The sequence below is a fragment of the Oryx dammah genome, unplaced genomic scaffold (assembly GCF_014754425.2).
Source record: "Oryx dammah isolate SB20612 unplaced genomic scaffold, SCBI_Odam_1.1 HiC_scaffold_26, whole genome shotgun sequence".
NCBI lineage: Eukaryota > Metazoa > Chordata > Mammalia > Artiodactyla > Bovidae > Oryx > Oryx dammah.
In genome coordinates this window covers 88,834,800-88,906,888 of record NW_024070210.1, presented here as the reverse complement: position 1 = coordinate 88,906,888, position 72,089 = coordinate 88,834,800, and the positions used below count along the sequence as shown (strand labels likewise).

General features: G+C 40.2%; 2 protein-coding genes and 1 non-coding gene across 4 annotated transcripts; all 3 read right to left on the bottom strand.

The window, feature by feature from the left end:
- Positions 1-12,533: 12,533 nt before the first annotated feature.
- SPG21 (SPG21 abhydrolase domain containing, maspardin) lies at positions 12,534-35,146 on the bottom strand. Of its 2 annotated transcripts, none has more exons than XM_040225859.1 (9): positions 34,869-35,146; positions 30,979-31,065; positions 28,166-28,327; positions 20,669-20,749; positions 19,599-19,744; positions 17,638-17,746; positions 16,865-16,972; positions 14,730-14,870; positions 12,534-13,209 (listed from the first exon to the last, which is right to left on the bottom strand). In XM_040225859.1, exons 2-9 carry the CDS (start codon positions 31,039-31,041, stop codon positions 13,093-13,095), a joined length of 927 nt encoding a protein of 308 aa, XP_040081793.1. In that variant the 5' UTR covers positions 31,042-31,065; positions 34,869-35,146; the 3' UTR covers positions 12,534-13,092. The 2 variants fall into 2 exon arrangements, with proteins under 2 accessions (XP_040081793.1, XP_040081794.1); XM_040225860.1 differs by lacking the exon at positions 34,869-35,146 and adding an exon at positions 33,154-33,251.
- Positions 35,147-45,092: 9,946 nt separating this feature from the next.
- On the bottom strand, positions 45,093-69,573 carry MTFMT (mitochondrial methionyl-tRNA formyltransferase). Its single transcript, XM_040225858.1, has 9 exons — positions 69,309-69,573; positions 67,095-67,304; positions 63,375-63,497; positions 61,626-61,728; positions 60,454-60,529; positions 53,905-53,996; positions 47,208-47,286; positions 46,245-46,327; positions 45,093-45,717 (listed from the first exon to the last, which is right to left on the bottom strand). Exons 1-9 carry the CDS (start codon positions 69,527-69,529, stop codon positions 45,529-45,531), a joined length of 1,176 nt encoding a protein of 391 aa, XP_040081792.1. The 5' UTR covers positions 69,530-69,573; the 3' UTR covers positions 45,093-45,528.
- On the bottom strand, positions 64,430-64,501 carry TRNAC-GCA. The gene has a single exon. It is a non-coding gene; the product is annotated as a tRNA-Cys (tRNA).
- Positions 69,574-72,089: the final 2,516 nt, after the last annotated feature.

Below are 72,089 nucleotides of genomic sequence, written 5' to 3'. Positions count from 1 at the left end.
CTACCCAGCTGTCTATACTGATTTGATCCCATGTCCCCACCCCCACCCTTTGCCCAGTTTGGGGTAAGGTGAGAAGAGCCTGCAGGGTTGTTTTTCACAAACATTAAGACCTATGGGCCAAAACTGGTTTAAGATGAGTTGAACTACAAAGATCTGATCAAATAAAATTTCTGAGGCCATCACAACCTATTTGAGTCTGTCAATCCCAAAAGCTTTTTTGGGGATTTGGGATTCAGGGCACCATGTGGAACCATCAGACAAGCAGTGAAACAGGTTCTAGTAATGATCCCTCATTAATAACAAAATCAGCTCATGATGAAGAGGCTTCAACTCTGTAACATCTGTTGGCCTGGTGCATTTTATACATATACAGGGCAACCACAGGATGGGGTACTAGGCATGCATCCATAGTAATGAAGGTGCATGGCAACAGGAAAAGCATTCATAGCATATTGTCAAGGGGCAAAGGGAAAGTCCCCTGCATGGTGGGTCTCCACCAGCTGCCACATGCAAAGTGGGAAACCAGTCATTTCAGAAGGGAAGAATTAAAGATGACTTGGTTCATTTTTCCAACATATTCTTAAATATTATTGTTGTATCTTCTTCTAACACACGCTCTGGCAGACAAATAAAGATCAAACCAGCCCTGTTGAGGCAGCAGTTAGGCAACAACAGGCAGAGGCAATAGGATTCTTGTCTTTTGCAGAAAGCTTCAGGAAGAAAGCCAATGAGGACCCTAGGTGCACAGCCATGTAACTGGAAGGAACATGCGACCGCAGAGTGAGGGCCGCTGAACAGAGGAAGACCACTGCTTAAGGGCTAAAAATAACCACTGTAAAGAGACCTCCAGCTGCTTCCACTTACACCCACAGTTATGCAGAACCAGCAGGCAAATGTCTGTCATCTTTTTCACAGGATTGGTTCATGGGCCAGTCTGAGGTTTCGTAGGTAGTCTCTTCCCACAGGTATAGTCTTCAGCCGCTCTTAGCTCAGTTTCATCTCCTGCATCTCATTGGAGCCTTGCAACAGCCCCCTGAGATGCAGGGGGAAGACGCTGGGCTCAGGGTAGATAAGCAGCTGATCAAGTGGTGAGGTCTGGAGTCAAATTCACCATCTGTCTCCTGCATCTGATGAAAGTATCCATCCATCCCTTATGAAAGGACTGCCCTTAATTCAGTCCCTGGCTTTTATGAAAGGTGTGCCTACTGCACAGCTGTTTCCATTCATGGCTTACTTGTATATTTTGATGGTCCCCAGAGGCACACAGTCTCATTTTTCCCCTCTTTTTTTAAAAGAATTTTTAAAAGTTGTCAACTCTTAGTTTTGAAACCATTTCAGACTTATAAAAATGTTGCAGATATAGCGCAGAGAATTTCCAAATCTCTTCACTCAGCTTCCCCAAATATTAACCAACCAGGAAATTAACACTGAAAGGATACTATTAATTCACCTTTACACCTTATTCAAATTTTGTCATTGGGGCCTTTCATGTCATTTTACTGGACCAAGATCTGGTCCAAGATTATACCTTGCATTTGGTTGTCATCATTCCCATTTGGGGCCATACAAAGGGTCACCTCTCTGGACCAGCACTATATAATAGAACTTTCTTCGATGGAGGGAATGTTTCAGATCTGCGCTGTCCAATATGGTTGCCACTTGAAATGTGGCTAGGGGAATGAAGAACTGAGCTTTTGATTTAATTTTAAATTTAAAAAGCACCTGTGGCAAATAGCAACCATATTGGGCTGGTCTGAAGCCGTTTAGGTGCCTTGACTGCACAGGTCATTGCATAGCTCAGCCACACCATCTGGAAAGCATGGTTCTGGGGAAATATGACTGGAAATTTCACATGTGAAGAGGATCTGTGCTGGGTTGCCTGAAAGTGCTGCCTGAAAACTGTTTCTGTCTAATGTGTACTCTCCTGCTATGGCCGGTTTAGAAGCTCATATCTTAGAAAAACTTCCCACAGTTACCCACTGGACCTGAGTCCTGGGAAGGAGATAGAATAAAAACTGCTAGAGCTGAAAGGGGTTCCAGTTCTCACACATGGCTGGTGGGAGTTCACAGTGGTACAATCCTCTGAAAGGCAGTTTGGCATTATTCACCAAAATTACAAATACATTTACCCTTTGACTTAGCAATCCTGCATCTATGAATTTATCCTACAGAGAAACTTGCAAACATACTAACACGAATGCAAGTGAGCATAGCGGAAACTATGCCATGAGAAGGGTGTATGGAAACTCTGTACTATCTGTTCAGTTTTTTAAAGACTGTTTTTAAAAAACTAGTCTATTTTTTAAAATAACTGAAACTAAAACATACAAAAAGAAAGAAAAAGAGGTTTTGAAACCAACTCATCAGGCTGATGATCTGAGAGGTGTGTTTTGCCCGAGGCCCCACAGTTTGCAGTAGGATTTGGCCCTCTGCACAGCACACAGCCTCCCTCCCCTGTGGCACCTGTCATCACACAAGCTGTGTTGAGATAGAGAACACTCCTCCACCATCTATTCCGTATGAGAAAGGCATTTCATAGGACTTGGATTGCTTACCTGGATGAATTTTTATTTTTTTGAGACAAAAAAAGCAAGTCCTTAAATAAAGTTTAACTGTTGAAATAGATCTCTCAAATTCAATACTTTCGTTTGTCTGGGAAATCAATGGGAAAATTTCAAACAATTTGTTGTGGGTTGGTTCTTTTCCTTTAGACAAGATTAACAAGTTTGATTTATAGAGTTCCCATGGGTGATTTGCTGTCTACTCAATTAATCTGTGGGATTCCCTGGTGGCTCAGACGGTAAAGTGTCTGCCCGCAATGCTGGAGACCCGGGTTCGATCCCTGGGCCAGGAAAATCCCCTGGAGAAGGAAACGGCAACCCACTCCAGTATTCTTGCCTGGGAAATCCCATGGACAGAGGAACCTGGTGGGCTACAGTCCATGGGGTCACAAAGAGTCAGACATGACTGAGCGACTTCACTTTTCACTTTCAATCAATCTGTAAACAATTTTTTTTAAATTTTTAAATGTTTTTCTAAACCTATGAAAATATTTATATCAACAATTTTTCATTGAATCAGTTGATTTACAATATAGTCTTAGCCTAAAGTGTACATCTTTTTATTCAGTTTTTTTTCCGATTATATGCTATTATAGGTATTTATTAGATACTAAATATAGTTCCCTGTATACAGTAAATCCTTGTTGCTTATCTATTTTATGTATGGTAGTTTATATCTGTTAGGGCTTCCCTGAAAGCTCAATTGGTAAAGAATCTGCCTGCAATGCAGGAGATCCCCGTTTGATCCCCTGGAGAAGGGATAGGCTACCCACTTCAGTATTCTTAGGCTTCCCTTGTGGCTCAGCTGGTAAATAATCCACCTGCAATGCGGGAGACCTGGGTTTGATCCCTGGGTTGGGAAGATACCCTGGAGAAGGGAAAGGCTACCCACTTCAGTATTCTGGCCTGGAGAATCCTATGAACTGTATAGTCCAGGGGTCACAAAAAGTCAGACATGACTGAGCAACTTTCACTTATATCTGTAATGCCATACCCCTAATTTGCCCTTCCCTTCTGCCCTCACTCCTCTGTAACCACAGGTTTATTTTCTGTCTGTGAGTCTATTTGTTTTGTAAATAAGTTCATTTGTACTGTTTTTCAGATTCCCCATTTAAGTGATATTCAGTTCAGTCACTTAGTCGCGTCTGACTCTTTGCAACCCCATGAATTGCAGCATGCCAGGCCTCCCTGTCCATCACCAACTCCTGGAGTTTACCCAAACTCATGTCCATCGAGTTGGTGATGTGATATTATATAGGATTTTTCTTTCTCTGTTTGACTTCACTAAATATAATATTTTCTAAGTCTATCCATATTCAGTTCAGTTCAGTTCAGTTCAGTTGCTCAGTCGTGTCCTACTCTTTGCAACCCCATGAATCGCAGCATGCCAGGCCTCCCTGTCCAACACCAACTCCCGGAGTTCACCTAAACTCACATCCATTGAGTCGGTGACGCCATCCAGCCATCTCATCCTCGGTCGCCCCTTCTCCTCCTGCCCCCAATCCCTCCCAGCATCAGAGTCTTTTCCAATGAGTCTACTCGTCACATGAGGTGGCCAAAGTATTGGAGTTTCATTATGTTGCTGCAAATGGCAATATTTCATTCTTTTTTATGGCTGAATAATATTCCATAGTATATACATTTATATACCCTGACTTCTTAATCCACTCATCTGTTAATGGGCACTTGAGTTACTTCCATGTTCTGGCTATTACAAATAGTGCTGCTGTGAACATTGGGGTTCAGTTCAGTCGCTCAGTCATGTCTGACTCTTTGCGACCCCATGAACCTTAGCACGCCAGGCCTCCCTGTCCATCACCAACTCCCAGAGTTCACCCAAACTCATGTCCATTGAGTCGGTGATGCCATCCAACCATCTCATCCTCTGTCATCCCCTTCTCCTCCTGCCCTCAATCTTTCCCAACATCAGGGTCTTTTGAAATGAGTCAGCTCTTTGCATCAGGTGGCCAAAATATTGGAGTTTCAGCTTCAACATCAGTCTTTTCAATGAACACTTAGGACTGATCTCCTTTAGGATGGACTGGTTGGATCTCCTTGAAGTCCAAGGGACTCTCAAGAGTCTTCTCCAACACCACAGTTCAAAAGCATCAATTCTGCGCTCAGCTTTCTTTATAGTCCAACTCTCACATCCATACATGACCACTGGAAAAACCATAGCCTTGACTAGATGGACCTTTCTTGACAAAGTAATGTCTCTGCTTTTTAAAATGCTGTCTAGCTTGGTCATAACTTTACTTCCAAGGAGTAAGCGTCTTTTAATTTCATGGCTGCAATCACCATCTGCAGTGATTTTGGAGCCCCAGAAATAAAGTCAGCCACTGTTTCCACTGTTTCCCCATCTATTTGCCATGAAGTGATGGGACCACATGCCATGATCTTAGTTTTCTGAATGTTGAGCTTTAAGCCAGCTTTTTCACTCTCCTCTTTCACTTTCATCAAGAAGCTCTTTAGTTCTTCTTCACTTTCTGCAATAAGGGTGGTGTCATCTGCATATCTGAGGTTATTGATATTTCTCCCAGCAATCTTGATTCCAGCTTGTGCTTCATCCAGTCCAGGGTTTCTCATGATGTACTCTGTATATAAGTTAAATAAGCAGGGTGACAATATACAGCCTTGACGTACTCCTTTTTCCTATTTGGAACCAGTCTGTTGTTCCATGTCCAGTTCTAACTGTTGCTTCCTGAACTGCATAGAGGTTTCTCAGGAGGCAGGTCAAGTGGTCTGGTATTCCCACCTCTTTTTGAATTTTCCACAGTTTCTTGTGATCCACACAGTCAAAGGCTTTGGCATAATCAATAAAGCAGAAATAGATGTTTTCCTGGAACTCTCTTGCTTTTTCAATGATCCAGCGAATGTTGGCAGTTTGGTTCCTCTGCCTTTTCTAAAACCAGCTTGAGCATCTGGAAGTTCATGGTTCACATATTGCTGAAGCCTGGCTTGGAGAATTTGGGGGACACATTGGAGTTCATGTGTCTTTAAATTAGAGTTTTCAGGGTTTTTGGATACACACCCAGGAGTGGAATTGCTGGATCATATAGCAGCTTTATTTTTAGTTTTTAAAGGAAACTCCATACTGTTTTCCATAGTGGCTGAACAATTTACATTCCCACCAACAGTATACTAGGATTCTTTTTTCTCCACAGCCTCTCTAACACTTGTTATTTGTAGACTTCTTGATGATAGCTATTATAACAGGTGTAAGGTGATATCTCGTTGTAGTTTTGTTTGCATTTCTCTAACAATTATGTTGAGCATCTTTTCATGTGCTTGTTGGTCATTTGCATGTCTTCTTTAGAAAAGTGTCTATTCAGGTCTTCTGCCCATTTTTCAATTGTGTTTTTTGATGTCAAGCTGTATGAGCTGTTTTTCTTTGTCAAGATTGTTTTGGCTTTTGGGGGTCTTTTTGTGTTTTCTTTTTTTTTAATTTTTATTTTTATTTTACTTTACAGTACTGTATTGGTTTTGCCATACATTGACATGAATCCGCCATGGGTGTACATGAGTTCCCAATCCTGAACCCCCCTCCCACCTCCCACCCCATATCATCTCTCTGGATCATCCTCGTGCACCAGCCCCAAGCATCCTGTATCCTGTATCGAATAGACTGGCGATTCGTTTCTCACTTGATAGTATACATGTTTCAGTGCCATTCTCCCAAATCATCCCACCCTCTTCCTCTCCCTCAGAGTCCCAATATAGATTTTAAAATTATTCTAGTTCCATGAAAAATGCGCTGGTATTTTGATAGGGTTTGCATTGAATCTGTAGATTGCTTGAGTAATTTGGTCATTTTAACAGTATTAATTCTTCTAATACATGAATATAGTCTTTCCAACTGTTTGTGTCATCTTCAGCTTCTTTCATCCATCTCTTATAGTTTTATGAGTACAGTTCTTTTACCTTCTTAGGTAGGTTTATTCCTATTTACTCTGTTTGATGTGATGGTAAATGATATTGTTTCCTTAATATCTTTTCTGATAGTTTGTTCTTACTGTATAGAAATGCAACAGATTTCTGTATATTAATTTTGTGTCTTCAGATTTTAGCAAATTCATTGATGGGCCCTGGTAGTTTTCTAGTGGTATCATCTTTAGGATTTTCAATGTGTAGTATCATGTTTTCTCCAAACAGTGTCAGCTTTAGTTCTTCCTTTCCAATTTGGATTATTTTTATTTTATTTTCTAGTCTGACTGCTACGGCTAGGACTTCTAATACTATATTGAATAAAAGTGGTGAGAGTGGGCATGCCTGTCTTATTCCTGATCTTAAATACTTTCAGCTCCTCACTGTTGAGCATGATATTAGTAGTGGGCTTGTCATATATGGCCTTTATTATGTTGAGGTATGTTTCCCTCTATACCCACTTTCTGGAGACTTTTTTAAAATCATAAATGGATGTTGAATTGTTATCAAAAACTTTTTCTGAATCTATTGAGATGATCTATGGTTTTTAGTCTTCAGTTCATTAATGTGCTGTCTCACATTGATTTGTGAGTAGTAGAAAAATTTTTGTAGCCCTGGGATAAATCCCACTTGATCATATTGTATGATTCTTTATATGTATCATTGGAACTGGTTTGCTAATATTTTGTTGAGGGTTTTTGTATTTATATTCATCAGTGATACTGTCCTATAATTTTCCTTTTTTGTGTGTGGCATCTTTGTCTGATTTTGATATCAGGGTGAAGTTGGCCTCATAGGATGAGTTTGGAAGTGTTCCTCCCTCTGTGATTTTTTTTTGAATAGTTTCAGAAGGATAGGTGTTAACTCTTCTCAAAATCTTTGGTAGAATTCTCCTGTGAAGCCACCTGATCCTGGACTTTATTTGTTGGAATTTTTATATGGGGAGGGAGGTGGGAGGGGGGTTCAGGATTGGGAACTCATGTACACCCATGGCAGATTCATGTCAATGTATGGCAAAACCAATACAGTATTATAAAGTAAAATTAAAAAAAAAAATCCTGATTCAATTTCATTATGGATAATTTATCTCTTCATATTTTCTGTTTATTCTTGGTTCAGTCTTGGGACATTGTATATTTCTAGAAATGTGTCCATTTTTTCCAGGTTGTTCATTTTATTAGCATTCGGTTATTTGTAGTATTCCCTATGATCCTTTTTGTGTCTGTGGTGTCTGTTGCAACCTCTTTTTCATTTCTGATTTTATTGCTCTGGGTCTTGTCTCTTTTTTTCTCGATTAGCTTGGGTAAAAGTTTATCAGGGCTTCCCAGGTGGCACACTGGTAAAGACTCCACCTGCCAATGCAAGAGACACAAGAGACTGAGTTGGATCCCTGGGTTGGGAAGATCCTCAGGAGTAGAAAATGGAAACCCACTGCAGTATTCTTGCCTGGAAAGCTCCATGAACAAAGGAGCCTGGTGGGCCACAGTCCATAGGGTTGCAAAGAGTTGGACACCACTGAGCGCACACACACACACACACACACACACACACACACACACACACACAAAGTTTTATCAATATTATCCCTTTCAAAGAACCAGGTCTTAATTTCATTGATCTTTTTGGTCTCTATTTCATTTATTTCTGCTCTGATCTTTACAATTCCTTTCCTTCTATTGACTTTGGGTCTTGTTTGTTGTTCCTTTAGTCAAGCTGAGATTTTCCTTATTTCCTGCGATAAGCTTGTATTGCTGTCAACTTCCCTCTTAGAGTTGCTTTTGCTCTATCCCATAGATTTTTGGACAGTTGTACTTTCATTTTCATTTGTCTCTGCTGCTGCTAAGTCACTTCAGTCATGTCGGACTCTGTGCGACCCCATAGACGGCAGCCCATCAGGCCCCCCGTCCCTGGGATTCTCCAGGCAAGAACACTGGAGTGGATTGCCATTTCCTTCTCCAATGCATGAAAGTGAAAAGTGAAAGTGAAGTCGCTCAGTCATGCCCAACTCTTAGCGACCCCATGGATTGCAGCCTACCAGGCTCCTCCGTCCATGGGATTTTCCAGGCAAGAGTACGTCTCTAGGTATTTTATTTCCTCTTTGATTTATTCTGTGATCTATTGATTATTTAGTAGCACTTTGTTTAGCCGCCACATTTGTGTGTGCCTCCACATTTTCTTTTTGGGGGGCAAGTTTTTTTTTTTCCTTGAACTTGATTTCTAGTATCATAGCATTGTAGTCAGAGAAGATGCTTGACATGATTTCAGTTTCCTTAGCTTTGCCAAGGATTGTTTTCTGGTCTAGCATGTGATCTACCCTCGAGAATGTTCCATTTACACTTGAAAAGAATGTGTATTCTGTTTTTGTTTGGGATATTCTGTACATATATCTACCAAGTTCATTTTGCCTAACATGTCAACCAGTGTTTCCTAATTGATTCTCTGGATGTTCTGTCCACTGATGTAAGTGTGGTAAGGTCTCCTATTATTATTCTGTTACCATCAATTTCTCCCTTTATGTCCATTTATATTTGTTTTATGTATTTAGGTGCTCCTATATTGGGTGCATTGTTATATCTTTTCCTTGAATTGATTTCTTGATTATTATGTAATATCCTTCTTTATTTCTTATAAGAGTCTCTATTTTAGTCTATTTTGTCTGATATGACTGTTGCTATCTTGGCTTTCTTTTGATTTTCATTTGCAGGAATATCTTTTTCCATCCCCTCACTTTTAGTTTGTGTGTGTTGTTAGGTCTGAAGTAAGTCTCTTGTAGGCAGCATATATATGCGTCTTTTTTTTTTAATCATTCAGCTACTCTGCCTTTTGATTGGAGTATTAAGTCCATTTACATTTAAAGTAATTACCGATACACATGTTCTGATTACCATTTTGGTAACTGTTTTGGGTTGTTTTTATTGCTCTTTCTTGTTCCTTTCTTTTGTCCCCTTGTGATTTGATGACTAGTGTTATGTTCTGCAGAGAAGGCAATGGCAGTCCACTCCATACTCTTGCCTGGAAAATCTCATGGATGGAGGAGCCTGGTGGGCTGCAGTCCATGGGGTTGCTAAGAGTCGGACACAGCTGAGCGACTTCACTTTCACTTTTCACTTTCCTGCATTGGAGAAGGAAATGGCAACCCACTCCAGTGTTCTTCCCTGGAGAATCCCAGGGACGGGGGAGCCTGGTGGGCTGCCGCCTATGGGGTCGCACAGAGTCAGACACAATTGAAGCGACTTAGCAGCAGCAGCAGTAGCAGTTATGTTCTGAATTCCTTTTTCTTGTGTATCTATTATAGATTTTTTTAAAAATATGTATTTTTGACTGTACTGGGTCTTTGTTGCTGCTTGGGCTTTTCCTGAGCTGCAGTGAGCAGGGGCTACTCTCTAGTTAGGGCGTGTGGGCTTCTCACTGCAGTGGCTTCTCCTGTGCAGTGCACTGGCTCTAGGGCACGCAGGCTTCCGGAGGTGAAGCATGTGGACTCAGGAGTTGCAGCTCCTGGGCTCTAGAGCACAGGCTCAGTAGTTGTGGCACACCAGCTTAGTTGCTCCATGGCATGTAGGATCTTCCCAGATCAGGGATCAAACCTGTGTCTCCTGCATTGGCAGGTGGATTCTCTACCACTGAGCCACCAGGGAAGCCCTATTATAAATTTCATATGTGATTACCATGAGGGTTTTATATAGCAATTGTTATATATATGTATGTCTATGCACACACACACATATATATAAGGTGAAAGCGTTAGTCACTCAGATGTGTCTGACTCTTTGTAACCCCAGGGACTGTAGCTCATCAGGCTTCTCTGTCCATGGAATTCTCCAGGCAAGAATACTAGAGTGGGTAGCCATTCCCTTCTCCAGGGGATCAGAATCTTTACAATCTGAGCCACCAGGAAAGCCCTATTTTAAGTTGCTGATCTATACATTTCCAGTGCCTTTTAACAACTCTGCGTTTGTACTCTCCTCTCCTCACATTGATTGTTTTTGATATTATGTTTTACATCTAATTTTTTTGTGTATCCCTTTACAGCTTATTGTGGATGTAGATGATTTGACTACTTTCGTGTTTTAACCTTCCTACTAGCTTTCTGTGAGGATGAGTTCCTACTTCTACTGTCTGCCTTTACTGATGAGAGTTTTCCCTTCATAACTTTTGTGTTTCTTGTTATGGTCTTTTCTTTTTTGCTTAAGAGAAGTTCCTTTAACATTTCTTGTAAAGGTGGGTGGTATGAACTCTTTTTGCTTTTGTTTTTCTGTAAGGCCTTTATCTCTCCATCAAATCTAAATGACAGCATTGCTGGGTAGAGTATTCTTGGCTGTGGTAGGTTTTCCCTTTTCATCACTTTTAAGTATATTATGCCATTCTCTTCTGGCCTGTGGAGTTTCTGCTGAAAAGTTAGCTGATAGCTTTATAGGACTTCCTTTTATTTTTCACTTGCTGCTTTTAACACATGATGGACCAGAGACATATTATAGCCCCAGGTATTAGTTTCTGCAAAAATCCTCAATTCAGTAATGAGTTAATATTCTCTTTAATTTCTGCCATTTTGACTACAATGTGTCTTAGTGTGTTTCTCTTTGGGTTAATTCTGTAGAGACTCTGCAATTCCTAGACTGTTTGGTTGTTTCATTTCCTAGGTTAGGGAAGTTTTCAGCTTTTATGCCTTCAAGTTTGTTCTAAGCTCTCTTTTCTCCTTCTTGGACCTCTATAATGTGAATATTAGTGAACTTGATGTTGCCACAGAGGTCTCTTTGTCTCCTTTTCATTATTTTTCTGTTTGGCTTCAGTGATTTCCACTTCTTCATCTTCCAGCTCATTGATCCATTCCTCTGTAGCATTAACTCTACTGTTGATTTCTTCTAGTATATTTTTCAACTCTTGGCCTAAGGCATCCCAGCAGTGGTGCATGCAGGCTGAGCCAGAGCCAGGCTAGAGGGAGGATTCCATGATGGCACTTGCCAGCACCAGTGTCCACATGGAAGAATGAGCTGCCAAGATTGGCTGCCAGCAGTGTCTATGCCCTTAGCGTGAGCTGCAGTTGCCTCCTAACTCTCCAGGAAACTTTAAAAGGCAGGTAGGTCTGACCCAGGCTCCTATCAAATTACTGCTCCTGCCCTGCAATCCAGAACATGTGAGGTTTTGTGTGCACCCTTTGAGAGTGGAGTGTCTATCTCCCCCAGCCCTCTGGGACTCCTGAAAGTAAGCCCTGCTTGCTTTTCAAAGCCAAATGCTCTGGGGGCTCATCTTGCCAGTGCAGGACCTTCAGGCTGGGAAGCCTGACTTGGGGCTTGGAACCCTCTTTGGGAGAACCTCTGCAATTATAATTATAATTATGTGGGTCCCCAACCTGGGTGTATGGGACTTGGCTATATTGCAACTGTGCCCCTCCTACCCATCTGGTTGTGATTTCTTCTTACTATCTTTTGTCATGGAGGATCTTTTTGGTTGGTTCTGGTCCTTCCAAAGTGTGAACTTTGGAAGCTAAATAGAACAAGTCAACTGGAAAAAGATAATTTATAAGAGAATCACAAATAGGAACACTGACTGGATATTAGTATGAAAGAATTATTGCTGAATTTTTTAAAGTGTGATAATGGCATTATCTCTTGGAGGTACATAGAAAAATATTTACAGATGAAATAAGATATCAGAAATTGCCTTAAAATAACCCAGTGATATGAGTATGTGTAGAAAAAGTGAGGGTGGGGTAAGAGATGATGCAACACCATCCATGAGTTGATAATTTTTGAAGCTGATGGGGATGTAGTTCATTATACTATTTTCTCTATGTGTGTTTAAATTTTTCCACTGACGGGGCAAAAAGTAGGTATGAAAAGTTCCTTGCCAGAGCAGCAGCTCAGTAAATGACTGTTTTTGTAGTCTAACAATGAACAAAGTGTGCTTTAGAGAGATTAAGTCACTTACCAAAAGTCACACAGGTTTGGCAAACACCACGGTCTGCTTCTCAGAGTCCTATGTGCAGGCAGCCCATTTGGCAGCTGCGATAATCATAAAAGCCATAAAAATCATAAAATCATAAAATTCAACTCATTGAAATTGAATTTTTATTCCAAAGACTATAATGGGTAGAAAGACAACAGCCAAAATTAAAAACAACTGGCTTAACTGGAAATTAGAAGTAGTTGATTTGCAGGAGAGCAAACAGTGGGTGACGGCCTTGGCACTCTAATAACTGTTATAACCAAGAAAGCATAAAAAAAAATGTGCTGATACATAACGTGGCTATGCAGCATTTACAGCAAATAACAGGAAGAAAGGAAGACAGAAAGAAAAGGAAAAAAATCTACAAAACCCCCAAACTAAGAAATTAACAATTAAGAACATAGTGGGTAAATACTTTTGGTAGCAAAATTTTCACAGTTCTTAAAATGGGAGTCTCCAAAAGTACTTAAGTTCAAAAGCTAAAAAACGGAAGAGGAAATAGTTACACTGGCTTAGAAGAGCCGCCGCCTGTCATGAAGATGACCATCAGTCCTAGTTCCAAACACAGTGATAACCGGTGAACCTGACCAACTGAAGAGAGGCCGACTGGCGGGCACTGACGTCACTGATTGTACAAACACGCTGGACCATTCGTCACTAACAGCTACTGCTCCTCCTGACTGATGCCAAGGCTGCCTTTCTGCACCTCGAGTTCCTCGGCACTGACCATTGATGGGTCAATAGCTGCGTATTTGGTTCCATGGAATTGAAGCAAATGTATCTGCAGAAATGCAGAATGATTATTTTAAACATCACTGTCATATATTAATAATTTCTACTTCTAAATTACAGAGTACTCAGAGAAGGAGCAAGATTGGGGTATGAGGTTAAAAGGTAAAAACTACCACGTCTAAAATAAGCCACAAGGAGATACTGTACATCACAGGGTATATAACCAATATCTTACAATAACTTTAAATGGAATATAATCTGTAATCTAAAAATGTTGAATCACTACATAGAACACGTGAAACTAACATTATAACCAACTATGTATGTGTTAGTCGCTCAGTTGTGTCTGACTCTGCGACTCTGTGGACGATAGCCTGCCAGGCTCTTCTGTCCATATAATTCTCCAGGGAATAATACTGGAGTGGGTTGCTATTCCCTTTTCCAGGGAATCGTCCCGACCCAGGGATTGAACCTGGGTCTCCTGCATTGTAGGCAGATGCTTTACCTTCTGAGCCACCAGGGGAGCCCAAAAAACCAATTATACCTCAATAAAAATAAACATACAAACACTGAAAAACTAGAGTAATACTGCTGCTGCTGCTAAGTCGCTTCAGTTGTGTCTGACTCTGTGCAACCCCAGAGATGGCAGCCCACCAGGGTCCCCCGTCCCTGGGATTCTCCAGGCAAGAACACTGGAATGGGTTGCCATTTCCTTCTCCAATGCGTGAAAGTGAAAAGTGAAAGTGTAGTCACTCAGTTGTGTTCGACTCTTAGCGACCCCATGGACTGCAGCCCACCAGGCTCCTCCATCCACTAACTAGAGGAAAATTAGAAAACAAAAAGTCAAAAATCATTACATAACCAGTCTTTCTGGGCAACTACATATTCTTACTAACATTTTGAATTGCAGCATGCTGCTTCTCAAGCAGGTGTTTACCCTTCTCCTCTGCTGCTAGGAATCAGGTCCTTCCTATCCTCTGCTGTTCTAGTATCATAATGACTGTCTCTGGGAATCAGGTTGTTTTGTATTTACAATCCTCTCCTTAGGATCTGTAGCCAAATGTGGATGACAGGATCAAAGAACATGACTGGTTTTTTAAGGCTCTTGATACTATTTGCCAAATTGCAAAGCAGCCATTTCTCACCACTATTCTAACACCAGTTTAGGCAGGTATTTGAAGGGGTGGTGTGTGTTAGACTGTGTGTATGTTTTAATGCAGTAAAATTAGACCAAGAAGTCATGGGACTTCAGACTGACTCCATTTTAAGTCTGGTGTCCTGACTGAATTCCTTGAATCTGAATTCCTTGAATCCATGGTACCAAATGGCTACTTCAGTGTGTGAGTTCAGGCCTGTGGTTCATAGAAAAGGGAGAGTGGACAGATAGTCACCCAGGTGTCTCTACTATGTTTGAATTCTATAAATTATTCATGGAGACCACCTTTATCAAGTTAGTGCTTCATTCCTACAGAGAATTCTATAGTTCTCTCTCTCCACCACCAAAAAGCTTTATGTTTCAAACCATAGACTCTGGGGTCAAAGTGCTCTGGGTTCCATACTAGCACCTACCTGTACATAGAGATTCACCTCTGCACTTCTGCACAGGTATGGGAAATTGCCTCCTGTTTTAAGGTGAGCCCTCCGGGCATTAGGATACAGTTTGTACATTTCTTCTTTAGCTTCAGTTGAAAGTGCACTCTGGTCAAACACCTTTAAAAGAATATGAGGACAAAACTGTTATTTCAATGTGTTCTTTTCACATTAAGCAAAGTGTTCCCCCAAGCACTCCTTTCAGGAGACATGGCTGAACCTTTCTGAAGCCTGGGCCACCACCTTCTGCTCATCCCTAGTGACTCACAGATTTTACTGCCAAATGTCTTTTGCATTGTTAAGGGGAAAAAAATTCTACCATGAATTTCATTTGTCCTCAAAGATAGTTAATTAAATTAACAGAACATTAATAGCAAACAATCACTGAAAACACCAATTTCAAAAAGATCATGAAACCCCAAAAGAATTTAGTATTAATTTAAAAACAGTTGTATGTATGATATGCTCCATGAAAATAATTATCTAAAAAATTAAGAATATTAGATAAAAAGTCCAGGCCCTTTCCTGGGGGAGCCACTGTTGGAAGTTTGCAATATATGACTCAAGAATCTTATAATACTCACATAAATTTATGTTCAAACTCATGCAAAAATTATTCAAATAATATAAAAGACAAAAAAAAAATCATGAAAATAAAGATAGGTGCATCTCCACCTTGCTAAAACTTCTAGACATTTTAAGTGACCATGTACTTAAGTGGTGAACATAACTTTGAAAGTGCAGGCAGAGCAAATGCACCATGAGGAACATATATTTCTTTGAGAGTATTGACAAGCTTACTCTGTGTCGTGGTAAATGCTGGAATGTAGCAATTATAATAGAAAATGGTAAGTTATTGTACATGTTCGTAGTAATTTCCTGACAAAAATCAGTTTTTAATTTAAATACCATATTACTTGCATTTAGGAATAAATCTATTGTGAGACAGAACAGTTATGTGATTAAAATAAAAAGTCAAAGCCACAGTGAGATACCACTTAACATCCATTAGGGTAAACCACTATTAAAAAAGATATGGAGAAACTGGAGACCTTATGCACTGCTAATGGGAATGTAAAATGGTACGGCCCCTGTGGAAGATGGCAAGGCAGTCCCTCTACGAGTTAAAAAGAATTATCAAATGATTCAGCAATTCCACTTCTAGGTATGCACCACCCAAAAGAATTGAAAATAGAACACTGAATGTGTATTTGCACACCAATATTTACAGCAGCATTATTCACAATAGCCAGAAGGTGGAAACAACTCAAATGTCTATCAACAGATGAAAGAATAAACAAACTGTGGTATATACATACAACGCAATATTATCCAACTGTAAAAGGGAATGATTTTTAAAATTTTAAATTTATTTTTAACTGGAGGATAACTGGGTATTTTTAACATATGCTTTAACATGGATAAAGCTTAGAAATATGCTAAGTGAAACAAGCCAGATACATAAGGATATTTATATGATTCCACTTACATGAGGTACCTAGAACAGGTAAATTCATACAGACAAAAAGTAGGACAAAGGTTACTAGGGTCTCTAGGGGGAACGGTGAAGGAAGAGTTATTGTTTAATGGGTACACAGTTTCAGTTTGGGATGATGGAAAGTTCTGGAGATGGATAACAGTGGCAGTTGGACCACACTATAAATATACTTAATGCTACTGAAATGTACACTTAAAAGTAGTTTAAATGGTGAATTTTGTTATGTGTATTTTACTACAATTAAAAAACATGTAAGAAGCAAGCTTTTGTGTTAACTAGACTTTATGGAATTCTGGCACCTTCATTTTGCTGCCCAGATTTGTAACAGCTTAAAAAGAACAGCAAAGCAAACCAAAATGGGTAAGGACTACCATGTTTGTTTAAATTTATTTTTATTTCAATGGTGTTAGTCCTTCCAGGAAAAATACAGGATAAGCAATAAAAGATTTTTTTTGAAATTGAGAAAGCTGTGGGCGGGGGGGTGGGCAGGTGGTAAAAACAAATTCAAGGCAGTGTTTGAAGCAACACTGAAAAATCGTAAAATGATTTGTAAGGTGGATCTTGACATGTACATATAAAAAAGGTAAAGCATCTGTTTTACTTAAAGAAAACTTACATCCATAATGGTTACAGGGATGTCCCGAATTTTATGAGGTTCCACATAAGAATTTTGACAATTCAGGGTAAGTCTTGAAGCCAGTTCACTCTGACCCAAACTTTCCAGCTGCAGGAAAAAACACAGGTAAAATTTTTTCAAAAAAAATTTTTTTCACATTTACATTAAATCCACAGATAATATCCTATTTATAAAGGTGGCATTATGTGCGGTGGGGCCAGTAAGTTAACCTCTGAGGAGACACAAGGTATTTGAGACCATTACTAGGCCCTGGAAGTGGTGATATTCTCCTGCTCTGGGCACCTGGCCTTCCCCAACCCTCAACCTGAGCTGCCTCTTTAACCAGGTGCCCAGGCAGCAAGCCCATTCCAGAAGCTTAATGCAGACAGAGAAACATTTCAGTGATCTTAGAGCTGGAAGAGGCCTCAGAAAAAAGCATCTACCCAGTAGTTCCTACATGCACATCTACAAACTTGCTCCATCACACTGAGCTGGGGAGGTAGAAGAGGAGGAGTTCCCAGAGCCCTTGGCCAGGGAGTCCAGTTCAAGGTCTAGTGTGAGGCCTTAGAATCTGTATTTTTAATTTCCCCAAATGATTCTGATAAATTATTCAACAGCCATAATATCCGTCTGGATGTATTAAAGTTAATGTGGAAAAATGCTTAACAAACACCTCTAATACACACTGAGCGAGACAGGTATTTCTCAGGAACCAAGAAGACATGAAAATTCCCAGGCCAAGGTGTCCCCTCCCCAAGGGTCATGATCCTTACCCTGTCTACCATGAAATCAATGGCATCAGCCATCATAGGGTCCACTGGGCCAGAGGAAAAGTTCCCAAGAACTATTTTTTTAAGCATAAATGATGGCATCAGCCAAAAGCTGTAAAAAACAAACAAACAAAAAAAACTGACATTTAAACTTACAAGACTATACATGAGTGGCAAGTATTCATTCAATACTGAATCTCTGTATTAGCTAGGCATTTGGGATTTAGAGATTTCAAAAACCCAGTCTCTTCCTTCAAAGAGCTAGTTTTGAAGCATCTAGTTTTTATAAATGCTTTCTCAAGTTCCCAAAGAGTTATGGTTTCATAGGATCAAACTTTTGAGGATTGGGAATAATTATAAGCAATATTTCAAAATGCCTTTATTGAGATAAACATTCTGATAATTCCAAGATTTTATTTTCTAGTTGGTCTTATTTTCAATGGCTAAGCTACTTGTGGAAAACTGAACACTTACTATATCAGTCTGAAGGTTTATATCACCCTTTGATTAACATTAAAGGATAGATTTCAAAATAGTAAAATCACAGAGTTATTATACCTACTATTGCTACTAGTGGATTCTTGGGCTAATTCAAGGCAATTCAATCTTCATGTATTTCTATCTGTGATCTTTAGTTAGGGTTTACTCCATTAATTACATTGGGAGCCCTTATATAGGGTAAACATGAATTTTTTTAAACCTATGCTGAAAATGACTTATAAAAGGTACAGACCACCTTCTGATGTACATTCTCAGTAAACATCCCTCATAAGGACACAGTTAGCCATCTTTCAGTCACCTTCAGTGATCTAAGTTCTCTACTCCAACCCATCCCAACAGCTTCTTAGCTTCTAAAGGGGATGCTGCCTGGGTGTTTTCTGTGTGTGAGTGGGAGGGGTGGTCATCCTCTTGGTTCTGTTCACCCCTGAAGCCTCTGTGTGGCACATAGTAAGTACTCAGACTTTTGATTAAAAATTCCTGATATGCAAGAGCACCAAGTGGGGGAAATCTTGGCTTCTGACAATCAAAACAACATGAAAAAAATCATCAAAAAGAACGATTTTTGCATCATATTGACATGAAGTATCTGTCTAATGCATACAAGAAATTGCTGCACAAATGCTGAGCAAACAAGTGAGAAAACATCAGGAAACATTTTTTTAAAAATCAGAATGCAACAGTAAATAGTTGTGAAAACCATGAAAACAATGTTTACCTAGAACATTTTGTGAAAACCAATCTGATCACTCAGGTAAGTTAAGTCAATAGGCTACTTTTGGGGGGTAGAGCCTAGCCTTGCTAGCAATGAAAGAAATACAGTGAAGTCAGCTTTAAGGTACCATTAGACATCTATAAAACTAATTCAAACGATAAAATCAATGAAGGGATGGCTCAGAGAGAGCAGGCACCCCACTGGTTGCCTTGCAAAGCATTCCGCCCTCTCCATCTTTCTAAAAAGCAGATTAATATTGTAAAAGTGCCAGTGAACTAAACAGTCTCTCCATTTCGGGGAACCTATCTCAAGGAAATGACCCAGAAAGAGAACAGAAGTAATTTACACACAAAGATTTACAGTAGAACCTGATGAAAAACTGATGAGAAACTCAAGGCCTTAAAAAAACTGTAACAGTCATTACACAGAACTCTGTATACAAAATACTAAGTGGAGCAAGCAGAACACAGTATCAGTGAGATAAGCACTGAAGGGAAACTGTAAAGGCATGGGAACCATAACAAACAAAGGCAGGCAATGATTTAGAGTAACGGGAACCACTGAAGTTAGAATTCTTTCAATTCTTTTCCTTTGCAAGGGTGACTATTTCTAATACTAAAAGCCAGGATGGTTTCAGAAGACAAAAGTACATATGGCCCCTCCCTCCCTAATGCTTCAAAAAAACCAAACATCAACATTTTCAATTCCACTGAAAATAACAAAACTGTTGGTCGAATGTTTACATTCTTACCTGTTTGCAGTCCATGTTTGGTTAAAGATAGAGGTGTCACTGAAGGAATTGCAGAGGATGAGGGAATGGACTCTGGGAGATTTGTGAGTGTATTCAGCAAACTTTTGGGCCAAAAAGCCTCCCAAAGAAGCCCCAAAGAGATGAACCTAATTGGAAACAAACACAAGGATCCTAAAAACAATGACTGATCTGGAAGTATCAGAAAACTGTTTTAATTATCACCACAGAATATAATGTTATCACCAGTCATTAGACTGAAATATTTACAGCAGTTAGAAGTTTAGGAAATACTGTATTTAAATGCAATGTCTATACCCTGTTAAGAAAAAATACAATGGTGCATATGTTATATTAGTTTAAAAAAATATGATTCACAGATTATATTAGAAAATGAAACTACTTTGCAGTTTCTGTTTACGAAAACAGAAATTTTAATTCAGTAATTCAGTATTTCCACTCCTAGACATGTATTCAAGAGAACTGAAAACGTCTGTCTACACAGAAATTTGTGTAAGAATGTTCATAGCAACATCACTCATAATAACTAACCAGTGGAAACAAATCAAGTGATGAATGGGTAAATAAAATGTGTTTTATCCATACAATGGGATTTTATTTAACAATTAAAAGGAATGAATTATTGATAGAATTTGCAACATCGATGAACCTTGAAAATCTCGTCCGAAGTGAAAAAAAAGCCAGTCACAAAACACCACAAATTACATCTTTATATTTATATAAAATATCCATAACAGGCAAATCCACAGACAGGGCTCCAGGGAGGAAGAAGGGTGGTGACTGCTAAGTATGGGGTTTCTTTTTGGGGTGGAAAAAATGTTCAAAAATTGACTGTTGTGATCGTTGCACATATCTCTGAATATATTAAATAACAGTGAATTATACACTTTAAAAGGGTAAACTGTATGGTATGTGAATTCTAGCTCAAAAGAGCTGTTATTAAAAAATAAAAGACAACACCAGACAATGACGTAAATGCTGCATTAAAATCACATGTGAAATAAATAAATAAAATAAAATCACATGTGAGTAACTAGTTTCAAGGTACTCACTTTATCCAACTGTAAATGGTCTAAAAGTTTTCTGAATCCATCACAGAATTCAAGGTGGTCCCAATAAACTGGATACTGCAACTAGAATATAACAAGTTTTAAATTTATTTTAAAAACTGTAAAAGTAAAACACAACTCATACGTATCTAAAAAATTTAGGGCTCTCACAACAGTATTTCTCATTTGTTCAATCTCTGCTCCTTTTTCAAAACATGGGAAAATAAGCTCTCATCTTATCCTAGACTTTAAAATTCCAATTTTATCTAACAGGACAATTAAAAAAATAAAAATCACACTCTAGTTATACTACATATACAACAATTTCAATTCACATCAATTTCCTTTCCAAATAGCTAAGAAACTCTGAGGTTCAAGGGTGAACAATCATGAGAAGAGGAGAGTACAAATGCAAGACATTAGAAATGCATTTGAAATTAAGAGACCAGCACTTAGAACAATATTGTGTGTGTGTGTTTATGTGTGTGTGTGTATAGAGAGAGACAGGGAGAGAGAGCGAGAGAGAACACGCTATATCAAAACCTCATGGTAACTGCAAACCAAAAATCTACAATAGATACACATAGAAAAGAAAAACTGATCCAAACAAAACACTAAAGACAGTCATCAAATTGCAAGAGAAATTATGTTAGCCACTTGGTCATGTCCTACTCTTTGTGACCTCATGGACTGCAGCCCCAGACATCTCTGTCTTTGGAATTCTCCAGGCAAGAATACTGGAGAGGTCAGAAGAGAAAAAAAGAGGAAGAGGAAAAAAATGACCTATAAAACCACATCCAAAACAATTAACAAAACAGCAATAAGAACATACATATCGATAATTATCTTAAATGTAAATGGATTAAATGCTCCAACCAAAAGACACAGACTAGCTGAATGGATCAAAAAACAAGAACCAGGGCTTCCCTAGTAGCTCAGTGGTAAAGAATCCACAAGAAGAACTACCACAGTCAGAAGCCCATGAAGCACAACTAGAGAGTATCCCCTGCTTGCTGCAACTAGAGAAAAGCCCACACAGCAATGAAGACCCAGCACGGCCCAAAATAAACAAGTTAATAGTAATAAATACCCATATACGCTGTCTATAAGAGACACACTCACATCTAGGGACACATACAGACCACAACTAAAAGGATGGGAAAAGGCATTCCAAGCAAATGGAAACCAAAGAAATCTGGAGGAGCGATACTCTTATCAGACAAAATAGACTTGAAAATAAAGACTGTTAAAAGAGACAAAGATGGACATTACATAATGATCAGGGGGTTAATCCAAGAAGAAGATATAACAATTGTAAATAAATATGCACCTGATGTAGGAGCACCTCAATATACAGGCAATTGCTTAAAGGAGAAATCAATAGGAACACGATAATAGTGGGGGACTTGAACACCCCACTTACATCAATGGACAGAACATCCAGGCAGAAAATCAATACGGAAACACGAACCTTAAATGACACATTAGACCAAATGGACTTAATTGATATTTATAGAATATTCCATCCTAAAGCAGAACATACATTCTTCTCAAGTGCACATGGAACATCCTCCAGGACAGATTACATGCGGGGCCACAAAGTGAGCTCTGGGAAATTTAAGAAAAGTGAAATCGTATCAAGCATCTTCTCTGATCACAATGCTATGAGATTAGAAGTCAACTACAAGGAAAAAAAACTGTAAAACAAAACAAAAACAAACAAGTGAGAGCTAAACAGTATGTTACTAAACAACCAATGGATCACTGAAGAAATCAAAGAGGAAACAAAAAATACCTAGAGACAAATGAAAATAAAATCACAATAATCCAAAACTGATGGGACACAGCAAAAGCAGTTCTAAGATGGAAGTGCACAGCAACACAATCTTACCTCAGGAAACAAGAAAAGTCTCAAACGACCTAACCTTACATCCAAAGCAGCTAGAAAACGAAAAACAAAATCTAAAGTAAGTAGAAAGAAGGAAGCCATACAGATCAGAGCAGAAATAAATGAAATAGAGACAAAGAGAACAAAAGAAAAGGTCAATGAAATTAAAAGCTGTTTCTCTGAAAAGATAAACAAAATCGATAAACCTCTAGCTAGTGTTCTTGCCTGGAGAATCCCAGGGACAGGGAAGCCTGGTGGGCTGCCATCTATGGGGTCGCACAGAGTCGGATACGACTGAAGGAACTTAGCAGCAGCAGCCAGACTTGGAGAAGGCAATGGCACCCCACTCCAGTACTTGTGCCTGGAAAATCCCATGGATGGAGGAGCCTGGTAGGCTACAGTCCATGGGGTCGCTAAGAGTTGGACACGACTGAGCGACTTCACTTTCACTCTTCACTTTCATGCATTGGAGAAGGACATGGCAACCCACTCCAGTGTTCTTGCCTGGAGAATCCCAGGGATGGAGGAGCCTGGTGGGCTGCCATCTATGGGGTCGCACAGAGTCAGACACGACTGAAGCGACTTAGCAGCAGCAGCCAGACTTGGAGAAGGAAATGGCACCCCACTCCAGTACTCGTGCCTGGAAAATCCCATGGATGGAGGAGCCTGGTAGACTACAGTCCATGGGGTCTCAAAGAGTCCGAGAGGACTGAGCGACTTCACTTTCACTTTTCACTTTCATGCATTGGAGAAGGAAATGGCAACCCACTCCAGTGTCTTGCCTAGAGAATCCCAGGGACAGGGGAGCCTGGTGGGCTGCTGTCTATGGGGTCACACAGAGTTGAACATGACTGAAGTGGCTTAGCAGCAGCAGCAGCAGCAGCTAACCAGACTCAAGAAAAAACAGAAGGCTCAAATCAATAAAATTAGAAATGAAAAAGGATAATTAAATGGACACAACAGAAATACTAAGGATAATAAGAAACTATTACAAGCAACTATATGCCAATAAAACGAACAATGTAGAAGTGGACAAATTCTTAGAAAGGTACAATCTTCCAAGACTGCGCCATGAAACAATAGAAAACATGAATAGACCTATTACAAGAGATTGAGACTATGATTTAGAAACTTCCAACAAACAATAGTCCAGGATCAGATGGCTTCACAGGTGATTCTATCAAGCATTTAGAGAAGAGTTAACACCTATCCTTTTAAAACTATTCCAAAAAACTGCAGAGGAAGGAACACTCTCAAACTCATTCTATGAGGCCCCCATCACCCTGATACCAAAACCAGACAAAGATTTCACAAAATAAGAAAATTACAGGCCAATATCACGGATAAACATAGATGCAAAAATCCTCAAAATACTACTGAATCCAACAATACAGTAAAAGACCATACACCATGATCAAGTGGGATTTATCTCATGGGTTTAAGGATTTTTCTATATTCACAAATCAACCAGTGTGATACATCATGTTAACAAATTGAAGAATAAAAACCACATGATCATCTCAACAGATGCAAAAAAGCTCTTGACAAAACTCAATACCCATTTATGATAAAAACTCTCCAGAAAGTTGGCACAGAGGGAAATTACCTCAACATAATAAAAGCCATATATGACAAACCCACAGCTAACATCATACTCAATGGTGAAAAGCTAAAGGCATTTCCTCTAGGATCAGGAACAAGACAAGGATGTCCAATCTCATCACTTTTATTTAATATAGTTTTGGAAGTCCTAGCCACAGTAATTAGAAAAGAAAAAGAAATAAAAGGAATCCAAACTGAAAAAGAAGAACTAAACTGTCACTGTTTATAGATGACATGTTATTATACATAGAAAATCCTAAAGATGCTACCATAAAACTACTAGAGCTCATCAACAAATCTGGTAAAGCTGCAGGATACAAAAATCTGTAAAATTTTTATTTCTGCAGATACAGAAATATGCTGCATTTCTATACATTAACAATGAAAGATCAGAAAGAAAAAAGGAAACAATCTCATTTACCATTGCATCAAAAAGAATAATATATCTAGGAATAAACCTACCTAAGCAGGCAAAAGACCTGTACTCTAAAAAGTATAAGATACTGCTGAAAGAAGCTGAAGATGACACAAACAAATGGAAAGACAGACTATGTTCTTGGATTGGAAGAATCAATATTGTCAAAATGACTATACTATCCAAGGCAATCTACAGATTCAATGAAATCCTATTAAATGCCATCTTATTTACCAATGGCGTATTTCATAGAACTAGAACAGAATTTAAAAATTTGTATGGAAACACAAAAGACCCCAAATAGCCAACATAATTCTGAGAAAGAAAAATGAAACTGGAGGAATCAGGCTCCCTGACTTCAGACTATACTACAAAGCTACAGTAATCAAAACAGTATGGCATTGGCACAAATTCAGAAATATAGATCAGTGGAACAGGATAGGAAGCCCAGAAATAAACCAACATGCCTATGGTCAACTAATCTATGACAAAGGAGGCAAGAATATACAATGGAAATGCTGCTGAGAAAATTGGACAGCTACATGTAAAAGAATGAAATTAGAACATTCATTAGAATGTTCTAATGAAATCAGAATATCCTCTAACCATACACAAAAATAAACTCGAAATAGATTAAAGATCTAAATGAAGACTGGATAGCATAAAACTCTTCAAAGAAAACATAGGCAGAACACTCTTTGATATAAATTACAGCAATATCATTTTGGATCCACCACCTACAGTAACGAAAACAAAAATAAACAAATGGGACCTTAAAAGCTTTTGCGTAGCAAAGGAACGATAAACGTAATGAAAAGACAACCCACAGAATGGAAGGAAATATTTGCAAACTAAACAACTGACAAGGGATTAATCTCCAAAGTATACAAAACAGCTCATGCAGCTCAACAGTGAAAAACAAAAATAAAAAAGTGGACAGAAGATCTAAATAGACAGCTCTCCAAAGACATACAGGAAGCCCAAAAGCACATGAAAAGATGCTCAACACTGCTAATTATTAAAGAAATACGAATCAAAACTACCATGAGGTATAACCTCACATCAGTCAGAATGGCAATAATCAATAAGCCTACAAACAATAAATGCTGGAGAGGGTGTGGAGAGAAAGGAACCCTCCTACACTGCTGATGGGAATGTAAACTGGTACAATCATTATGGAGAACAGTATGGAGGTTCCTTAAAAAACTAAAAATAGAACTACTATTTGAATCAGCAATCTCAGTCCTAGGCATATATCTGGAGAAAATCATAATTCAAAAAGATACATGCACCCCAGTGTTTTACAATAGCCAAGATATGGAAGCAACCTAAATATCCATTAACAGAGGAATGGATAAAGAAGATGTGCTACATGTATTCAATAAAATATCACTTAGCCATAAAAAAGAATGAAATAATGCCATCTGCAGCATCATGGACCTAGAGATTATCATAGTAAGTGAACCAAGTCACAAAGAGAAAGACAAATATCGTACGACATTACTTATATGTGGAATTTTTTTAAATGATATAAATGAACTTATTTACAAAACAGAAACAGACTCACAGACTTTGAAAACAAACATCATTACCAAAGGGGAACGGTTGGGGGAAGGACAAAATAAAAGTTTGGGATTAACATATATAGATATATAGTAGTGTTACTACATATAAAATAGATGTATTATAGCACAGGAAACTCTACTCAATATTCTGTAATAACCTATATGGGAAAAGATTCTGAAAAAGAATGGATATATGTATATGTATAACTGAATCACTTTGCTGTACACCTGAAACTAACAAAATATTGTAAATCAACTATACTCTAATATAAAATAAAAATTTTTAATTAAAAAAATTGTGTTCTAGTTGTATACAACTTAATATACACACAAACAATTGAGTATGAGTAAAACTGGAAATGTGAGCAAGGTTGGTGGATTATACTAACATCAATATTGGCTGTGATATTCTACTACAGTTTTATAAAATGTTACTATTGGGAGAAACTGGGCAAAGTATATAAGGGGTATCTCTCTATTATTTCTTACAACTGCATGGGAATCTATAATTATTTCAATAAAAATGTAAATGAAAAAAGGATCCATGCATTTTTAACTACAAGATACTAACAGATGTCTAGTAAAATTTCAGAAATCTCCTGGCACTTTGATCAAATCTTAAGGACGAAGTGATTTTGAAGACACTGCTGTCTTTTTCCTTGATTCTTTATCTACCTAAGAAACAGGGAATGCCCATATCAGGAAGCTTGAGGGCAAGAAGAAATATCCAGGCAAAAGGCAAGACTGTGTGCCCTGTCAGTTTAGAAGAAAAAACATGCTGTCTGCTTTGAAGAACGCTCAAAAGTGAGACAGACAGCTGGAGGGCTGCTCAGTCTCCCTCTCCCTGGCCAACCAACAGCGATCACCTAGACAGAAACTGTTACCACTTCAGCTGCAAAGGACGAGGACGAGGGCGGCTACCACCCTCCTCTCCTGGAATGCTGTCCACAGAGAAGGATTACTGAAAACCCAGAACAAGGGAGGATTACGTGGCAGGGCTTCCAACACACCATATGAGGAATGGTTAAAGAATCTGGAGAGATCTAGCTGGAGAAGACAAGACCTGGGGGGAACGTCAGCAGGCAGCTAAAAGTAACTAGTTTTTCCAAGAAAGAGCAGGGCTGTCAGGAGGAAGAGGAGCTGCATTTGTCTTGTCTGACCCTAGTTGGTGGTAGCCCCAGTGGAATTTTCAGTTTCCTTCTGAGAGAAGAGCCCGGGTCCACATTTTCTCTCCTCTAGGCAGTAAATAAAATGTATACCAACAGCAGTACTCCCATGGGGAGTACCATTTACGTGTTAATATTCTAGGTCCCAGAAAACAACCGCCAGCTCCAAAGCCAGGGCCTCTGCTTCGGGGAAGTTAGGAAACCGAAGTCCACAGTCCTGACCTAGTCAAGGCGTGCCAAACACTCTATGGTGAGCAATGGCGCCTTCCCACCTACGCCCTCCTCCCAGAGAGGGAGATTAAAGAATGATCAATGCAAAACTAGATTTAGACCAAACTCAGTGATAACAATTAGAAACAAAAAGCTTCTTGACCAAACGTGAAGGATATGAGCTAATTAATGAACCTCACCTCACCTGTCAAAGACTCACAGTAAAGCAAGGTTTCAGTACCCTTTGCTGCTCCCAAGCAATGATGGAATAAAAGGGGGAAGGAAATGGGGTCAGATTCTCCCTCTGCTGCCTACTGGCTGTGTGACCTCAGCCATCTCTAAAATGTCCAGACCTCAGCCTCCTCAGCTATAAACAAGAACAATGCTTCCTACCGGTCAGACTGATTCAGGAAATGCATGTTCAAGCTGAGGGTAGGGAAAGCTTCGATAAAGGTTTGTCTCCTCTGCACCTCCGTTTGTTTTCAAACCACACCACCTTCCTTCAAAAAACTCCCTTTCACATTTTAAAAATGAAAAACAGTATTTTACAATAAGAAACAAGCCCATTACTATACTCAGAAACAGAAACACACACACACATATAAAATCAGAAAATGTGGACCTGCACTGTTATCCTAAATCAATAATACTTACAGCTATAACCCGGTAACCCCATCCAGTCAAAGCCAAAATCTGCCGGAAAAATACATCCGCAGTTCCGCTGACAGGAGGGAGAAATATGAGAGGACACCTGATATTTCTGGGGCCTGCATCGTACAGCGACCAGATCTTACTATCGTCATCATCCACAATAATCTGGAGGGAAAGTTATAAGAAGAAAATGAAAAATCTCATGGATTTTATTTTACATATTAATAGTTAAATTTTGACACCGTAATTTCACTGACAATTTTAATACCACTATCTTGGTGGTTTACACACTAACGTGGGGATCACACCAGACCAGTACATATAATAAACAGCCTTGTCTCCTTTTCCTTCTTCAGAACTGACATAGTCCATGGAACTGCTTTATACTTTTCCCGAGAGCTCCTTTTTCTCTCAGCTTGGAATTTTCCTTTCCAGTCATGATTATTGGAAGTTTATTTTGTTTACCATTAAACAGTAAACTCTGTGTATGGCATCTTAATTCTTCCCCATATTTCTGGCTGTGTGTGTGCATGTACGCATGTAGGAGGTGGACAATTTGCAGAGTCATTCTCCAGGGCTGGCCCAGAGGGCTGGCTGGGATCAGCAGGGTTAGTGTGTGAAAGGGGAGACGAGAGAAAGAAAAGACTCCGGGCTCTGAGGATAAACTGGGTAGAGATGGGACCACACGTTGAGATGCTTCTGGAGCCTGATCTAGCCCAAGCCTCTGAGACAGAGACCTCCGCTAGAGAGAAGGGATGAGGCAGGTGTAGGCGTCATTGGCCCCAGAGAATATTTCATACTCTCTGGTGTCAGGTGTGGGGAATGGCCTCAGAGGAAAACCGGATTTTGGGGGAAAGGGGGATGAGAAAGAGGAAGGTCATCAGAAACCTTCCTCATTTAGTGGCTTTTGACCCAGTAAGGGAAAACGATGAGCATTACATGAGCTGAGACAAATCAGGCATTCAGCACAGAGTCTGGCAGATAGTGAGTGTTCAATAGCATCAAAAGTGTTAGCTACAGTATGCACTGCATGATAGCTAATTTTTGTTCTCTTTGGCTGACTTTTTGGTGCTATTTGGAAAAGTACATTAACTGCTTGAACTTATGCCAATGTAAATCAATACTTATCCTACTTTTACATTAAAAGGTTCAAGTTTCTGTTTTTTTTCTTCTTTGGCCATGCCATGTGGCATGCTGGATCTTATTTTCCCGACCAGGGATCAAATCCATGGCCCCCTGCATTAGGAGCATGGAGTCTTAAGCACTGGACCACGAGGGAAGTCCCAAGGTTCCATCTTCTGAGAGCTCCAAGCTGGCAGTGCTGTAGGGCCTATGGTGTCAATGTGGGTGGCAGCATGCTAACTGGAGTCACTTGGCAGACGAACAGGGCAGGGCAAAGTCTAGAGGGCCCTATCCAATACTTTCTGGACTTCCACAAGTGACAGTGTATCTCATGATTATGTTTTTGCCCTTTGGATTCTCCCACTCATATTTTTGCTTTTCATGTTTCTTTTTGCTGTGATTGTAGTAAAAAATCTTAGTGACCTTTGATAGTGCATCCAGTAAATTTCAACCTTCTAGTAATAAAACATGAGATATGATATTCAGATTTCTAAAATTAAAATCTAGCACCATGAAATTTCAAGCCAACGTTTCATCACTTGTGGACCAAACTGACCAAAGGAGAACACTACATCAATGAAACTACTTCCTACAACTACTTCCAAGTATATTTCGATAAGTTTGTGTTGCTTTGGGTCAAGTGATTAGCTTGCTGATTGAGTTCATCAAGAGGAGCCCATGTGAATTACTTGAGGGGATGGGACTCCAGTGGCAATTCTTCTAGTGCAGACAGCAGTTCCTGGGGTAGCAAGAAGAAAGGCAGGTTCCCTTTGCTAAGCTGCCAAGTAGCTCTGGCTTTGAAGCCAGATAATTTGATTTTAACCCAAACTCTACTAGACTATGTGACTTTAACATGTTAACCTCCATGAACCTTGGTTTTCTCATCTGTAAAATGGGCACATCACTACCCACTTTGTTAAACTGTTGAAATAATTAAGATACTTGAGGGCTTCCTACAATAGTGAAAGGTATTCTGTCTATATGTGGAAATTGTACCTCAAATTTCTACAGGAAGAGTAACTCTTATTAATTCAAACTTGCATGCTACTTCCACAGCTATCTACCCTGACAAAATAATTTTAACAGAAACATAGATGATCTTCAGATCATAGTACTCTAGTACTTCTGCAAGGGGATCAGCAAAGATTTTATTCTGACACAACTTTTGTCAATGTGATCCCCAAGCATTTGGGATTAATTTGAGACTCACAGTCAACAGACTTCAACATAAGTGTTTAGGGTTTTTGGACAACCCAGGCAAATAAAGTTTCTAAAAGATGACTGTGGCAGAATGAGTACAGATTATGGCAAACAGAGGATCTATAATGTAAATCTTCAGTCTTGAAGAACAGGAACATGGTTTCTAATAGAATCTAACTGCACTTACTGTACAGGTGCTGTTGCTTACCCTTTCCACCAAACTGTACAGAGGAGTACACATATTCCTGCTTGCTTGAATATGTAAAAGCAGCTGTAAAATAATGAGTACAGGTGTTCTCACTTTTACTCTTGAATGAGTCTCAAAAGTTGATTATACTTGACAGGGAAGGGGTTGAACGTTATGTTCTGCAATCCAGTCGTGATATTTGGCAATAACCTTTACTCTCAAACACTGCTAAGACATAATGTCTAAATCACACATGAAAAACAATACAAGATTTTGCAAATAAGAGTTGTAGTAAAACCATACATACCTTTTTAAGGGGGACTGTACTTCTAAACCAGTTATAATCAGGAGAGACTTTAATCTCTCCCATGGTTAGCTGAAATGGAGGTTAAGCCTGAAATAAAAGCATGTGATGTTTCACGTCAAGAATTCATGTTTACATCAGAACCAAATGTAGAATCTGGTCTAGATCTACCAACAATACTTTAAAGGGTAAAACCGAGGAAATGGGCTGTTTTACCTTGTCGGCATATACTAAAACTACAGAAAACATTTGGTGAAATCCTATAATCATGGAGCAAGCAAAAAGTACCCTGAGAGAGAATTATTCCAACCCCCTTAGTTCCTCCAAAAGAGGAATCTGGTCTAGAAAATGTTAATGACTTACCCAAGATCCCATGGCTATTGCAAAACCAGGACCAGATAGAGGACAGTCTTTCCTGACACCTGACTGCCTGTCCTAGTTACATGATTCCAAATGCAGTAGAATAACCTGTCTTTCAGCAAAACCTTAAGAATCTATGTTAATAAAGATGTTCCTGTCTGACAGAATTCTAGGGAACAGTTCCACACTAGAAACAGGAGTTCAGGTAAGCCTGCTTCCCCATAAATTCATTAAATGCCATGAATCTAACTCTAGAAGGAGAGACAGCTTCAGAAACACACATAGATTGTAATGCAAAATACAGAAAAAACTTGCTGTTCATATGGATGTGGTAAAAGTGATATAATACACTCTGAAAGATCCATGATAAGGTACCAGAACATTCCTGAAGGCACAATAACTAGCAACAAAATAAAACATGTGCCTTTAAAAAACAGGTGGTCTTCTATTGTGAGCTTAGTAATTTCCAGCTTTTATAGTTCTATGACCTGGGAAAAGTCACTGACCCTTCGGGGACTTGTTTTCTCATCCAGGATTGTTTCACTACTCTCTCCCTAAAGAGCAGAAGAGTGCTTCATACACAGCAGGCATTATCTGTCGACTAAATGAAAGACTACATCCTAAGCAGGCCAAACTAGTCAATCCTAGAATTCTTTTTAACCTGGGTACCTATGAGTGTTACATTGGCCAGGCACGCTCAACTTAAAGCTGCCCCTGTTTGCTTAAAAATCTATGTTGTGTCATAACAGGAACTTGAAAATTATAGTTCCTTGTTGCAGATTCTTACTGCCAAATGAAGAAATTCTAACCACTGGTTTGGAAGGATGCAAATGCTCCTTTGCATCATGTTCTCTACTGCAGCACAAGCCTGGATTTTCCTAGCAGGGCTAGGATGAGTTTGAGACCCTAGGACTTAAGTCTTAGGCTTGACTGTGAACTGAGAACTTACAGGGGCTTTTCTGGGCTGGTCAGGTGCCAGGGATTCTTAAGCCAATGAATCTTCCTCTTTGGCCCTCCACATCTGCTCCCTCAAAACACAGGGCACTCAGCCATTTCAACTGTTACCTCTAGCCTTGGGGGTTACTAAACTGAACCCCAAGGAGATGGTAAATGTATACATCCAATATTAAACTAGGTTTACAACCTCGACACTCTAATAATTGGCCTTTTCTTTCAAGGCTGGGATGGTTCTGAGAAAAGTTTATTGAAATCTTCAGTGGTTCTAAAATATGAAGAAAGTCATCAGCCAGTATTATACAATCAATGTGCATGGATGCAGTTCTTATTCATACTGAAATAAAGAAAATCATTCTTTGCATATCCATTTTCTCTTAACAAATATTAACATGTTAAAAAACTGAAGCCATTTGAACTATAGCCTTTCTTTAAGCTGGTCACTGCTTTTAACTGAAAGCAACTGGCACATATAGTTAATTCTGGAAAATTTTCTACCTGGACAGACTTGAACTATTCCTATGTCATCTAACTATTGCCTAATCAAGACATTTTCTAGTATACCATTACTATAAACAATCACTATTCTACAGGAGGAAATGTCAAAAACATGTTTAGAAAAAAATCCCTACTCAACAGATCAGGACAAAGCACCTACTCAAAACACTTTGGCTAACTAAAGTCAGAAATTTTGCTTCTAGATTCACCAAACTTGGGATAAAATAAATGACTCATAGTTTGCAATCAGTTGTAACATACAGACCAAACTATCATACAAATACACACACACACACTGTACACAGGCACACACACTCACTGTCATTCACTTCTTCCCTCAGGAGTAAGTAGAAAGAGGTTCCTTACCACAGTCTTCAGTATTATCCACAACCACTCAATATTATAACATTTGTTTTATAACTAATCTCACTGGTTAGAGAGAGTCCACCGAACGGTGACTAAATTTTTATAGAAGCAAGTGATTTGAACACTTGTGCTAGTTTGGCAGTACATGAAAGGTAAGATAGATACCAAATGTTGCATATGACCAACTGACATTTAAGAGGGAAAAAAAACTGCTGCAAAGGGAAAGCAGCTGTGAGTGGTATGAAAAGGAATTTTGTTCTCCTAGCTCTCTTTCATCCACTACAAGGGAATACTTTTCCAAGTCACAAGGGGAACATTCTGCATATGGCAAAAAAAAAAAAAAAAAAAGGTTCACTGAGACTGCGATCCAACTGATCGGTATTAAATAAGAAAGAATGTGAACCAGAAGCTCAACGCTGATTTGATCTCTCACAATTCTTCACAAAAACAAAAAGCACCTGTTCATGCTGCTGGGAAATGGGTGGCAGGAATTTTCCCTTCATCTTGCTTAAGGAAACCCCCTTCTCAGAGAGTGTTCTAGACACCTCTCTGGCCCTTGTGCTGCTCCAGGATAAAACTGCCAGTTTTGAGTGTGCACCAAGAATTCCATGCACTTCTCCATCAAGGTTTCACCAGAACCAGCCACTTTACAGTCCACTTATCCCTCAGGATTTCAACAGACCCTGCCAATTCACAGCCAATGAAATCACCTTTACAAATGTTTAAGTCATCTAACCAGTTCAACTAGTCAGAGATTTTCTGATCCTTTTCCTCAATCATATACTCTACATATGGACAATCTATGATTCTTACTGACCCAAGCAATAGCGAAACATTAGAACCTAAGGGTCTCTGGATGATGCCATTGGCTCTTTAATGCAAGTCTCCTTACCTCACCACACCAATACAGAGCTATTCTTTTTTTAGGTTTCCTGGGGGGAAGATTTATCCTTATCTTTAGAAACTTATTCTATTGTCTTCTAAACCTCATGGGAGGAAAAGCTGACTACTTGACATTTTGACGGTCACATCTCATCTTGCACCCTGTCTTAGTACTAAAGCTTTTGGAAATTTGCACACAGCTATTCAATTACCCCTCAGTCTCTTGAAGCTCTGTGCCAGGAGGAGCTGGAACATTGTAGGTGGAGACAAAGAAGCAGCATAAATGCAGAATTTAGGACTCCCGAGGACAAGGAGAAGAGGAAAAGAGACAGCTTAGCCCTGCCACTTTCCTCACACTTGGCCCGTGCTCAGCAATGACAAAGGCATTTATCACTTTCAGGCTGAGGTGCAATCTCCAAAATAACTAGTCTGCTCAGAGTTCTTCAAAGTTTACAGGAAAAATGCGTTCCTGGGCTGTAGCAGTGTAGCCCCAGTATGGGATTACAGGAGTATGTCCAGGTCAAGTACCCGACCCCCCTACCCCAGGCGAACCACACACAGATCTCCACCTTCTTCCAGTCCCACGGGTGACAGCCACACAAAGGCAGGGTCACAGACACACCGATCACCCCCATGAACTCAGACACGACCTTAGACACACACAGGGACGTGCAATCACGTGCATGGTCACATGAGCCGACCCACTCAGGGCCACACTCACAAAGTCACATCGACAGAGGCAGCCGTGCTCGCTACAAACCACTCTCACCTGCGGCCACAAACACATCATACACCCAGATCCCAGGCTTCCCAGGACCCCTCCCACCCCTCACCTGCCGTGGCCGCCCCCAGGTCCCTGTCCCTCCTCCCAAGGCGGCTCTTCCCTCCAGAAAGGGGGCCGGCCTCGGAGGCTGCTGGGGCCCGGGTTCGGGCTGGAGGCCTGAGCGCTCAGTATCTGTAAGCGCCGCGAGCCGTGGGGGCGCGCTGGAGGGCCGGCCTCCGAGGGGCGGGGCGCGCGGCAGAGCGAGACTGGACCGCCGCCCTCCCTCCTCCGGAATTGTTCTCGCAGCGGGCGCGAGCCGCGAGCTTCCGGGTTCGGAGGGGTGGGGCCACGTCGCGAGGAAGGGGTGGAGCTGCGTGACTCCGGCGGTCACCATGGCGACGGGGCGGGTTGGACCACAGGGTGAGACTTCGATGATCTCCCTACATCCTGCCGGCTGCAGAGTTGGCATCTGCTCTGGCGGGGGCGGGGGCGCCGGGAGGAGGCCCAGAGAGACTCAAGGGTCAGTTCTAGGTCACTCATGTGACGTGAGCACCGAGGGAAAGGTTGTGGGACTGGAAGAAAGGGGCGCCTGACCCTTGGGACCTGCCTCGCCTGCAGTTCGCGGCATAAAGCTTTGAGGGAACTCCTTTGGGTTACAGGCTTTGACGAACAGGGCTTTGTATACTCTCTTTTCTTGACAAGATTTTTTTTCCTTTGGCACGGCCACAAATGCCCCCCATAATCCTCCACTGTAATACCTTCACCTCCCTTTCCAGGCTTGTGCTGAGGTCTTGGGAATTACCAGGAACAGCTCCCGCTGACCGGCCAGCTCCTTCATCACTTTCCCTTAAAGGAATAGAGAATGGTCATATATTTATTAACATTATTAACACGGTTCAACAGTACGTGAACAGTGAAATTCCAGATGTTCAAGCTAGATTTAGAAAAGGCAGAGGAACCAGAGATCAAATTGCCAACATTTGCTGGATCATGGAAAAAGCAAGAGAGTTCCACAAAAATATCTACTTCTGATTTATTGACTATGCCAAAGCCTTTGACTGTGTGGATCACAACAAACTGGAAAATTCTTAAAGAGATGGGAACACTAGACCACCTTACCTGAAGAAATCTTACCTACAGATTTCCTGAGAAATTGTATGCAGGTCAAGAAGCAACAGTTAGAACTGAACATGGAACAACAGATTGGTTCCAAATCAGGAAAGGAGTATATTGTCAATATACATGTTGTATATTGACACCCTGCTTATTTAACTTACATACAGAGTACATCATGTGAAATGCCAGGCTGGATGAAGTACAAGCTGGAATCAAGATTGCCAGGAGAAATATCAATAACCTCAGATATGCAGATGACACCACTCTTATGGTAGAAACCAAAGAAGAAATAAAGAGCCTCTTGATGAAAGTGAAAGAAGAGAGTGAAAAAGTTGGCTTAAGACTCAACACTCAAAAAACTAAGTTCATGGCATCCAGTCCCATCACTTCATGGCAAATAGATGGGGAAACAATGGAAACAGTGAGAGACCTTATTTGGGGGGGCTCTAAAATCACTGCAGATGGTGACTGCAACCATGAAATTAAAAAATGCTTGCTCCTTGGAAGAAAAGTTATGCCCAACCTAGACAGCATATTAAAAACCAGAGGCATTACTTCACCAACAAAGATCCATCTAGTCAAAGCTATGGTTTTCCCAGTAGCCATGTATGGATGTGAGAGTTGGACCATAAAGAAAGCTGAGTGCCAGAGAATTGATGCTTCTGAATTGTGGTGCTGGACAAGACTCTTGAGAGTCCCTTGAACTGCAAGGAGATCCAACCAATCCATCGTAAAGGAAATCAGTCCTGAATGTTCATTTGAAAGACTGATGCTGAAGCTGAAACTCCAATACTTTGGCCACCTGATGCAAAGAACTAACTCATTTGAAAAGACCCTGATGCTGAGAAACACTGAAGGCAGGAGAAGGCGACAACAGAGGATGAGATGGTTGGACAGCATCACCGATGTGATGGACATGAGTTTGAGTAAACTCTGGGAGTTGGTGATGGACAGGGGGGCCTGGCATACTGCAGTCCTTGGGGTCACAGAGTCAGACACAACTGAACGACTGAACTGAATATATTTATAATCACTTATGTAAGATTTTGCAAAGTTCATGACTCTCCTTTTCATTAAAATATTTGGAGGTATGAAAACGTTGAATAACATATAAAGCTCCTTGTTTGAAGCTTTTTAGTGATCTCACAGTAAGATCCTGCTGAAAAAAACCTCTCCTTAATCTGTTTCAGGGAAAACTTGTACCGTATTAAAGTCCTTTGCCTTTATCCTGGCAAATGTTTTTGGGGATTAAGGGCAGGAAAGAATCTGAGTAAACTGCATCCTAAGTCATGACCTCTGCCTTCCTGCTTAGGAGCCTTGGATCCCAGTCTAGAATTGGGACAAATCCCAGACACATTTCCCAAGAACACAGTAACATATCCACCCCGCTAAACCCCTGCCAAATCACCTTTTCAGAATTTCAAATCAGTAACAGAAAGTAGGCTTTCCAAGTGGCACAGTGGTTAAAAAATCTGCCTGCTAACGCAGAAGATGCAAGAGACCATTCCTGGGATGGGAAGATCCCCTGGAGAAGGAAATGGCAACCCACTCCAATATTTTTGCCTGGAAAATTCCATGGACAGAGAAGCCTGGTAGGCTACAGTCCATGGGGTCACAAAGAGTCAGACTCGACTGAGTATACAACGGAAAGTGATCTTCTGTTTTTTGCACCACATAGATTCTGAATGTTTTTGTGGAAGAATTTTAACCTTGGGTGTTTTTCTTAAAAATTTAGAGAAGTTTAATGAATAGAATAACTGGCAAATCACTGGTTGTATGTAAAACCCATTATAGGTACTCATTACATTGTTTATTTTGTTATATTTATACTTTTGTTAAAAGATCAAACCCCAAATCATGAATCTTTTGTTTCCCTTAGAAAAAGAACTTGTGGTCATATTTGGACCCTCAGTTGTTCCATAACACATGGCAAGCACATGTCCTTTCCCTAATCTGTGAACAAGAAACAGTTAATATCTGTGGATTCCAGCTGCCCTATAATCGCACAACTGTAGGAAGCAAACTCTGGACCCAGGGCAAGCCAAGGGGCAAGCAGGCCTGGTGGGTGTGGCTGGGAGGGTTTGCAGCTGTCATGGTTGGGGTCTGCCAGATGGTTCCCACAGCACCAGTCCCTGTGTGAGAATCTCATTTACAAACTGGAATGTTCACAAAATACTCTGTGAACACCAAGCAGAGGAAATAGGTGGCCAGCTGCTTCTCAAAACTGCCCAAACCCAAGCTCTTCCTCAAATTGATTTTTTTGACAGGATAATATTTGTTTTAAAACACATGTGCAAAATAATCCTAGCTATATCTGATATGCATGTATACACACCAGAGTGGTGGTTACCTCTGAGGGGAGACTGGAAATAGAAGGGGTGGTGAAGGAGAACTTGGCTTTAGACTTAGTGTCTGAATTCACACAACAATCCATATGTTATTGTGATTTAAAAAAAATACTTAAAAGCAACTATATTCATGCTTTAAATGCTGCTCTAAATCCTTCAATAGCTCCTCATTGCCTTCAAGTTAAAGTACAAACTGGACTACAGCAGGGTCTGACTTTCTCAAGGGGTCTCAGACCTGCCCCACCCCACTTTACCCACCAGACTGAATTTCCTTTATTTTGCCCCTGGGAAGCCTGTGTGAAAAAGTAAAAGAGGAGCAAAACAATACCAATTCTTGGAATACCATCCTTTTAAGTTTTTCAGGGTACAACTGACTGCAGCGTTATATATCAAATTATGCTGAGAAGCAAGTTTGAAAAAGAATACTGTTTCCTCATTGCCAGACCCAGTCTGTCACATGGATATTTTATACTGGATTACAGGGATTGGCCACAGAGTAGGGGAGTTAAGAAACCTGAGTTCTATCTTTGGGAAAGACACTTCCTCTCTCTAGGTGCAGTTTTCTTCTCTGTAGAATGAGTCCAAAGTTAGACTAAATGATCTCTAAGTGAAGTCGCTCAGTCGTATCCGACTCTTTGCGACCCCATGGACTGTGGCCCACCAGGCTCCTCCCTCCATGGGATTCTCCAAGCAAGAGTACTGGAGTAGGTTGCCATTTCCTTCTCCAGGGGATCTTCCTGACCCAGGGATTGAACCCGGGTCTCTCGCATTCCAGGCAGACGCTTTAACCTCTGAACCACCAGGGAAGCCCTAAATGATCTCTAACTTCTTTCCAATTCTAAGATTTTAGATTCCATGTAATTATGAGAGCCATATTACAGAATCTTCACAATAGCCTTTCCTCAAAGCTGCTCTTCTCTGATAACCCCCCCACCATCACTTACCTTCAATCAAACTTTTTAAAAAAGTAGGCTGCACACAAAACTGCTCTTTATGGAAACAGTATTTTGACTTCTCGGACAGGTTAGTGTTTGGTCATTATTACACCAAAGCCTTTGTGTGGATCACAACAAACTGGAAAATTCTTAAAGAGATGGGAATACCAGACCACCTTATCTGCCTCCTAAGAAATCTGTATGCAGGTCAAGAAGCAACAGTTAGAACTGGACATGGAACAACAGACTGGTTCCAAATCAGGAAAGGAGTCGGTCAAGGCTATATATTATCACCCTGCTTATTTAACTTCTATGCAGAGTACATCATGTGAAATGCCGGGCTGGATGAAGCACAAGCTGGAATCAAGATTGCCGCAAGAAATATCAATAACTTCAGATATGCAGATGACACCACCCTTATGGCAGAAAGTGAAGAACTAAAGAGCCTCTTGATGAAAGTGAAAGAGGAGAGTGAAAAAGTTGGGTTAAAGCTCAACATTCGGAAAACTAAGATTATGGCATCTGGTCCCATCACTTCATGGCAAATAGATGCGGAAACAATGGAAACAGTGAGACTTTATTTTTGGGGGCTCCAAAATCACTGCAGATGGTGACTGCAACCATGAAATTAAAAGAAAGAAATCTCCTTGGAAGAAAAGCTATGACCAACCTAGACAGCATATTAAAAAGCAGAGACATCACTTTGCTGACAAAGGTCCATCTAGTCAAAGCCATGGTTTCTCCTGTGGTCATGTATGGATGTGAGAGTTGGACGGTAAAGAAAGCTGAGCGCCCAAGAATTGATGCTTTTGAACTGTGGTGTTGGAGAAGACTCTTGAGAGTCTCTTGGACTGCAAGGAGATCCAACCAGTCTATCCTAGAGGAAATCAGTCCTGAATATTCATTGGAAAGACTGATGCAGAAGCTGAAACTCCAATATTTTGGCCACCTGATGTGAAGAACTGACTCATTTGAAAAGACCCTGATTCTGGGAAAGACTGAAGGCGGGAGGAGAAGGGAACAACAGAGGACAAGATGGTTGGATGGCATCACCAACATGATGGACCTGAGTGGAGTAGGCTCTGGGAGCTGGTGATGGACAGGGAAGCCTGGCAGGCTGCAGTCCATTGGGTCACAAAGAGTTGGACACAACTGAGCAACTGAACTGAACTGAACTGAAGCAAAGGTACCACATATCTTGTATCATCTGTCAACCTAGCATCTCATTAGTGTTTCTTCCATAAATAACAATGTGATAACCTACCTTCTGGAAGGAGAGCTGCAGTTAAAAAATCCTGGGAAACAAGAGCTGCACTATTATAATACAAACTAAAGCAGCTTCTATCTGTAGGATTCTAGAAAATTTCATGAATTCTTAGAGGTGATAAAGACAGTGATTAAATGGTAACTAACATGGGAAAACCTTTTTGAAATGTCTAGCCTAGTTCCTGCAGATGACAGCCAATTTAACATGTGCTCCTACTTCTTAATTTCTGAGCACCAAGGCCTAGTACATTAATTCCTTGATCATGGATAAAAAAACGTTTGCAATAGAGGCAGGGAAGTAAAGTGGTTAGTCCTACAGTCTGGTGTCAGACTACTCAAGTATGAATTCTAGCTCTACCACTTAATAGCTATCTAACAGTCTGGAAAAAGGAGGATCAATAACACTACCCACCTCATAGGGTTATTGTAAAGATAAAATGAGAAAGCTCGGGTTGAATCCTTAGAAAGGGGACTAGCAATCAGTAAGTGTTGGCTAATAATAATGGTATTGTGAACCTGCTGTATTCCAAGCACTGTGCTGGGTGCATTACATTGACCATTTTTATTCCTCATGCAAATCCTTGCAAAGTAGGTACATTTTTCCTTTCATAGATAAGGGAATAGATTCAGAGAGGATGAGTAATCATTCTAGGCTTAAGGTGAGTGGCAGGACTCATGCCACCTTGGTTGAATCTCAAAATCGTATCTCTTTATCTTGAAATTGCTTGATAAAGAAAAACTGCAAATATGTTGTATCACCTTTAAAACAGTTTAAAAGCAATAAGCATTCTTTCAGCAGCCTTTCTCAAGAGCTCAATTTTGTGCTTAGGAACATTTCTTTTGTCCCCCAAATCAAGCCAAGAATAAAATATTTCTTTAATAAAAGCTACTGTAGGCTTCAGTTTCTAATATTGTCACTAGCTAGCTGTTGCTGGATCACCATTTCATCATTTCCAAACTAAATTTTGAGTACTAAAACATAGAGCCTTTCCCACTCTAAAATTCTTTTCCTTCTGTCAGTCTAAAAGCACCTCAGCAAGATGTTGCTGCCATCCAGAGGAGAAAATATTGTTGCAGGCCCCAAGAAGGCGTCCTAGCAGTGTTAGACTGCAGTGACAAAAATAGCTACCTTTTATTCCCTACTATCGGAGAAGGCAATGGCACCCCACTCCAGTACTCTTGCCTGGAAAATCCCATGGGTGGAGGAGCCTGGTAGGCTGCAGTCCATGGGGTCGCTAAGAGTCGAGCACGACTGAGTGACTTCACTTTCGCTTTTCATTTTCATGCATTGGAGAAGGAAATGGCAGCTCACTCCAGTGTTCTTGCCTGGAGAATCTCAGGAACGGGGAGCCTGGTAGGCTGCCGTCTATGGGGTCGCACAGAGTCGGACACGACTGAAGCGACTTAGCAGCAGCAGCAGTATTCCCTACTATGTGCCATGTACTTCCCTGGGTATATTCTACATGTATTTGTATTCTGCAACGTAGGTATTACCCATGAGAAATCAGAATCAAATTGTTTCTGTTTTTTGCACCATTGAGAAGTATGTGGTCCAACCAGGGATCGAACCCATGCCCCCTGCAATGGAAGCATGGAGTCCTAACCACTGGACCACCAGGACATTCCCAGAATTTAAACTTTTCAACATTTGTCCTGGGTCACCCAACTACCAACAAGTAACTGAATTCTGTTGAGTCTGATGTGTTTTCAGCAACGATAAGAATCAAAGAAGTATCTTGCATAAGGAGGCAATGTGTTTGCAAATTCATCCTTTCGTCCAGAATGCAGAATAGGCTGTGTTCCACGCCTTCTGGAAGGACCCCAGAACTAAGGCCCTGCATGTGGCTCCATGTATACCTCTTAAGCTAGTTACAGCTGCCACTGCTCTCGCATACAAATTAGTTGTCAAGTTGTGATAAAATGCAGAGTCCCATATCCAGAGATTCTGAGTCAAGCTCTGGAGTAAGGCCCAGGAACCTCCATTTTAAACAAGTACTCCAAGTGAGTCTGCTTCAGATGAGAAACTGCTCGATCATACTGGGCTGCGGTCTCTATCAGAGGTTGAAAGAGTGGGTCATCTCCTTTCCTGAAGGCTATCTGGGATGTGCACCATTTAATTTTTCAAAGAATGGGCTGTCAACATAGAGCTGGCATTCTAAACCTGGGGTTTGTCCTCCAGTCCCATGATGGCCTTGAGGCTCCCTGGATGGGAAACTGCCCTCAGTGAGATGGGCCCTGAACTTATGCCTTAAGATTTCTCATGTAAAAGGTATTCCATATTGTCCTAAGTCTCTGGGAGATAGTGAAGGACAGGGGAGCCTGGCGTGCTGCAGTCCATGGAGCTGCAAAGAGCTGGCTGAACAAGAAAATTGTCAATATGGCACCCATGTCAATCACAATGGCCAGCTTCCCTGTCCAGCTCATGTGGCCTCACCCACAGCCCCCTCCTTGGCGTTAGGCTGTATTGTTTATGCAGGTGAACTCACTGGACTGGGGTGGGCCTTGCCTCACAGGCTAGAGATGGTCTGGCACAAAAGATTATCAGCAAAGGCAATGGTAATAGGCAAAACAAGCAGACAGGCTTCACTCAGAATGCAGGGTGGCAGACCTGAGACCACTTACCACCATGTAGTAAGAGATTAGAACTTACAAGAATAAATCTGTGCCCTCAGTAAGGCTCCCCGCTCCCCATGGCAGTGTCTGAGTGGGTACCTCTTGAGATCTGCTGCAAAAATCACCATTAATGCTTGCCCATAAGCCCCCAAAGGACAGCGATTCTCTTTCTCACTGAATTCTGTAACATGAACTTAGTGTCTAGAGAGGGGAGTAAGTTCTCAATACATGTTAACTGAAAAACAACAAAAGAGGCTCTTTCACAGTCACTGATTCTCAAACTATTTTGAGAGTATGGTATTAACAGATACTAAGTGAAAGTCGCTCAGTCATGTCTGATTCTTTGTGACCCTATGGACTATACAGTCCATGGAATTCTCCAGGCCAGAATACTGGAGTGGGTAGGCTTTCCCTTCTCCATAGGATCTTCCCAACCCAGGGATCGAACCCAGATCTCCCACACTGCAGGCAGACAGATTCTTTACCAGCTGAGCCACAAGGGAAGCCCGAGTGAAGCCAAAACTCTCTACAAAACACTCAACTGATAACCCACATTCTTACTTCTACAGCAAAAATCTTTTAAACCATTTCACCTATCCCAATTAACTGCTGCCATAGTTTAGATCATGTTTGTAACTTCCCAAACATCTTCCTGCCCCAGGTTTTACCTCCAATCTACCTTCCGCCCCACCACCAGTTAACTTACCAAAATGCAAGCCTGTGGTTGCGTCACTTCCCTGACTGTCTACCGCATACAAGACAAAGGGCCAGATTCTCATGGCCTTCAAGTCCTCCACGATCTGGTCTTCCAGTCTCATCTCCATCATTCTACTCCACTTGTATCAGTTCTTCCAGTTCCTTTAAAACACTTTCTTCCTGCCATTTGTTTAACATGCCATTTATTTCTCTTCCATGATCCAACATTAGCTCTCTCCCAGCCAGCTATATACACACATACGTAAGTATATAACTAGCTCATACACTGAAGAGTGTGTGCATAGCAAATTTATAAAGAATGATAATAAAGAAGCAATTGTGTTCCCACCACTCAGCTTAAGAATGTTACCAAACCTCCCTGTAAGATAGTGTTCTTTTTATGCCTCTGTTCCTCTGCACATACTAGAATGTTCTTCCAGGCCTTTGTCTGCATAATGAACTCATCATTCGGAAGCTCAGATTCAGCTTTGCCGCCACTGACTCCCTTGAGGGGAGACTTAGTGCTTCCACAATATCTCCATTATGGCATTTAAACAGTATTCTATTTGCTTATGCTTGTGTCCCCAATAGATTAAACATATATTTAATCTCTAAGTCTCCAGTAATCAGCATAAAATCTAGCCTACACTGCAAGTGTTCAATAAAGAGGATGTTTAAGGACTTTTCTGGCAGTCTAGTGGTGAAGACTTCACCTTCCAATGCAGGGAGTGTGGGTTCAATCCCTGATTGGAGGGCTAAGATCTCACATGCCTCATGGCCAAAAAAACCAAAAGGTAAGACAGAAGCAATACTGTAACAAATTCAATAAAGACTTTTAAAATGGTTCACATTTTTAAAAAATTCTTTAAAAACTACGATGTTTACACAACCTGGTTTGCTTTGGAGAGTCCTGTTGATACCTGTCATCCAGGGGTAACTAAGTGCTTCCTTTTAGTTATAAACATATCCTAACAGAGATAACCAATTACCTGATCATGCTATCAATAAGTGTTACTGAATTAATGACTGCAGAAAATTTTTAACTGATAGAATCTAGGCAGGAAAAGTTGATAATATAAAGGCTTAAAAAAATTCAACAGCTGGCCACCGCACCTCCCTTCCTCCAGAAAAGTGCCTGACTCTCCTGGACACAGAAAAGATGAGTTGCACAGGCCAGCTGATCAACAATTTTTACTGTACAAACATGTTGAAGAATGTTACTATATTCCTACTTTAAGGAAATCTAGGTGTAAAATGTGAATTTACAGAGATTATAACATATTATGAATGTCTATGACTTGGCAGGAACTAGACAGTAGATAAATGTAAAGATCTGACTTTACTCCCTGTTAAAAATCTGAAATGTTGATTGAATACTGCTGAAATGCTAACACAGCAGAGGGGATATGTGATTTTTAAAATTTAATAGATGCACTTTTTTAAAAGAAACTCTCTTCAGTATATACATATACCAGTTAGTCATACTCACTGTCAGGTAAAGATACAGTCTGATGAGTCTGATATTATAAATAAAAATTTAATTTAAAACTTCTCTTTTTATTCAAACAGAAAAAGCTATTTTTAACTGTTAGATGGAAAATGCAAAGTGAGGTAATTCATCTTTTTTACAATAATCTTCCCTTTCAACAGTGTCAAATTCTTTGAAAGTCAAGATAATTCCTTGTAAATAAGGCTTCTAACAAATTACAAGTATATAGTAGGTTCTTGTCCATCTTGTTCCAAAGTACTTGGTACATTATTGCATAGCAACAATTTTTTTTTTCTGCTTCTTCTTCTTTGGTGGAAGTCTGAGAGTCTGAAATCTGCATTGGCTTGGTTGAGCTTGGGAATTTTTCTGGTACCAGGGGTGCAAATATCCATTGTAGAAGTCAGTAGCTGTTAGTGTTTTCTTGAGCATCACTGATCGAACACCAATCCAGTCATCCTAAAGGGCAAAAGACAAACAATGAAAATGCAGTGCTGGCAAAACTGGTGGTAAATTTTTACTTATAAAACTTTTATCACCAAAAAAAAAAAATCTTTACTATATCCAGGCTGCAAATGGCACTAAGTAAGATAAATGATGAGCTTTCCTGGTGGCTCAGTGGTAAAGAATCCACCTGCCAATGCAGGAGATGCTGTTCCATCCTTGGGTTGGGAAGATCCCCTGGAGAAGGAAATGGCAACCGACTCCAGTATTCTTGCCTGGGAAATCCCATGGACAGAGGAGCCTGGCAGGCTCTAGTCCATGGGGTTGCAAAAGAGTTGGACACGACTTAGCAACTAAACAACAACAAAGTTACTGAATCATTTTTCATTGTCTGAGCAATAGTAACACCTTGGTAAAACTTCATCTCACAATCTGATGGACAGGCAGTTAGTTGAGTGATGACCCAACTAAAAATGACAAATGATATAAAATATAAATTCAACAAAAGAAGTGTAATAACGTGAAACTAAAGGAAAGTGTACCTTGCAACAAACCAGCAGTATTTGTGACTGTTTGTGGTATATTACTGATCCTGGAATAACAGCTTGTCCTGTTAATTTTGAATCTAAAGAAAGGGGAGGAGAAAAAGAGGGATATGAGAGAGAGAATAAATAATTACACAACTTCACAGTGCTTCTTAAAAATCAAAGGGAACATTCTGCAAGATAGTACTAATACTGGAGAACACACATCTGCTGATGCCCTGACTCTGTAATCCAAAACTCACAAGAGAGTCACAGTGCTCTGTGTGTATCTTGAACCCAATGGGAACCTTTCCATACACATAAGCAGCTATTAGTCCTTTACTCAGTGTCCTGGAGATCAACCTAAAATGTTGAACCTAGAAGTTTTGACCATTTGGGTGAAATAACTAGCTTGCAGTGGAGAGATATACAAGGAAACTTAGGATCTAAGCTGGGCCCTCTATCCATGACCAAACAAATCCCAGTTCCTAGATCCCTGGGTAACTCTGATACCCTGTGAACTACACCAGCTCCCTCTGTGGCTCACATTCCTTCAGTCTACCAGGATGGTAGAACACGAATGAGCCTCTGAATGGACCAGATCATGAAATGCTCCACCCTGGCCTAAGATTCTCACTGAGCTGCCCAGAGATTTTCATTATGATATTCACCAGAATGAAATTAACCTAATCATTCTGTATTCCCTGAAAACCTTAAGAGAAGAAATCACAGAGCTTAATATGGGATAATAACACTGGTATCTACTTCTAAGTTTCTTAAAATGGTTAAAAGAGGAAATACATGTGAATGGACACTGCAAAGAATAACATTATAAATGAATGTAAAGTATTACAATTACTGAGCTGAAACAAACTGAAAGAATCCTTATCTTTAGTAAATGTGACTCATGGTAAAACAGACACATTTTCAAATGGACTATACTGAAAACATTTTCCATGACAGCTATTCAAAAGTAAGTACCACTGAGGATTGAACTATCAACTTCTACCAAATCCAGAAGTTTAATGGTATTATCCATCCAGAGTGTCTGCAACGGAATCTGCAAATAAAATGAAAGAAGGATAAAAACATACACTCAATCCCCAACACTTTTCAATTATTATTTTGTGTTAATCTGGCCTTTCTCTCCCAATTACAGTGGAACTGGGAACTTAGTCTCTAAACCTTATGAAACAGAACATAACATGACCCTCTGCATCAGCCCTAGGGATTTATAAGATCTTAAAATTAAATACCATTTCTAATCAATGTATATCTTTCTTAATATTTCTAGTTAAAATTCATGCTCATTATAAACATGCAAGCATTACAACAATTAATGTTAAAAAACTAGAAAATGAATAATTTTCTTAAGTATCACTGATCAAACCCCAATCCAGTCATCCTACCTGGCAAAAGACAAACAGTGAAAATGCAGTGCTGGCAAAACTGGTGGTAAGCTTTTGCTTATAAAACTTTTATCACAGAAAAAAAAAAAAACTTCACTAAATCCAGGCTGCAAATGGCACTAAGTAACATAAATGATGAGCAGTTCAGTCTCATCATTTTTTTCAAGGACTGACTGCAGTTCAGTCCTCTCGTTCATAGACAAGGAAAGTGAGGCCCAGAGGTTACCTCCCATCCCCAGAGGTAACCAGTTAGTAGCCTAATGTGTATGTCCCTGTATTTTTTCTACAAATATAGTTATCACAAAAATCTAAAACATAGTGTTTGACAAGGATTTTTTTTTTCTACTTAACCACAAACTGGACAAATTTTCATCAGTACACACTTATCTATTTCACTCTTTTATCTGCTGGACAATATTCCATTTTATAAAATGTACCATCATTTATGCAACCAATGCCTTTATGACAGACATTTCATAACATACTACAAAATTACAAAAAAACTTTAAATGTCATAATAAATAGCCTGGCATATATATCTTTGAGGACTTTTATATTTTTGGAGAATAGTCTGTTGTTGTTGTTTAATATATTTATTAATTCATTTGGCTGCACTGGGTCTTCAGTTGTAGCATATGAACTCTTAGTTGCGGCATGTGGGAGCTAGTTGCCTGAGCAGGGTTTGAGCCCAGGGCTCCTGCATTGGGGGCACAGAGTCTTAGCCACTGGACCACCAGGGAAGTCCCAACAGCTGTTTTTTTAAGTGGACCACTTGGGTTAAAGAGCATCAACATTTTATTGTTAAACAATCCTGATAAGAGAAACAATGACAGTCTATTACTGTTTATTATTATTGAGGCTAAGGAGTAGTGCATACTTACTTACACTTGCACATTTTATTTCTTAGGCCTGTTTGTGGACTTTGCTCATTAAAAAAAAAAAAAAACTCAGTTGTTCATCTCATTAATTCATGAAAGGCTTTTATATTTTTAGGAAATTAGCTCTCTAGTTCTCAGATGTATTATGAATGTTTTTTTAGTTTGTTAACTTTTAACATTGGGTAATATTTTCCATGTGTAAGTTTTTTATTTTATTAAGTAGTATTTATTAGCCTTATCAAATATTACAAAATTATCCAACTACGCTTTTTCCCAGTTCTTTTTGGTTTCATTTGGATCCATTTAGATTTTATTCTGATTTTAAAAGATGAGACTTGAAGGCTCCCTTTCTTTTGGCTAACCAGCCATCCCAACACTATATTGGATAATCCATCTTGCCTTTCCCCACAGTGAGATGCTACTTTTATTAGACTTTGATTTAAATAGGCTAAGAGAAATTAACATACACCAGGAAAATAAGTTCTTTCGAATTTGTGAAGTAAATAAACTAATTTTCAGACTGCAGTTCAGTCCTCTATTTCTTAGAGGAGGAAAGTGCAGCCCAGAGCAACGCACCCGTTTCCCCACGTTTAGACACAGTAGGGTAAGGGCAGAGCCAAGGACCAGAATCTACATTTTCTCATTCTCAGGTCAGGGCTCTTTTCACGGCCACCTCAACAGGACATTTAACTTTCAGAATAAGATAGGCTGTTTCAAAGATGTGAATGGTTAAATCAGAGAATTAAACACATTTGAAGAAAAATATTCACAACTTTATCTATGTAATACTTTGGTATAATATCCTTTTCTATAATTTGCTGACTGATTCTTCTTTCCCCAGCTTCCAGTAAATCATGAAATGATTTTCATGTGTGTAACCTTTTCTCTTTCAAAGAACTCTATAAAGACTTCTGAAACACATTTACTGACTGAAAATCGTTTATATTTACAGAGGGCTACAAATATGATATAGGTACAGAATTAGAATACACAGTACTTGTTCTTGGGGAGGTAAAGCTCATCTTCACCTTATCATCAGAGCACTGCAGAAAGGAGAGGGACAGTAAGAATAGAGTCATTTCTGTGTTCACTATCATTACTGTCAAAATCATACGTTGGCATGGATTTAAATTGACAGTTCATCTCCTTTGATCTTGACAGTTGAGGACCTGGTCATTAACCTCATTTTACAGGTAAAATGCAGAAGCTCAGAGAAGTTAAGAATCTTGCTCTTCATTAATACACAGCAGCTCTAGGAATCAAATTTCACTTTCTGGTTGCAAGATAAGTGTTCCTTCTGTTATAGCACAAGCATTTCTCAGTGGAGAGGAAAGGTGAATTGCAGAAGATAAGGGTTATTATGTAGTGTTTAACTGTTTTAACTTTTGGGGGAGCTGTCAAACTGTTCTCTAAAGCAGCTGCCCCATTTTATATTTCCACCAACAATGAATGAGGGTTCCAAATTTCTCCACATCCTCATCAACCCTGATTATGTTTTTTTTTTTTTTAATTATAGCAATTCTAGTAAGTGTGAAGTGGTATCTCAGTGTAGTTTTGATTTGCATTTCCCTAATGAGTAATGACATTGACTATTTCTTCATATGCTTAGTGGCCAATTATGTATTTTCTTAGGATAAATGTCTATGCAGATCCTTTGCTGATCTTCTAATCATGTTATTAGATCTTTGCTTATAATCTTAACCTTTTTGCTATGAGAGTTCTTTGTTCTTTATATATACTGGTTACTAGACTCTCATCAGATATATGATTTGCACATACTTTATTATATAGGTTGTCTTTTCATTTTCTTGTTAGTGTTCTTTTAAATTCTGAAATCCAATTTCTCTGTTTTTAGTTTGTTGCTTATTCTTCAGGCATTATATCTAAGAACCATTGCATACTTCAAGGTCATGAAGGTATATATCCTCTTCCAAGAGTTTTCATAGTTTGAGCTCTTACATTTAGGTTTCTGATCCATATTGAGCTCATTTTTATATGTGGTGTGAGGCAGGGATCCAAATCCATTTCTTTTTATTCTGAATATCCAGTTGTTCAAGCACCATGTGGTAAAAAGACTATTCTTTCCCCATCAAATTGTCTTGGAATCCTTATCACAAATCACGTGACCATAAATGTATGGGTTTATTTCTGGACTCTCAATTCTATCCCATTGAGCTTATGTTTATCTTTTCCAGTATCACATTGCCTTGATTTTTGTAGCTTTGTAGTAAGTTGTAAAATCAGGAACTATTAGTCCTCCAATTTTGTTATTTTTCAAGACTTTCTGTCTATTCTGGACCTCCTGGGATTCCATATGAGTTTTAGGATAAACGTCCATTTTTGCCAAGAAGTCAAGTAGGATTTCTATAGGAAATGTGTTGAGTTTGTAGATCAATTTGGGCAACAGTGCCATCTTAACAATATTAAATCTTATTTGCAAACACAGAGGTCTTTCCATTCACTTAGGAATGCTTTGCTGTTTATTAGCTCTATTTGTTTTGGAGGGGAGCTGCTGCTGCTGCTAAGTCACTTTGGTCTTGTTCGACTCTGTGCAACCCCACCAGGCTCCCCTGTCCCTAGGATTCTCCAGGCAAGAACACGGGAGTGGGTTGCCATTTCCTTCTCCAGTGCATGAAAGTGAAAAGTGAAAAGTGAAAGTGAAGTCACACTCGGGTGTCCGACTCCCAGCAACCCCATGGACTGCAGCCTACCAGGCTCCTCCGTACATGGGATTTTCCAGGCAAGAGTACTGGAGTGGGGTGCCACTGCCTTCTCCGTTGGAGTGGGGAGTCTTTATAATGTTCTATATATAATATTATATACATAGTTTTACACTGTTCCTATTTTTCTTGTCTAATTACTCTGGCTATAACCTCCAGTACAATATTGAATACAAGTGGTGAGTTGTTATAAGGCAGAAACCAACACAACACTGTAAAGCAATTATCCTCCAATTAAAAATAAAAAATTTTTAAAAAGCAGTGAGAGTGGAGATCTTTGTCTTGTTCCTGATCTTAGAGGGAACAATTTCAATCTTCTACCACTACATATGATGTTAGCTTTGGATTTTTTTTTTTTTTTTTTTTGGTAGATATTCTTTACCAGTTTGAGGAAGTTCCTGTCTATTCTTAGTCTGTTGAATATTTTTATCATGAAAAGATAATGGATTTTTCAAATGCCTTTTCTATATCTACTCAGTTATGCGGTTTATGTCCTTTATTCTATTAATATGGTGTATTACGTTGGTTTTTCTGTGCTGAACCAACCTTGTATTCCTGGGCTACATCGCACATAACCATGGTGTATAATCCTTTTCTACATGTTGTTTGACTCAGTTTGTTAATTCTATTAAGGATTTTTGCCTCTATGTTAATAAAGGCTATTGATCTGTAGTTTTCTTTTTTTGTAAATCTTTATCTGACTTAGCTTACTTGAGTTTTGTATTAGCTGCTCCCTCTGCCTGGAATGCTCTTTTCCTGATCTGGGCATGACTTTCTCCTTACTGTCTTGCAAACCTCAGCTTAAATGTCAGTTCAGAGTGGCCTTCCCCAAACAGATATCCAAACTAAAATAGCCACCAGTGAATCTATCACAGTATCTTCCACTAATTTTCACTGAAGAGCTTATCACACTATCTGATATTATCCTTATTTATTTGCTTATTTGTTTTTGCTTCCCACATCACCTCTAACACCTAGAACAATGCCTGGCACATAACAGAATTTCAATAAATTATTTTTTTTAATGAATGAATAATAGTAGGCATCAGATACTGTACTAGATGCTTTATATACAATATGTCATTCTAATTTTCAAATGAACTAACTAAAGCTCAGAAGTTAAATAACTTTCTCAAGTCTACAAAGCTAGTAAGTAGCAGAGGGAAGCTGGAATCCAGCTCTGTCTGGTTCTAAAGTCAATGTTCCTTTCCCTATGCCATTCTGTTACAGCGGGAAAAGTACAGGGTTTGAAGTCAGGCAGATCTGGTTCAAAACCTGACTCTCACTAACAATGTGACTGTCAACAATATCCAATAGCCATTCATTGAGCATCTACTTTAAGCCTCAATTTGTCAACTTAAAATGGGATAATACCCATAACATAAGGTTGTAATCCTCACTGAAGAACTGGGCACGTTATAGATATTCAAAGGCAGTTCTCCATTTTAACCAACAAAGGTAGTCCATTAAAAACCCCAAACCTGGGACTTCCCTGGTGGTCCAGTGGTTGAGAATCTGCTTGCCAATGCAGGGGACACAGGCTCAATCCATGGTCCAGGAAGATCCCACACGCTGCAGGGCAACTAGGCCCATGCACCGTAACTATGGAGCCCACTCTCCAGAGCCTAGGACCTGGGACTACTGAGCCTGAGTGAGGCAACCCCTGAAGCCCACGTGCCCTGGAGCCTGTGCCATGCTACAAGAAAAGCCACCACAATGAGAAGCCTCAACTAGAGAGGAGACCCTGTCCACCTCAAGTAAGAAAGCCCATGCACAGCAACGAAGACTCACTGAAGCCACAAAATAAACTAAAAACTAAAAAAGTTAAAGAAGATTCTATATAACAAATATTTTAAAAATGAATGTCAGATATACAGAAGAATTAAAATAGGGACTCAAACAGATATTTGTACATCCACATTCATACCTGCATTATTCACATTAGCTAAAAGGTGGAAGCAACTCAAATGGCCATCAAGAGATGAATGGATAAACAAAATGTGCTACAGATATATACAATGGAATGTTATTCAGCCCTAAAAAAGAATGACATTTTGATACATGGTACAACATGAATGAAACTTGAAAACATTATGCTAAGTGAGATAAGCCAGGCACAAAAGGACAAGTATTGTATGATTCCACTTATATGAGGTGCCTATGATAGGCATATTCACAAACAGAAAGCAGAATAGTGACTACCAGGGATGGTGGGATGGGTAGAATGGGGAGTTGTTATTTAATGGTTATAGAGTTTCAGTTTGAGATGAAGAAAAAGTTCATTTAGAAATTAATTTCAGGGACCTCCCTGGGAGTCCAGTGATTAAGAATCTGCCTGCCAATGCAGGGGACACAGGTTCCATCCCCGGTCCAGGAAGATCCCACACGCTGAGGAGCAGCTGAGCCTGCAAGCCGCAACTACCAAGCTCACATGTCTCAACTACTGAAGCCCGTGCACCTAGAGCCCAAGCTCTACAAGAGAAGCCACCACGACGAGAAGCCCGTGCAGTCAAAACTAAAATAATTACTAAATGAAAAACTGAATTTCAGGATCCTTAGGTTTTGTTTATGAGATTTATTCCTAAATAAAAATAATTCAAAAGTAAATTACAATACACACACACATATACACACACAATTAGGTAAAACTGCAATGTGACTTCCAACTTACTATATTTCCAACAGCACGATAAAGTCTGAATATCTGCTCTGAAGTTTGTTCCTCCCATTTTATACAGCTGGTAGCAGCAGAAATCTTAGGGGCTGTGAGAGAAAACCAATGGCAAGAATGAATATCAGGTCAATGACCATAAATTGGTAATTATTGATACAGAATGACAGAGAATGATCTGAATAACAGAAAATTCATATTATTTTCTCAACTTCTGTATGTTTAAAATTTTCCATATATATACACATACATACATATTGAATAAAAGTACTAGAAGAAAACATTCCCTGGGTTGGGAAGATTCCCTGGAGGAAGGCATGGCAAGCCACTTCAGTATTTTTATCTGGAGAACCCCCATGGACAGATGAACGTAGCGGGCTATAGTCCATGGGGTGGCAAAGAGTCGGACACAACTGAGTGACTAAGCACAGAAGAAAGCATGGGTAAATTTCTTTATAACCTAGGAACAGAAAAAGTTCTTTTATGATTCAAAGTCCAGAAGCAATTAAAGAATGATAGATGTGACTACATAAAAAACTTTTATAAGACAAAAAGAAATGCCATAAATAAAGCCAGGAGACAAATGACAAGCAAGGTATTTGCAATTTATATCACAGTATTTTATATCTATTTATATATATTACATGAGAGATATATCTATATAATAAATATAAATATTTACATATAAGTACTATATATATATGTGTGTTACTTATATTTAAATTATATTTAGAAGCACTTTGTATCTATTATATAGATTTATTTCTATCTATTACACAAAGTATTCCTAAAAACTGAGACAAAAGAAACCAAAAATTGGATAAAAAAATGGCAAAAGATATAACAGACTCCTCTCAGATTAAAAAAAAATGCAAATAGTCCCTAAACATGAAAAGTTCCTCAACCTTACTCAAGGAGTAATGTGAATTAAAACTACTCCAAGACACAATTCCTTATCTCTTAGACTAGGAGGTAACATATGCATAAAGTTATTCATAGTAGCAATATTGGAAATAGCAAAAGATTAGAAATAATCCTAATGTCCACCAATAAGAGGGTCTATTGATTAAACTATGATTTTTCCATACAAATGAGAACTATACTGCCATAAAAAAGAACACGAAAACTTCTTATTGATAGATGATCACCAGCGTACACTGTAAAAGGAAAATAAGAAAGATGCAGAAGAGTGTATATTTTAAGCTATCCTTTGTGGAGTAAAAAAGAAAAAAATCAGTTGTAAAGTATGTGTTTTTGCTTATTTTTATAAAGGAAACACCTAAAAGGCTAAATCAGAAACTAACAATTCTAGAGGGAGAGAAACAGGATCCAAGGAGATAGGAATGGGATGGAAGTAAGACTTCTCTGTGTAACCTTTCCAAATGCTTTTAACTCTGAATCATGTAAATGTTTCAAATATTCAAAACTAAGATTTAGTTGTAAAGAGGAAAGAGGCAACCCTGAAAATTAAAACCAAACTGAAACAAAGAAACTTAACTATATAATCTAATATCAAACAAGATAACAAAGCCACATGGAAAAAATAATTATCTCCAGTAAGCTTTGAGCACAGTACTCTAACTATATACTCTAGAAGGGTATATTTTAAGCACCAAAAAAAAAAAAAAAAAAAAAATGTAGCTCTTAACTCTTACTTAGTACTTAAATTTTTCACAGTAATATTGGTATTGCAATTTTGAAATTATTTTATGCATAGCAAATAAAAAATGGTACAGAAATTTATTTTAAGAAGGATTTTTTGTGTAAGAGAAAATACAAGAAAAATCCTGTACTTTAAAATTTGAATTAGAAACAGTATCAACTCAAATATTTTTAAAAAAATATAACACCCAGCCTTTTCTGATACCTCATTTTGGAACACATCATGGTATCAGATGTTTTCTAAATACTACTCCCCAGCTAAAATGAAGAAGGGAGAGATGGCTGATTCCAACTCAGGGCACAGAATTTATAAGGTGAGCCTGGGACAGCTTGTGACAAAACAAGGAAGCACTCAAAAACTATTTTGGGGGTGGGGGGATGTCAACAGGATGCAGGAGCCAACTTTAAGAGGCCACCACTGGCCAAACTTGGGACAGCTGGAGCAGCACAAAGCATTAGGAATGTGATTAAGTATAAAACACAATAAATAAAAATCCACAAGTCAAATGATACAAAAATTCACTTGCCATCATAACTGAAGGTGATTACAGTGCCAACTCCCTATTTTAAAAATTGATAATTACAGAAAGAATTAAGAAATTAACCCGCCCTTCTAGGATGAATTAAAATTCACCCCCAATTAATGAGGAAAAGCTCTTCTTTGCAGAATAATGCCAACCATTAAATATAAAAGGAACTGGAAAATAACCATTTTGATTTTCATTGAAATAATTCACTGAAGGAAGGAGCATCAATCCCTGCTAAACCTGTGAAAGGCTGTCGCTGTTTAGTTGCTCATTTATGTCCAACTCGTTACAACCCCATGTACTGCAGCCTGCCAAGCTCTTCTGTCCATGGAATTTTCCAGGCAAGAATATGGGAGTGGTTTACCATTTTCTCCTCCAGGGGATCTTCCTGACCCAGGGATCAAACCCATGTCTCTGCGTCTCCGGCATTGTAGGCAGATTCTCTACTGCTGAGCCTCTAGGAAACCAGATATCTGCACGGTTATCAAAGTATTATCCCACAGATTACCTGTCATTTGCAAAGGGAGAAACATGGCTTTACAGTAGAAAGATCTGGCGGTCACCACCTCAACCAAGAGATCAAACTTAGCTTCTTCACTAGCTTTGATGCAACCTAGAATTATGGCTTACTGATGTGACATGCTAAAACTGCAGCAACAGAGGCAGAGACTTCCCCATGGGCATGTCGGTGCTCAGTCACGTTCAGCTCCAGAGACTTCCCCAAGAATATCCTTCAAGCAGTTTTAAATTCTGAGTCATGAAAATGTCTCACATATTCAAGAAATAAAATTAAATCATAAGTTAAAATAAAAAGCAAACAAGTTAAAAACAACCTGAAACCAGTATCACTGGAACACAGTATCATCTATGAAATTCTCTTTCCACAACTTTAAGCCTGAATCTAATGAAGTCTTGAGAACTTCTGATTTACAAGAACTTTAAGGGCTAGAAAAACTAAACACTGAACTAAATACTGAAGGGAAATAGACAATTGGCCTGCTCTCTTCAAAAAGTTAATGACATAGAAAAAAGCAGTGGAGGAATTCCTCTAATGAAGCTAAAGAGACATACAACTCACTGTAACTGGATCCTAGTCTGAAAAAATATACAGCCATAAAATATGTTTTTAGACAGGATAATTTAAATATGGGCTGGCTATGTTCACTTTTCCTAGCAGATGCATGTTAACATATTGAGGGATGAAAAGTTATAATGCATACTTCCAAATGGTATGTGCTAAGTCGCTTCAGTCATGTACAACTCTTTGTGACCCTATGGACCACAGCCCACCAGGCTCCTCTGTCCAAGGGGCTCTTCAGGCAAAAATACTGGAGTGGGTTGCCATGCCCTCCTCCAGGGGATCTTCCCAACCCAGGGATTTAACCCGTGTTTTTTTACTTCTCCTACTTTGGCAGGCAGGTGCTTTATCACCAGGGCCAACTAGGAAGACCACAAATGGAACAGCAGAAATTAAAATATGTATACCACATAAACACATACACGTATATATAAAGAAAATGGGATGAGAGACAGAGATGTTCCAAGGTGAACAAACATTAGTGATTGTTGACTCTGGGTTAAACAGGTATTCACTGTCTTTCAATTTAACTTTGCGTTTGGTGCCTTTCATAAAAAGAATAGAAAAAATTGTTTTAATCTTTCATAAGGCAACCAGTAACGCTGAAGAAGCTGAAGCTGAACGGTTCTATGAAGACCTACAAGACCTTTTAGAACTAACACCCAAAAAAGATGTCCTTTTCCTAATAGGGGACTGGAATGCAAAAGTAGGAAGTTAAGAAACATCTGGGGTTAACAGGCAAATTTGGCCTTGGAATACAGAATGAAGCAGGGAAGAGGGTAATAGTTTTGCCATGAGAACGCACTGGTCATAGCAAACACCCTTTCCCAACAACACAAGAGAAGACTCTACACATGGATATCACCAGATGGTCAACACCGAAATCAGACTGATTATATTCTTTGCAGCCAAAGATGGAGAAGCTCTATACAGTCAGCAAAAACAAGACTGGGAGCAGACTGTGGCTCAGATCATGAACTCCTTATTGCCAAATTCAGACTGAAATTGAAGAAAGTAGGGAAAACCACTAGACCATTCAGGTATGACCTAAATCAAATCCCTTATGATTATACAGTGGAAGAGAGAAATAGATTTAAGGGACTAGATCTGATAGACAGAGTGCCTGATGAACTATGGACGGAGGTTCGTGACATTGTACAGGAGACAGGGATCAAGACCATCCCCACAGAAAAGAAATGTAAAAAAGCAAAATGGCTGTCTGGGGAGGCCTTACAAATAGCTGTGAAAAGAAGCGAAGCGAAAAGCAAAGGAGAAAAGGAAAGATATAAGCATCTGAATGCAGAGTTCCAAAGAATAGCCAGGAGAGATGAGAAAGCCTTCTTTATCGATCAATGCAAAGAAATAGAGGAAAACAACAGAATGGGAAAGACTAGAGATCTCTTCAAGAAAATTAGAGATACCAAGGGGACATTTCATGCAAAGATGGGCTTGATAAAGGACAGAAATGGGACCTAACAGAAGCAGAAGATATTAAGAAGAGGTGGCAAGAATACACAGAAGAACTGTACAAAAAAGATCTTCACGACCCAGATAATCACGATGGTGTGATCTAGAGCCAGATATCCTGGAATGTGAAGTCAAGTGGGCTTTAGAAAGCATCACTACAAACAAAGCTAGGGGTGATGGAATTCCAGTTGAGCTATTTCAAATCCTGAAAGATGATGCTGTGAAAGTGCTACACTCAATATGCCAGCACATTTGGAAAACTCAGCAGTGGCCACAGGACTGGAAAAGGTCAGTTTTCATTCCAGTCCCAAAGAAAGGCAATGCCAAAGAATGCTCAAACTACTGCACAACTGCACTCATCTCACACGCTAGTAAAGTAATGCTCAAAATTCTCCAAGCCAGGCTTCAGCAATACGTGAACAGTAAACTTCCAGATGTTCAAGCTGGTTTTAGAAAAGGCAGAGGAACCAGAGATCAAATTGCCAACATCTGCTGGATCATGGAAAAAGCAAGAGAGTTCCAGAAAAACATCTATTTCTGCTTTATTGACTATGCCAAAGCCTTTGACTGTGCGGATCACAATAAACTGTGGAAAATTCTGAAAGAGATGGGAATACCAGACCATCTGACCTGCCTCTTGAGAAACCTATATGCAGGTCAGGAAGCAACAGTTAGAATTGAACATGAAACAACAGACTCATTCCAAATAGGAAAAAGAGTACGTCAAGGCTGTATATTGTCACCCTTCTTATTTAACTTCTATGCAGAGTACATCATGAGAAATGCTGGACTGGAAGAAACACAAGCTGGAATCAAGATTGCCGGCAGAAATATCAATAACTTCAGATATGCAGATGACACCACCCTTATGGCAGAAAGTGAAGAGGAACTCAAAAGCCTCTTGATGAAAGTGAAAGTGGAAAGTGAAAAAGTTGGCTTAAAGCTCAACATTCAGGAAACGAAGATCATGGCATCTGGTCCCATCACTTCATGGGAAATAGATGGGGAAACAGTGGAAACAGTGTCAGACTTTATTTCTGGGGGCTCCAAAATCACTGCAGATGGTGACTGCAGCCATGAAATTAAAAGACACTTACTCCTTGGAGGAAAGTTATGACCAACCTAGACAGCATATTCAAAAGCAGAGACATTTCTTTGCCAACAAAGGTCAGTCTAGTCAAGGCTATGCTTTCTCCAGTGGTCACGTATGGATGTGAGAGTTGGACTGTGAAGAAAGCTGAGCACTGAGGAATTGATGCTTTTGAACTGTGGTGTTGGAGAAGACTCTTGAGAGTCCCTTGAACTGCAAGGAGATCCAGCCAGTTCATCCTAAAGGAGATCAGTCCTGGGTGTTCATTGGAAGGACTGATGCTAAAGCTGAAACTCCAGTACTTTGGCCACCTCATGCAAAGAGCTGACTCATTAGAAATGACTCTGATGCTGGGAGGGATTGGCGGCAGGAGGAGAAGGGGACGACAGAGGATGAGATGGTTGGATGGCATCACCGACTCAATGGACATGAATTTGAGTGAACTCTGGGAGTTGGTGATAGACAGGGAGGCCTGGCGTGTTGCAACTCATGGGGTCGCAGAGTCGGACACGACTGAGCGACTGAACTGAACGGAACTGAAGGCTACATGTGAAGAGGGAGAAAGATCCCTTACCGATCATTCTCTGGAAACAGACCTGCAAGTGGTCACTCGATCTTAGTCAAATTAAGGGAAATGTACAGTGAAGAAGTCAGAGGATTCAGATGCCAGTCACGACAAACAAAACCTCAGGAAAGGTGTAAGAGTCTGGGCCGTCTGTACTTACCATGTGTCACCCCCTCGGCTGGCTGCTGCCTTCCATTATTCAAACTTTCAGGCAAATTTTTCAAAACTGAAATAAGCTTTAAGAAAAAAAAAGGAGGAGAGAAATATATTCAAGATGAAAAGAACAAAAACAGAAATACGTTACAAGTCAGTACCATGAAACTGGGGTCAGGCAATAAATTGGCTTAAGCCACGAAGAGCCATCTACGTGGTGGAGTCTAAGGGGAGCTGTCGCTTCTCTGCAGACTACAGGTCACAGATTTCCTTTCTGAGAATGCTGAGCCCTGACTGGCCGTTAGAACAGCCCGAGCTCAGCCAACCACACTCTCACTCTGTACGAAGGAAAGTTGTGGAGACTTAAAGAGAGTATACTCTGGAGTCACATAGTTCTAGATTCAAATCCCAGTTCCACTGCCTACTAGCTGTGTCTCTGTGGAAAAGCTATTTTACTTGTCTGTGACCTTCAAGGTCATCATCTATAAAAGAGTTGAAAAAGGTTTGTTGGAAAGGTAAAAAAAAAAAAAAGGATATAAGAGCATCTATAATAGTATACTATAACAGTATCTAATACAGTCCTTGGGCACACAAGCCAGTGCTCCGTAAAAGACAGATACTATCATAACAGCATTTCCGAGGTGAGTGCCTAGAACGGAAAGCACCATCTATAAACCTGGGAGAACGTTTTCCTCTACAGAAAGTTTAGTTCAGACGAAAATCACTAATTGGGTCATTAAGCAGTTACTCAGACAGACTGAATGAAAAAGTCAGAGTTCATCTACAGCAGGGGGGTCAGCAGAATTCCAAAGTACATGGATGCAGACGACTGGAACGTAGGTACAAAGTGGGAGGAAAGCTGTGACTTACTTAGGAAATGCTCCTGGTCCGGTTTGAGAGGGATGAATGGTATGTCCCTGAGATTAAGAGTGAAACTGGAAGAAGAGTCTAAAAGCCTCTCCCTGGAATGCGGTAGATCATATAAAATCACGTATTTCATTCAAAAGCCTTGAGTAAGTACCTCCTCTGTGTAAATTCTCAAAGACTTCCAAGCTGATTTTTAGGAAGCCAGGGATAGAAATCATTTTTTTAAAATAAGTTTAAAATTATATATCATAAAAGTGTTCTTTTCATCATAAACATTTTGGAAACAAGCAGGGGGATATTGGAAAAGTGTACCATGTTGGCACCCAGTCTTGCCAGCACTGCTTCCAATTCCTTTGAGGTGCTCTTGGGTGGCACAGGAACCGTTTCCTGTTTGAGGATTGGACCTACATCAAACCTACCAAGAAAATCAAAAGCAAATAGTAACATGATCACTGACTATTTCTTATGATCAATATGTTTGTCTACATGAATGTTTACATACCCCAAGGATAGTTTTTGTTTATTTTTTAGGCCACATGTATGACTTGTGGGATCTCAGTTCCCTGACCAGGGATTGAACCTGGTGCCCCCTGTGGTGGACACGCAGAACCCTAACCACTGGACTCCCAGGGAATTCCCCAATAAGGGTAGTTTAACCATGGCCATGAATATGACTACTAGCCATCGGCAAGGGAGAAATGTCAGTTTCAAAGAAGGATGAGCAACATTAGCATGTTACTAATATCACCTGAGTTTATTAACTAGAGAGTTTAAGCCTATTAACTTTTCATCATTTTCTGCATTTTCATCTGCTTTACTCTTAAGTACCATTTTCTGGTCATATAGGCCATATACAGAGTCAATATTTGAGCTTAACAAAATTAAATTCTAATACAGTCATTTTACTAAACTATTAAAATCCATAAAATTAAAAAAAAAAAGAAAGAAGGGAGAGCAAATCTGGCCTATATTTAGATTTTAAGTTTATTTTTTCCCAAAGGAAAAAAAGTATAAAGTTGCACATCAGGGATTTACTTAAAACCACAAATAATTCTACCATTAGTAATAAATAGTACGAGAAAGTGTTTATTTATATAATGAAAGCACAAAGCAAAGCATTTATTTTCCAAGGAAGTACAATTAAGGAATTTATAATCATTCCTTTCAATATTTCCTTTCTCAAAGGATAAGAGTTTTGCCTGAATTATAATCAATAATAGTGGGTGCAAATGTATTTGCATTGCCACAAGTCTTGAATTTTATATCAAGCTCTTCAAATATTGGCTATCAACTTCTATTAGAAATATATTTTGTTTTAAGTATGTAACTCTGTGGTTTGTTAACTCTATTTTTTACCTATAAGCTTTAATAAAATCCTTATTATGAAAAGTTACAAACATTCCAAAAACAGAGTGAACAGTCTAAGGAATCCCCATACACACATCACTCAGATTTGAGAACTACCAAAGTTTCACCACTCTTGTTTCATCTGACCCTCCCCTCTTTTTTTTTTTTTTTAAGTTAAAGCAAATCCCAGATATTGACTTATTCTGGTGAACTTGTGAATTTTTCTCTTCTCTGGAGACATTAGGTAATAACAGGCAGTGTATTATGATACTCTCCTGATATAATTTAAAATAACTGTTTTTTAGATTATAGGTATGATTTAAGAAATTAAATATTAAAGACAATTATATAGCACATTGGTATACAATGTATTACTTCAGGTTCCAAAAAAATTTTGACTGTAGAAACCAAGGTCAGCAGAAAACCAACATGACAACTAATATGCAAAAATCCATCTCTCACTTATAAATGTCATTTACAGAAATCCAGCTGTCAATAACACTATTTCATTAACAAGTATAAAGAGACACTGTGTAAATTCTAAAACACATATGTTTTATGTTACAAATCAGGAAGAAACAGAAGAAAAAAGCACCCTGGAGTTAGAGAAATTAGTGATTAGCACCCACTTATCCATCTCCCATTTCCCTCAGGCAGACTGACATCAAGATTCAAAAATCATAAAAAGTCTCAGGACAAGAAAATATGCTCTACCTTTTAGGTTTAATTTGCATAATCGTTACTCCAGCAATTGTGTCTCCATGCAGGATCGTGTGGATTATAGGGGCTGGACCACGCCACCTCGGAAGGCAACTGGGATGGACGTTCAAGATGCCACTGAGTTAGAAAAGACGGAAATTAGTATGAAAGTGGACTTTTTCACCATTTAGTTTACTGCTGCACATATGTGGGCTGAATCGCTTCAGTGTGTCGGACTCCGTGAGACCCCATGGACTGCAGCCCACCAGGCTCCTCTGTCCATGGGATTCTCCACATAAGAATACTGGAGTGGGTTGCCGTGCCCTCCTCCAGGGGACCTTCCTGACCCAGGGATCAAACCTGTGGCTTCTGCATTGCAGGTGAATTCTTTACTGCTGGGCCACCGGGGAAGCCCCTTAGTTTACTGCTACCTAAACTAATATGCTATTTTTCATCATTAAACGTTGCCAGAAATTTTGAAAAACAGTTAAATCTAGTCTCAAACCAACTAAAGGAGGAGTCAGAGCTAAGTACACTCTCTTGCCATAAGAGACCCATGAAACTCAATAACAGAGCAAGAAATATTCATTGTTCCAAAGATGTTCCACAACAGCTTGTGATAGCTGGGAGTTTTTAAATAAACATATATAATGTGTTTTTTTACTATATGAGAAGAACCACTCAAACCCAATCATGCATCTCATGGACAATGTAAAATTATATTTTTAGTCAAATTACATAATTACCCTCAACTGACTAAATTTTTATATAGAGTTCCTAAAACAAGCTTCTTAGATCCCCACTGAATGATTTATTCACCACTGGTATGTATCCCAATATGCTTTTCACCCATAAATAAGCAATTATAATAATTTACTAATCTGCCATTAGTTTAATGATATTTCCATCAGCATGAGTATGCACTTGAGAGTATGTGTGTGTGTATATATATAAAGTGAAAGTGAACATCACTCAGCTGTGTCGGACTCTTCGTGACCACATGGAATAGTCCATGGAGTTCTCTAAGCCAGAATACTAGAGAGGACAGCCATTCCATTCTCCAGGGGATCTTCCCAACCCAGGGATCGAACCCAGGTCTCCAGCATTGCAGGCAGATGCTCTACCAACTGAGCCACCAGGGAAGCACCTATATATATGAGCCTCCTATATTCTAAATCCCACTGTTCAGCCCAGTCTCATTCATCCATCAAATATTTACTAAGTACAACTCATGTCCTGGCACTAAGTATTGGGGATATAAGCAATAATGAATCCAAAAGGAAGGAAAAAAAAAAAAAACGGACTGGATTTTTACTATAAGCAAGATGGAAAACCACCAGAGAACTTTGAGCAGAGCGACATGACTGACTTACACTTTAAAAGGATCGTGTGGTGTTGGGTGGTAAAAGACTGAGAGGGCCAAAGACAGAAGCAAAGACCACTTAGGAGGTTATACAGCACGAGAGCCAAGAGTGGTGCCCACAGAAGTGATGAGAGGCCGTCATTCCAGGCAGATTTCAAAGGCAGAGCTGGCAGAACTTCCCGATGGACTGAAAGTGTGGTGTGAGATAAGGAATTAACAACAATGCCAAGGTTTTGGGTCTTGAAGGCTGGAGTTGCCATGTGCTAAAATGAAGATCTAGGGAAGGATCAGGCTTTGGGGTGAAAGGTTCAGGATATCTTAAATGTAAGCTGCCTCTCAGACATCCAGCAGAGCTGCAGAGGAGGCAGTGTGTGCCAGGGGCCTCGAGTTCAGACAGAGATCTGAACTGGAGGGACAAATCTGGGAACTGTCAGCATATATACAGAACTTAAATGAGGGTGGGTGACAGCCCATAGATAGTGATAAAAGGGCATCATACATTTTAACAATTCATGCCAGTAATGTTAATTAATCTTTCCATGTGACTTGAAATGTCAGTATGAGAATTGACATGTAAGACAACTTAGATTACTATGGCCTGTTTTTCATTTTTAGCTGTGCATTTGACTTGCTTTTTTTGCCATTTGGCTTTGTGTAAATATTGAAATCTCAATGACTGCACACTTCATAATTGAGATGGACTCAACTGAGCAACTGAACTGAACTGGACATGGAATGGACTGGTTCCAAATTGGGAAAGGAGAATGACAAGGCTGTATATTGTCACCCTGCTTATTTAACTTCTATGCAGAGTACATCATGAGAAATGCCAGGCTGGATGAAGCACAAACTGGAATTAAGATTGCCAGGAGAAATAGCAATAACCTCAGATATGCAGATGACACCACCTTTATGGCAGAAAGTGAAGAGGAACTAAAGAGCCTCTTGATGAAAGTGAAAGAGGAGAGTGAAAAGTTGGCTTAAAACTCAACATTCAAAAAACGAAGATCATGACATCCAGTCCCATCACTTCATGGCAAATAGGTGGGGAAACAATGGAAAATCACTGCAGATGGTGAGTGCAGCCATGAAATTAAAAGACGCCTCCTCCTTGGAAGAAAAGCTATGACCAACCTAGACAGCATATTAAAAAGCGGACACATTACTTTGGCAACAAAGGTCTGTCTAGTCAAAGCTATGGCTTTTCCAGCAGTCACATATGTATGTGAGAGTTGGACCATAAAGAAAGCTGAGCACTGAAGAACTGATGCTTCTTTGAACTGCGGTGTTGGAGAAGACTCTTGACAGTCCCTTGGACTGCAAGGAGATCCAACCAGTCCATCTTAAAGGAGATCAGTCCTGAATATTCATTGGAAGGACTGATGCTGAAGCCAAAACTCTAATACTTTGGCCACCTGATGCAAAGAACTAACTCATTTGAAAAGACCTTGATGCTGGGAAAGCCTGAAGGCAGGAGAAGGGGACAACAGAGGATGAGATAGTTGGATGGCATCACCAACTCAATGGACATGAGTCTAAGCAAACTCTGAGAGACAGTGAAGGACAGGAAAGTCTAGTGTGCTGCAGTCCATGGGGTTGCAAAGAGCTGGACACAACTGAGTGACTAAACTGAACTGATCAAATTACTGTGCAATGCATCTTAAAAATACAGGAACACAGAGGGGACTTCAGGGGTGTTTGGAGCCAGTGCTTACTGACTCATGAAACCAATCATAGCATCTCCTCCAGTGTTGGCTGAATAATGGATCTCCAAGGATGTTTATGTCCTAATCCCCAGAACCTGTGAATATGTTACCTTACACATTTTGTAGATACAGTTAAGGTAAAAGACCCCAAGATAGAGAGATTATCCTGGATTATCCAGTGGGTCCAATCTAATCACATGAATTCTTAAAAGCAGGGAACCTTCCCTGGCTGAAGGTCAGAAAGTGATAATGCAATGGAGAAATGTGAAGTGAAAAAGACTTGATCCTCCATCGCTGGCTTTGAAGATAGAGGAAGGGCGCCATGGGCCAAAGAAAGTCGGTGGCCTCTAGAAGCTGGAAAGGGCAAAGGAGTGGATTCTCCCCTAGAGATTCCAGAAAAGAATGAAGCCCTGCTAACACTCTGATTTTAACCTTGTGAGCCATAGGTAGACTCCCAACCTACAGAACTATAAGGCAATAAACTTGTGTCGTTTTTAGCCACAAAACAAAACAATTCAGGCCACTAATGAAATCATTTACTTTATAAGAAAATCCTGAACCAAGCAGAATTAGAGTTCAAGTCACACTGTACTGCACTTTAGATACCAGGTCCAATATATAAAGACCAAGGTCTGTGCATTGTATTTCCTTACAAATAAAACTTACTAGGGAAATTTAAGAATAAGAGCCTCACTCAAAAGTCGGCCAAATGATGCTACCACGCCAACATCATATTCTCCAGATCCCACATCTGGCCATTCATACACTGGAAGCTGAGACTGGACCGCATATTGCTTCACTGGCAGTCCTTTTGGTGATGGGGAGGGCACTGTGACCACCTCCAACTTCTCAATTAACTCTTCCTCTTTGTTTTCCCTAAGGTGGAAAGATTAGAAGAAAATATGACAGGGTTAAGATAATGACAGAATGTTAAACTACTTCATACATTTCGAAGGCATTTTTCTGATTAATTCACGAAGCATTTAAGGGTAAATGTTAAAACTAGTGCAAATGAAAGCCTAAAGTTTGGTTTATTTATTTAATTTTAATTGTTTAAATTCAAAGAGCCACAAGTGGCTACTGGAAAGTTTGGTTTATTTATTTAATTTTAATTGTTTAAATTCAAAGAGCCACACGTGGCTACTGGCTACTGTTCGGACTGTTACAGTTCTAGAAATTTCCTGTGCACACTGAAACACATACAGTAGACATTTTACACAACTGGAATATTATATATACTGTCCTGCATTTTGTTTTTTTCTCTAACACTGTATGATATTATGAGTCTTTAAAAGAAAATGGTTAAACATACATTTGCTTATGTATGCATCCAACATTTCTAGAATAAGAAATTGAAGAGAATTGGGAACTGAGAGAACAAGAAGGAAGGAACTGACTTTTCATTGTCTATCTTCTAAATTTTTTGAATTTTCCTTTTTTACTATAACCACGTTATTCAAACAATATTTTATAAATATATATGTATGTGTATATATATATTTCTATGTACATACACACACACCCCATGGGCATCATTCCATGACACTGTATGAACACTATCTCAATTTTTTACCTGCTGCATAGTATTCCAGTGCCAGGGGCTGTTCATTTACTTGGCAGGTATTGCATCAAATGTTGAGGAGTGATGAGATAAGGAGCAGACAGGAGGGCTCAAAACACAAAGTGCAAGAGTACTGGGGCTGCCAAGTGAAGCACGAGCAGAAGCATCAGGACATGCAGTGAAGAGATGCAAGAGACCACACAGGGAAAGCAGCACGCAGAGAGTGTGTTACAGTGTCCAAAGGGAGCACGTGTGAAGGGAGTGTGTCAGGGTGTGTTACAGAGCAGAGCGTGGGGACCGGGGATACAAGGGCATTCGTGAAGGACTCAACATGAGGGTCTGCTGGGAAGTACTTGCAGGGCAGATGTGATGGAGGGAGATGACAGAACTGAGTCCAGGTGCGTGGGGAAAACAAGGAATGGGGAAACAAAAACTGCAGCCTAGGGGAAAGGAGGCAGAGCAGCCGCCACATACCACGGACCTTCCGGACAGGCTAGACCTCAAATAATTCTCCCCTCTAGGAAGCACAATTTGTCGAATTTTAGAAATACTAAATGTAGGGAATTTCCTGGTGGTCCAGTGGTTGGGACTCCATGCTTCCACTTATGGGAGCCCAGGCTTGATTCCTGGCCAGGGAACTAGGATCCCCCTGCGGAATAAATATTAAATGTATACCTAAGAGTTCTGGATTATAAGTTTATTCATTGGAAAAGCAGTTCGCTTTTGGACTGTGTCTTCGTTTCAGTCCCTGAAAACTGGATCCGGTTGTACACAGGGAGGAGATAGGTAGTCAAAGTGTAAGGCAAGCGTGTGCCGAGAGATGCCCGTGTCTAGTAAGAAGCCCAAAGGATTAGAGGGTACAAATCATGCTGAGTAGGAGGCAGTAGGAGCGACTGGAAAGGGGAGGTCTTTGAAGTCGGACCCCATTTTAGTCCCAACCTGCTCAACTGATGACCTTGGGCAATCTCTTAACCTCTCTGGGTCACGGTTTCTATGCAAAGGGGACAGGGAGGTGGTGGGACAAGACAAATGATGCAGGTAAAGCAAGCAGCAAGGTCTCAACACCACGGGGTGCCATGTAGAGCTCAGAGCGCGTTAAGAGTCGGGGGCGTGTAGATCGGCTGGGCGGGACCAGGCGGGCACCCAAGGACTGCCGAGGGGGGCGGGGCACCTTCCGGGCGCCCGAGACGCCGGGATCTGGGCCCACGCTCCTCCCGCTCATCTGCTTTTCCCTACGAGAAGCCCAAATCCTCGAGGGCGGCCGCAGAGTTTCCACAGCTGCGCCAACACCCGGGCCTCCCAATCCCCGGCCCCGGTACCTGGCGGCGTGCAGCGCCCGCAGCGTTTCGCGGGCGAACTGGTCAGTGCCGAAAAAGAGCACCCTCCAAGGCGGCTTCTCGCGGACTCGAGCGCCCTGGCCGTCCTCCCAGCCAGGGGACGCGCTCAGCCTGGCCAGCGCCCGCCAGCGCGGGTTCGGCCTTCGGCCCGCGCCGCCCCCGACTGGCAGGTGCCCGCAGCAGCACCGCACCAGCACCCTCATCTCTTCCGCGGGCGGCCTACCCTGCGCAGGCGCGGAGCGGTGCGGCAGCCGGCGCCAGGCCGGAGGGGCGGAGCCGGGGGGGCGGAACTCGTCAGGCGAGGCCTTTCCCCGGCTGGGGCGTGGCTTGCCTGATTGGAGGCGTGCCCCATCTGTGTTGGAGCTGGAAAAAGAATTTGCAGGTTCAAAAGTGCTCCTGACTTTTGTTGCATTTGTTTGCACGATTTAGCCAATCTCCCCAAACAACTCTTTTTAGAAACAAATCATATATGTTTTCAGATGACGAAATCTCTATTTATTTCTGTACCATTTTCTCAGCCATTATAACTAATATTTACTAGATCCCGCTATCACCCATACCAGGTAGATATTATTACAGCCATTTTACTGAAGAGGATCTGAGACTCCGTGAAGTTAGGGGAGTTGCCTATGTAAGGTCCTCACAGCTAGCCCCACATGGCTCCCAAGTCTGTTATCCTAAACTTCACAGCAATCCCAAGTACTAGGAAAGTCAGTGTCCCCAATTCTTGCTTGTAGTCACTCTAGTGACTCAAAGGCCCACTTTTTCCCATACCTTGTGGGTACCTTTCCGCACAGAGGGATAACACAGAAGAGAGTCTCAGGGACTATGGGCAGGGGAAGCTGTCCTCAGAAGAATCTAAAAGCTTTTAGTGCATAGATTCTGTATTTCTGAGGTCCTTGAGTGGCCTGTGCAACCTGACTGTAGAGTGGAGACCAGATTGCTTCCTAGACTTACTGTCACCACCTTTCCCCATTACACAACCTCAGGCTCAAGGACCCTGGGCCAGTCCTTTTTCCTAAATTGTGAGCTCTGCACGTCCGTGCTTCAGTGCCCTAGCTTATGCTCCCCTCCCCACTTCCTCTCTGAATACTATCCATTCTTTAATGTCAAGGTGAGACGTCCTCCCTGAAGCCTTGAGCGCCTGCCTGTATGGATTTAGTGTTTTTCTCTATGTACCCTTTTTAATAGTATTTTTTTAATATCTTGGCCTAATTTATTTATTTTTATTTTTTACTTTTTGGTCGTGTGGCATTTTATTTCCCTGACTAAGGATTGAACCGGTGTCCCCTGGAGTAGAAGGGTGGAATCTTAACTACTGGACCCCAGGCAAGTACCTCTATGTATCCTTTTGATGCTCTGTGGGGACCTCTGCTTCTCACAGTTTGGAATTACTGAGGGAAGTTGTCTGATGTATGCATAGACATTGACGAATTCACCTGTGTGTTGAATAGAAAAGAGACAGGCAAAGAGGCAGGGAGGGACTGTATTTCCAGTGATTCTGCACCTCTGATTGTACATGAGAAGGGGGTGGAGATATGATCTCAACCATCTATTTCTTCCCTCAAGTTATCTTCTAACATCCTCTCATGTAAGTGGAATATGATTTTTTTTTTTTTCCTTTTTGGCCACACTGCAGGGCTTGCAGGATCTAAGTTCTCCAACCAGGAATTGAATCTGCGTTCTGGGCATTGAAAGCACAGAGTCTTAGCCACTGGACCCCCAGGGAATTTCCTCTAATATTATTTAATGGTCTCCTTGCCTGGAGAATCCCATGGACGGAGGAGCTTGGTGGGCTACAGTCCACGGGTCGCAAAGAGTCGGACACGACTGAGCGACTTCACTTTCACTTTCACTTTCCATACAGTTCAGTTCAGTTCAGTTCAGTCGCCAGGCCTCCCTGTCCATCACCGTCTCCCGGAGTTCACTCAGACTCACGTCCATCGAGTCCGTGATGCCATCCAGCCATCTCATCCTGGGTCGTCCCTTTCTCCTCCTGCCCACAATCCCTCCCAGCATCAGAGTCTTTTCCAATGACTCAGCTCTTTGCATGAGGTGTCCAAAGTACTGGAGCTTCAGCTTTAGCATCATTCCTTCCAAAGAAATCCCAGGGTTAATCTCGTTCAGAATGGACTGGTTGGATCTCCTTGCAGTCCAAGGGACTCTCAAGAGTCTTCTCCAACACCACAGTTCAAAAGCATCAATTCTTCAGCGCTCAGCCTTCTTCACAGTCCAACTCTCACATCCATACATGACCACTGGAAAAACTATAGCCTTGACTAGACGGACCTTTGTCAGCAAACATGACCTATAAATACAAGTCAAATAGTCATTTGCGTTTTCACCTCAGAGGCTGCTGTCTAAAGTGTGACTCTTCATATTTGTGTTTATGTAATTTTTCTCCTTGAATTAGCGAGACTGCATTATGATCCAGTTAATTCTCAGCACCCCAAATTCACCTCTGATAGCCCCCTCAACACTGCCAAGAGTAGCATTGCCTGTCGCAGCACACTCCATCCACGTGATGCTTTAACTGCAGCTTCAGGAGTTGAGGGCTCAGGGTTCAGGTTAAAGAGACACTGTCAACTTACTATGAAAATGTAACTTAGGGTTTTTTTTCCTTTTTCTACTTGAAAGGGACCAGATTTTTTTAAAAAACTAACCATATATAAATTTAAACATTTGAATTCAAAGCAGAGAAAATTACTTTTAGAAACTGAAAATGTAGTTTAATTCTTAGTTTAAAAACAAAGCAGACAGCAG

What these genes read in the sequence shown, in the direction of transcription:
- SPG21 (XM_040225859.1), bottom strand. Translation starts at nt 31,041, where the DNA reads ATGGGAGAGATTAAAGTCTCTCCTGATTATAACTGGTTTAGAAGTACA. An exon ending in GTACAGTCCCCCTTAAAAAG is followed by an intron (nt 28,328 to 30,978) that starts GTATGTATGGTT and finishes CTTTCCCTCCAG; the next exon opens with ATTATTGTGGATGATGACGA. An exon ending in TTGATTTCATGGTAGACAGG is followed by an intron (nt 16,973 to 17,637) that starts GTAAGGATCATG and finishes TTTTTCCTGCAG; the next exon opens with CTGGAAAGTTTGGGTCAGAG.
- MTFMT (XM_040225858.1), bottom strand. Translation starts at nt 69,529, where the DNA reads ATGAGGGTGCTGGTGCGGTGCTGCTGCGGGCACCTGCCAGTCGGGGGC. An exon ending in CGGGCGCTGCACGCCGCCAG is followed by an intron (nt 67,305 to 69,308) that starts GTACCGGGGCCG and finishes TTTCCACCTTAG; the next exon opens with GGAAAACAAAGAGGAAGAGT. An exon ending in ATCGTGCTGTTGGAAATATA is followed by an intron (nt 47,287 to 53,904) that starts GTAAGTTGGAAG and finishes TTTTATTTGCAG; the next exon opens with ATTCCGTTGCAGACACTCTG.